The following is a 72,089-nucleotide window of genomic DNA, read 5'->3' as shown; positions in this document are numbered from 1 at the left end:
ATTAATGGAAAATTGTATTGATGCAGCATGTAACTACAAATTTTTTTTTGGCTCAATGACAATTTGTGTTGCCATTATATGACTTCAAGTGAGTTGATGCTTCCTTTTTTCTTTTCTAAAGTCATCTACAATTTTCGGAGCAAAGGAAGCATCAACTCACTTGAAGTTATATAGGGAAAATTTTGTTGATGCAACATGTAACTAATTAGTGAATGTCATTGGTAGATTAAGCAATTCTAATTTACTTATACCAAAAAAGAGCAAATCTACAATTATATTTTTCAATGGAAAAAATGTCTTGTTTCATGTTATTAGTTTCAAATAAGTTTAGCGTCTGCTCTTGATAATAACTCTTTATTATCAGACTAAGACACCAATTAGTTTTGGTATAGGTAGGAATTGAATTCCAAATCTCTTATTCAACTATTAGAAACTTTACCAGTTGAGTTAGCTGGAACTCATGCGAGAGGGGTGATTTGAACCTTAAATGTCATGGACACACTAGAAGGTGTCAATTCAATACTTTTTTATGTAAGCTTGTAACATATATATTACTCTTCGAACTTAAAACTTTTTTATTATATATTTGGCTGAACTCTTTTTTTTTTTAGAAGAATATTTGGCTTAACTTTGTTAAGAAAAAAAATTCTAATAGCCAGTTTTGTGTGCTTAGGCATTGGTAACATCTATCAGTAATAGATTAAAATACTTTATCTTATTCTAGGCCCATGTTTTTATCAATCCCAAATGAAATTGAAGTTACTATTTATTTAGCTGCATAATTTCATTTTTGCCAAGGGTTGCAGACCTTCATACGCATCAAACATTCAATCTTTTAATGCCACCATAACATTTAAAAATATAGAAAAGAAAAAGAAAAAACGGTACAATGCAAAAATATATATACATTATAGACACTAGATTCATGGGCGAAAATATCTGAAGAAAATCTTGGTGAATCAAATATAACTGCTACATCCCTTTATGCTTGCCCTTCATAATTCATTTTTACTGTCTTCTTAAATTCTTGAACACCCACTCCAACTTTCTTATGGTTAGGTTTTGCCCAATAACAAACCCAATTATTAACCCACTTCCATAACCCATCATTATGACAACCCAGTCAGATTTACTTGAGAAATTTAAAACTTCATCTTGTTTGGAATTTGGTTGTGGCTGTGTCAAAGGCTCATGAATTTTGCATTTCTTGGTCAAAGGGATACCACACAATTCTGTGTTTCCCAAATATGAATCATTTGGAAATGTAGAGAATTGTTGACCTTGTGGAATAGGCCCTATGAGATGGTTATTTGAGACATTGAAGATCCCAAGAAATGTGAGTTGTAATAATCGCTGAGGAATCTCTCCTGAGAGTTTGTTTTGAGAAAGGTCCAAAGATTCAAGTCCCGTTAAGTTTCCCAAAGATGATGGGATACAACCACTAAGAATGTTGTTGGATAAGTTGAGTGAATGAAGTCCCTTTAGATTTCCAATGACTTCTGAAATTTCTCCTTCAAATCTATTACTTGAGAGATCAATGGCTATAAGAAATCCTTGAATCTTCTCATATTCTGTTTGGATGCCCTTGTTTGTCATTACAATTGAGTAATGAAAAGGAAACTCCCAATTGTATTCCACTGATGTGGTCCAAGCGATTACTTTCATATATGTCAAGTTGCTAGCATTGGAAACTTTCATGGAGTTCCAAATTTGAAAGTATTCTGATGGCAACTTACCTGTAAAGTTATTGCAAGAGACATCAATGATTTGCAACCTGGGGAATTCAAGAATACTTTCAGGTTTCCCAATAGCACCCTGGAAGCCATTAGATCGTAGACTTAGAGCCCTCAACATTGGCAGCTTTCCCAACCAAGGAGGAAAAATATCACCAAACCGATTGTTACCAAGAAGAAGAATCTCCAGCATTTTGCAATTGGACAATGATCTTGGTACCCACCCTTCGAGTCGATTGTAACTCACATCCATCAGCTTCAACCCACACCCTTCCTTGTATGTTGCAGGAAGTGTGCCATGCAAATTGTTGTTATGTAAATCCAAAATTAACAAGAATTCACTCAAGTTGCTAAAACATTGTGGAAGCATGCCACTCAAGTTGTTGTGTGAGAGATTCAGTAATACAATTGACCTAAGATTGCAAAACAGTGGTGAGATTTCTCCGATCAATGTATTGTATGTGACAGTATAAAGGGCGATGGATGGCGGTGGAATTGGGAGTGGTCCTTGCAGCTTGTTGGAACCGAGGCACAAAGTCAATAAACTACCCCATTGAAGAACACGCGGAGTATTGTTGAAGGACTCAAAACCTGTAATTAAGTTGGAACTTAGATCAAGACCCAACAAAGTCTCTTTCCCCATGTCGAATATCCATTTTGGTATTTGACCTCCAATTTTGTTGCGATGGAGATCCACAATCTCCAATTCATCCTGGTAACGCAATAAATTTGGGATCTCAGTCAAGTTACATGCTACCAATGCCAAAAGTTTCAGCTTCGGAAAACTGGCTTCGAAAGTCGAATTGATGGGGAATGATAAATGGACTTCCGAAAGCTGGAGGTGAGTAAGATTTTTGAGCTTGTGAAACAAACCAAAATTCACCGTCCCAGTAAATTGATTATCATTAAGTGACAAAGAAGTTATATGGGTGAGGTTTACAAGCCAAGACGGAATTTGACCAGTTAAATTATTACTCGCTAGGCTCAATTTGGCAAGTTGGGTCATGTTCTTAAGGAAAGATGGAATGGCACCATATAAATTGACAGCTTCTAAGTTCAAAAAAGTAAGTTTTGTTTGTTTACCAAGCCAAGTTAAGGTCTGTGGGCTGAAAGCATTGTAGGAAAGATTTAGGTGACTGAGTTGTGTGAGGTTGGTCAATGAAAAGGGAATTTGACCCCTAAAATTATTGGATGCAAGACGCAAATTGATGAGATTGGTAAGGTTACCAAGTGAAGTTGGTATCAAACCAGAGAAATAGCAAGCAGCGATATTTAATTTATACAAGGACTTTAGGTTTCCAATTGAATCCGGTAGCTTACCAGAGAAACCCGTATGTTTAAGCATCAATGATAGAAGGGGACTGTGAGTGTGAAATTCTGGTAGATATCCAGTGAGATTTGGATTATATCCAACAAAAAGGACTTGAAGATTGGGTAACTTGAAAATCTGTGAGGGAAATTCACCATACAGTCCACAGCCTCCTAAGTCAAGATTTGTCAAAGAAGACAAGTGTGCCAAGATATGAGGTACTGGGGAAGATATGTCCACCTCCCTGAGATAAAGAAGTTTGAGGCTGGTTAAGTTCTCAACAAGACCTTTTAGGCTGGGTTTATGGAGCTTCAATCGATTGAATGCGAGATCAAGGGAAGCCAACTTGGACAGCTCAAAGATTTCTGGTGGAATTTGACCACTGAAGACAGATATAGAGAGGTTGAGATATGTTAAGTTTGAGAGGTACCTGATACTTGGGGGAATTTGAGAATAATTGAAGTCATTGTCAGCGAGATTGAGCTTCTGAAGGTGCACAAGATGGAAAAGGCTGCTGCTGGGGTTGATGGAGCCATAAAGATAATTGCTACTAAGGTCAAGACCAATCACATGACCTGTAACTCTATCACATAGGACGCCATCCCACGAACAACAATCGTTCCTTTCTTCGGCCTTCCACGATGAAATCTTTGGATAAGCAGAAGGATCATCAGAAGCGCTCACATTGATTGCAAAGCTTTGCTTGAATTGCAACAGGGCAAAACTCTCAAAATCTTTGCACAGTGGCTGAGTTGAAATGGACAGACTATTTAGATAATGAAAAATCAACAAGAGGAGAAGCAAGTGCTTAGACATGAAGGGCCACACTGATGAACCCATGTTAATTATCTTTAACAAACTTTGTTAGCGCCCAGATGATTTCGAAACTAGGAGTAAGTTTCTTTTATAGACAAGATTCAGGGCTAGTACAATTAGCATTAGTAGCAGTGAAGCTAAGGGGTTGTTTGGTTTGTGTTTTTAAACAACAATTTTTAGTTTCTAAATAACATTACATGTATTTCTACACATTTTTTCACCTATACGTATTTTCATAAATGTTTTCAAACAATAATTTTCAGTTTTTAAACACATGTACCAAACGGGCCCTAAATAGCTATATTGTTATTTTAGCTTCACTAAAACACAAAAATGCATGTTAACAATAGTGGAGCGATAGCTAAAATTTTATTAAACTCTCTCTCTCTTCTCTCACTAAAAAACTGTTTTATCTCTTCTTTCTTTTTCTCTCTCTCCGGCTTCTCTTCTTTCTTCCTTTTTCCTTCAAATGCTTTTTTTTTTCCCTCTCCCTCATCGCCTAGTCCTCAACGCTGCCAGTTCTCTCTCTCTGGTTTGTTCTCCATCTCCCCTCGCTACCGACATTGCCAACCTAGCTCCACACCGTAGACCCAGCTCCATTACTGACATTGTTTGAGGACACAAAACCAATCTTTGTCCCTAAATGGTTTATTTCTTTCTAATTAGCCTTCCTCAAAACCCAAACAAAGCAACCCCAGAACCCAAAATAGAGAATTTCTCTCTGGATATATCACGATAGTTAAAAACTTAATGCCCCAGTTGTTTCTCTGGGGTTCGTGGTGATTTGTGTGGTAGTTTTTGGCTAATTTGGATTTTTGGCAGTGGTTGTGGGTGGTTGTTTTTGGCTTGCTAGTTGTTGTTGGGTGGTTGTTCTTGGTTGGCAGTGGTTGTGGATTGTGCTATTTGTGGTGTTTTTTGGGTGGTGGGATGTATTATTTTATTATAGTAGATATATTATTTTATTGTGATGTTTATATTATTTTATTGTGTTGAAAGCTAAAATAAATCCACTGCTGCTGGATGTTTTGTAAAATGAATATGCAAAATAGATAAAGTAGTTTTTTGTGGTGCCAAATAACTAAAAAAATAGCTCCACTGCTGAGGATACTCTTATACATGAATATTTGTTTTACATGTAAGCATAGAGAAGTCATAAGTGCAATGAATACAAATTCTTTGTATCACAATTTGTGTTCCACTCTATGTTTCACCAATCACAGCTTGTCATATGTTTATTTTCTTCCCTTTTAAACTTTGACTATTTTATAAGGAAAGTTAAACAAATTCATGACAGGTTATGATTGATGGAACATAAAGTGGAACAAAAAAAATAGTATAGAGAATTTGTATTCAAGTACAATGTACCACCTAGTTGCAATGTTATTGGTGGTGTCTCACATATAGAACAAGTCAATTTTTCTCTAGAGTCCCCGGAAAATTGGAAGATGTAACATATCATTTAACTCGATTTTACAATCTTGTGAGTTTTTTTATTATTGAACTTGAAGACGCTTTTATTTGAGGTGATGGTTGGAAATATGCGACCTAATCTTATCTCAAACTTATGTTGTTCATATCTCCAAATGAAAATCAACTTCATTCTAAGCCAATTTTTCTGTGTCCAAAGCAAAAAATTATATTGTTGTAAAGCTAAGCCTTGAAGACTAGTGGAAGACTTGCAAAACACCACATAACTTGGGTCCCATGCAAAACCATTTTAAATGGAGGTCTAGTTAGAAATGTGCGACCTAGTCTTATCTCAAACTTATGTTGTTCATATCTCCAAATGAAAATCAACTTCATTCTAAGCCAATTTTTCCGTGTCCAAAGCAAAAAATTATATTGTTGTAAAGCTAAGCCTTGAAGACTGGCGGAAGACTTGCAAAACACCACACAACTTGGGTCCCATGCAAAACCATTTTAAACGGAGGTCTAGTTAGAAATGTGTGACCTAGTCTTATCTCAAACTTATGTTGTTCATATCTCCAAATGAAAATCAACTTCATTCTAAGCCAATTTTTCCGTGTCCAAAGCAAAAAATTATATTGTTGTAAAGCTAAGCCTTGAAGATTGGCGGAAGACTTGCAAAATACCACATAACTTGGGTCCCATGCAAAACCATTTTAAACGGAGGTCTAGTTAGAAATGTGACACACACATTAATAAAAAATCAATCTATAAATTAAATCAAATATTTTACTAATAATTAGGAATAAATAATAAAATACATCACGTTATAGAATAAGCACGCGTGATGAATTATTAGTGTAACAAAAGCCTAAATTATTACGAAATGATGAATTTAATTATTTAAATATAATTCTAACACTTCTCTACCTTGTGAATTCAAACAAATGGGACCTAACACGTGGAATTTTTAACTTTTAAATTAGAAGTAGAGCAGATAACTTTTTAACTCAAGACCACCTAGTTTGATATCTTGATTAATTACCAATTGTCTCTAAAGCCTAAACTATTAAAAAATAATATATTTTATTATTTTACCATAATTCTAACATCTGTGCAAGACCAAGTTTTCATCAAAACTAAAAATTACATTAGATTGTTAAAATAATATAAATATAATAAAACTACTAAATTTCTTAATACTTTGGACAACAGAATTAACCAAATATATTTATAAAATTGACAAAACTTAGAACAATTTCTTAGGAATAATACATTAAGTTTTTCAATCAAATTCAAACATATGGTTACATTGATCAATTAAACATAAATAATGTTATTTTTTCCAAGAACAATTAAATTTCATACAACTCTATTTTTAAATGTAATTAAAAAACCTTATGTGCAATGCTCAAAATATTGTACAAAGTTTTGGTCTTTAAAAATTATTGATATTGAAGAGTAAGAGCATTCTCATCAACTCTCTTATAAAAAATGTCATTTTAACACACCAAAAGCCTACTTTATCATTTTAACACACCACTTTACAATACTCCATTCATCAGATATTCTATTTTTCCCTCAACACATTAAAATAATATATCCAACACATTAAAATAATCTAAAAAAACTTTTACAAATATACACACACACACACACACACACACACACACAATCCTCCACCACCCACACCCACAAATCAACCGCCATAGCCTACAACCACCGACCACTGACCACCCCCACAAAATTAACCACCCCTACAAAATCAACCACCGACCACCAATATCAGCCATTGCTACAAAAAAAAAAAAAAAAAAAAAAAAAAAAACCACGCCACAACATCAACCACCACAACCCGATATGAGACCATCCCAAATCTCACACCCACAACACGATCAACCCACCACCTTCAACCAAGATCAGTCAACCACCATTAGAAACACTACCACAACCACCAAAAGAGAGAGAGAGAGAGAGGTCGGCGGGCGGCGGCTCCAGGCAAGATCGGTGGCTCCAGGAGAGCTGTGTTGTAGATGGAGAGAGAGATATCTAATGGCAGGAGAGAGAAAAACTAATTAAATAAGCCAAAATATTTTTGGCATTGATGTCCGTACTGTCTCATATTTAAGACGGTACTGTAACTGTGTGGCAAATTTTTTGAGATTTGGAATACCTAATGAGGGTTGGTTTTTGGTGTTTGGTGTGCCAAATGCCAAATATTTGGCATTTGGCACACCTGATGGTAATGCTCTAATGATATTGAAAATGTTGGCTTTAGTTTGGGGAGATGTGATGCTACGAGTAGAAAAGAAATGAATTGAAAGTCATCCATCTGGGCCCACCTTTTCCAAGCAGCCCAATTTGGTCGAAAATGAAGAGAAATGTGTAACGAAGACTAGAGAGACCTGCTCGCTTTTTTGACTTTTCATTCCTCTTTAAGAGAATTTTTTTTTTCACATTAGCTTTTTTGACTTTTCATTCTTCTTTAAGAAAAAAAAAAAAAAACAATTTTGCACATTAGTTTTTTTTATCCATTTATCTACTACATGAGGGTATAAAAGTATAAAAATTCTATATTTTCCTTTCCCTTTTTTAACGTTTGCAAACCAAACAAAAGGAAAAATATGATTCTAAAAAACAAACGAACAAAAAGAAAAATATTTTTTCCTTTTCTCTTCTCTTCATATTTTTAGACATTTCTAAGGGAAATATTTTCTTTTCCCATTGTTTCCTTCCCCTTATTTTCTATTTTCAAACAATATGTAATAAGGAATTTTCTCTTCATTATCTCTATCCTTTCCTTCCCTTTATTCTTTTCTCTCTCTCCCAACCACAACCCAAGATAGTATTAGGTGTGGGATGTGAATCATGTGATCCATTTGACCTTGCTCAAGCCACCCTTCTCTCTTTCCAGAGCACTAATTTCTCTATTCACGTGATGTTGTGGGAGATGTGATGCTACGAGTGGAAAAGAAATGAATCAAAAGTCATCCATCTGGGCCCAACTTTTCCAAGCGGCCCAATTTGGTAAAAATGGAGAGAAATGTGTAACGGAGACTAGAGAGACCTGCCTGCTTTTTTGACTTTTCATTCCTCTTTAAGAAAAAAAAAAACAATTTTGCCCATTAGCTTTTTTATTTTATTTATCTACTACATGAGGGTATAAAAGTATAAAAATTCTATATTTTTCTTTGCCTTTTTTTATATTTGCAAACCAAACAAAAGGAAAAATATGATTCTAAAAAACAAACAAACAAAAGGAAAAATAGTTTTTCCTTTTCTCTTCTCTCCTTATTTTTAGACATTTGTAAGGGAAATATTTCCTTTTCCCATTGTTTCCTTCCCCTTATTTTCTATTTTCAAACAATATGTAATAAGGCATTTTCTCTTCATTATCTTTATCATTTCCGTCCCTTTATTTTTTTCTCTCACTCCCAACCACAATGCAAGACAGCATCAGGTGTGGGATATGAATCATGTGATCCATTTGACCTTGCTCAAGTCACCCTTCTCTCTTTCCAGAGCACTAATTTCTCTATTCAAGTGATGTCGTGAAAGTAGATGCGATGCTACGAGCGGGAAAAGAAATGAATCAAAAGTCATCCATCTGGGCCCACCTTTTCCAAGCGGCCCAATTTGGTAAAAAATGGAGAGAAATGTGTAACGTGTGTAATGAGGACTGGAGAGACCTACCTGCTTTTTTGACTATTAGGATATATGTGAATCATGTTAGGAACATGTGTCATTTAGAATTGGTTAATTCTTTAATAAAACGCACTTTATTTGTAATTGGGAAGATCTAAGATGTGTTTAATACTTCAAGGAATAAGATTAACGTTCAAGTGTTAAAGCCATGCAAATCTGTCCAAGAAACAAGTGAAGAAGAGCTGGATTTTAAAGCTTGACAGCTAGCTCGACAGATAGCATCTGTCGAGGATTAAAAGGCTTATTTAGCCCGATGCTCGACAGCTACTCGATAGATACCCTATCCATCGAGATTCATGAAAATTAGTTTTTTAGGTTTGATTTCACTCCAATCCGTGTGTACATGTTTAAGCCTTCTTTTCTAACAACCCTGAACATATATAAGGATTATGCTAAGGGTTGTCAAAGGTTGTGCGAGTGTGAAACAAAGTTTTATTCATGCAAATTGTGACTGGAGACAGAATTTGCCCTAGTTCATCTTTCTGTTGAAGAAGCTGCTGCGTTTGTACGCTGTAGGGTTTTGTAACAAAGGAGTTTCATGATCTTCATCGTGTTGATGAACTGAAGAACTTTGTAGTCAACATCCTTTTCAAGCACGTGGGTTAGTCACGTACTTGGATTTGTGCAAAGGAGTAAGCTATGTACTGGGATTCGTGCATTGATTGGTTAGTCACGTACTGGGAGCCGTGCATTGAAAATGAGTGATTGTCACTACAGAACTAGTCATATTGTGTATTGGGGTAAGGGTTCAATTGTAGGTTGGTACAAGGTACTAGGATTCCTTTACTTGTAACCGCTTGTTGTGATAATAGTGGATTCTCGGGAGTGGTGACCTTAAATTCACCCGATGGGGTTTTTGCCTTGGAGGTTTTCCCCATTCGTAAACAAATTACCGTGTCAACTTTATTTTCTGCTGCATTTAACTTAGTTAGTGATTTGTTTGTGCTACCACGCGTATTGCGTGTTAATTGACTTAATTTATTCACTTGGCTAATTAATTGGTTAATTTATCAAAAGAGGTCAATACATTTTGGCATATCATTTGACTTTTCATTCCTCTTTAAGAAAAAAACAATTTTGCCCATTAGCTTTTTTATCCATTTTTCTACTACATGAGGGTATAATAGTATAAAAATTCTATATATTTCTTTCCTTTTTTTTTTTTAATGTTTGCAAACCAAACCAAATGAAAAATATGATTCTAAAAAACAAACAAACAAAAGGAAAAATAATTTTTCCTTTTTTCTTCTCTCCTTATTTTTAGACATTTGTAAGGAAAATATTTTCTTTTCCCATTGTTTCCTTCCCCTCATTTTCTATTTTCAAATAATATGTAATAAAGCATTTTCTCTTCATTATCTTTATCCTTTCCTTCCCTTTATTCTTTTCTCTCTCTCCCAACCACAACCCAAGACAGTATTAGGTGTGGGATGTGAATCATGTGATCCATTTGACCATGCTCAAGTCACCTTTCTCTCTTTCTAGAGCACTAATTTCTCTATTCAAGTGATGTTGCGAAAGGAGATGTGATGCTACGAGTGGAAAAGAGATGAATCAAAAGTCTTCCATTTGGGCCCACCTTTTCCAAGCGGCCCAATTTGGTAAAAAATGGAAAGAAATGTGTAGCGGATACTGAAGAGACCTGCCTGCTTTTTTGACTGTTAGGACATATGTGAATCATGTTAGGAACATATGTCATTTAGAATTAACTAATCCTTTGACAAAACGCACTTTACTTGTAATTTGGTAGATTTAGGATGTGTTTAATACTTCAAGGAATAAGATTAACGTTCAAGTGTTAAAGCCATGCAAATCTGTCCAAGAAACAAGTGAAGAAGAGCTGGATTTTAAAGCTTGACAGCTAGCTCGACAGATAGCATCTGTCGAGGATTAAAAGGCTTATTTAGCCCGATACTCGACAGCTACTCGATAGATACCCTATCCATCGAGATTCATGAAAATTAGTTTTTTAGGTTTGATTTCACTCCAATCCGTGTGTACATGTTTAAGCCTTCTTTTCTAACAACCCTGAACATATATAAGGATTATGCTAAGGGTTGTCAAAGGTTGTGCGAGTGTGAAACAAAGTTTTATTCATGCAAATTGTGACTGGAGACAGAATTTGCCCTAGTTCATCTTTCTGTTGAAGAAGCTGCTGCGTTTGTACGCTGTAGGGTTTTGTAACAAAGGAGTTTCATGATCTTCATCGTGTTGATGAACTGAAGAACTTTGTAGTCAACATCCTTTTCAAGCACGTGGGTTAGTCACGTACTTGGATTTGTGCAAAGGAGTAAGCCATGTACTGGGATTCGTGCATTGATTGGTTAGTCACGTACTGGGAGCCGTGCATTGAAAATGAGTGATTGTCACTACAGAACTAGTCATATTGTGTATTGGGGTAAGGGTTCAATTGTAGGTTGGTACAAGGTACTAGGATTCCTTTACTTGTAACCGCTTGTTGTGATAATAGTGGATTCTCGGGAGTGGTGACCTTAAATTCACCCGATGGGGTTTTTGCCTTGGAGGTTTTCCCCATTCGTAAACAAATTACCGTGTCAACTTTATTTTCTGCTGCATTTAACTTAGTTAGTGATTTGTTTGTGCTACCACGCGTATTGCGTGTTAATTGATTTAATTTATTCACTTGGCTAATTAATTGGTTAATTTATCAAAAGAGGTCAATACATTTTGGCCTATCATTTGACTTTTCATTCCTCTTTAAGAAAAAAACAATTTTGCCCATTAGCTTTTTTATCCATTTTTCTACTACATGAGGGTATAATAGTATAAAAATTCTATATATTTCTTTCCCTTTTTTTTTTTAATGTTTGCAAACCAAACCAAATGAAAAATATGATTCTAAAAAACAAACAAACAAAAGGATAATTTTTCCTTTTCTCTTCTCTCCTTATTTTCAGACATTTGTAAGGGAAATATTTTCTTTTCCCATTGTTTCCTTCCCCTTATTTTCTATTTTCAAACAATATGTAATAAAGCATTTTCTCTTCATTATCTTTATCCTTTCCTTCCCTTTATTCTTTTCTCTCTCTCCCAATCACAACCCAAGACAGTATTAGGTGTGGGATGTGAATCATGTGATCCATTTGACCTTGCTCAAGTCACCCTTCTCTCTTTCCAGAGCACTAATTTCTCTATTCAAGTGATGTTGTGAAAGGACATGTGATGCTACGAGTGGAAAAGAGATGAATCAAAAGTCGTCCATCTGGGCCCACCTTTTCCAAGCGGCCCAATTTGGTAAAAAATGGAGAGAAATGTGTAGCGGAGACTGGAGAGACCTGCCCGCTTTTTTGACTGTTAGGACATATGTGAATCATGTTAGGAACATAAGTCATTTAATCATTTGATAAAACGCACTTTACTTGTAATTTGGTAGATTTAGGATGTGTTTAATACTTGAAGGAATAAGATTCAAGTTCAAGTGTTAAAGCCTTGCAAATCTGTCCAAGAAACAAGTGAAGAAGTGCTGGATTTTAAAGCTTGACGGCTAGCTTGACAGATATCATCTATCGAGGATTAAAAGGCTTGTTTAGCCCGATGCTCGGCAGTTGCTCGATAGATACCCTATCTATCTAGATTTATGAATATCAGTTTTTAGGTCTGATTTCACTCTAATCCATGTGTACATGTTTGGGCATTCTTTTCTCACAACCCTAAACATATATAAGGATTATGTTAAGGGCCGTCAATGGTTGCGCGAGTGTAAAGCAAAGTTTTGTTCATGCAAATTGTGACTGGAGACTAAATTTATCCTAATTCATCTTTCTCTTGATGAAGCTGCTGCATTTGTATGCCGTATGGTTTTGTAACCAATGAGCTTCATGATCTTCATTGTGTTGATGAACTGAAGAACTTTGCAGCCAACATCATTCTCAACCTGGTGGGTTAGTCACGTACTTGGATTCGTGCAAAGGAGTAAGCCGCGTACTAGGATTCGTGTATCGATTGGTTAGTCACGTACTGAGAGCTGTGCATTCAAAAGGAGTGATTGTCACTACAGAATAAGTCCAATTGTGTATTGGGGTAAGGGTTCAACTGTAGGTTGGTACAAGGTACTGGGATTTCTTTACTTGTAACTGCTTGTTGTGATAATAGTGGATTTTCGGGAGTGGTGACCTTAAATTCACCCGATGGGGTTTTTGCCTTGAAGGTTTTCCCCATTCGTAAACAAATCACCATGTCAACTTTATTTTTCGCTGCATTTAACTTAGTTAGTGATTTGTTTGTGCTACCATGCGTATTGCTTGTTAATTGATTTAGTTAATTCAATTGGCTAATTAATTGGTTAATTTATCACAATGGGTCAATTGGTTAGTCACGTACTGGGAGCCGTGCATTGAAAATGAGAGATTGTCACTACAGAACAAGTCCAATTATGTGTTGGATTAAGGGTTCAACTCTAGGTTGGTATAAGGTACTGAGATTTCTTTACTTTTAACCGGTTGTTGTGATAATAGTGAATTCTCAGGAGTAGTGACCTTAAATTCACCCAGTGGGGTTTTCGCCTTGGAGGTTTTCCCTATTCGTAAATAAATCACCATGTCGACTTTATTTTCCACTGCATTTAACTTAGTTGGTGATTTGTTTGTGCTACCACGTGTATTGCGTGTTAATTGACTTAGTTAATTCAATTGGCTAATTAATTGGTTAATTTATCACAAGGGGTCAATATGTTTTGGCCTATCATTGACTTTTCATTCCTCTTTAAGAAAAAAACAATTTTGCCCATTAGCTTTTTTTATCCTTCTATCTACTACATGAGGGTATAAAACTATGAAAATTCTATATTTTTCTTTCCCTTTTTTTACATTTGCAAAGCAAACAAAAGAAAAAAATTGATTCTAAAAAACAAACAAACAAAAGGAAAAATATTTTTTCCTTTTCTCTACTCTCCTTATTTTTAGACATTTGTAAGGGAAATATTTCCTTTTCCCATCTTTTCCTTCCCCTTATTTTCTATTTTCATACAATATGTAATAATGCATTTTCTTTTTACTATCTTTATCATTTCCTTCCCTTTATTCTATTCTCTCTCTCCCAACTGTGCACGCAATAGGGAGTACGCCTCGGCCGGGTGGACTTGGGCGGAGAAAAATAGAGTTGCCACCTAAATTAGGTATAGAAACCAAAAATATAGCCCCATTGTGGAGGGACTAATCTTTACTTGAGCATGTGTCCAGAGTTTAGGTATGGGGATGAGAAGGTGTTAGGCACCCAACCCCACCCGACCCGTCGGTCTCCTTTACTCATTGTGTTCCAAATCCTAATCTCATCAAAGGGTCCTCTAATATGCTATTCTAAACTCACACAAACTAACATGCATTTAACATCCAAACATGGCATATGTCCCACACTCATCCATAGCATAAAATCCTAACCATTCATCTAGCAATATCTATCTAAGGGTAGAAAACACATCACAAAATAGAAACATCAACAAGGCATTAATCATCAAGCATATTCATCATGTTCATCAATCAAGAAATCTCATCAAGTTCACCAACCAAATCAAATGCATGTTCATACAATTATGCATGACTTACCTCATTTACCTCATAGCACCACAACACCTATGCATCAATGCATGTTCATGTTCATATGCATGTTCATGTGATTCAACCAAAATACAAACCCTAATTATAAACTTAACAACCAAAGCAAGCAAAACATGTTATTCTACTAACCCTAGACCTATACATGTGAAAACTAGACTCAACAAGACCTAAATATGTGATTAAAACTAATCAAAACAACCAAAATAGCAAAAACCCTAAATTTGCGTTTCTGGGCACGAGTATGCGTACGCATACTTTAGAAGTATGCATACGCATGCTTGAAGCAGGCCCACAAATACACGCCTAGAAACTCAGTTTTAAAACAGTAATAAAACAACAATCAAACAAAAACTAGCATACTTCTAATACAAAACTAAACAACCTAAACTAACAACAAAGACGTCAAAGATAAACAAAACAAAATCTATACCTAAACTTGCATTGGATCTAACAACAAACAAGAACATCACTTAACATATCAAAACATATTCATTAATGTATCCAATCATTCAACTCTCCAATCAAAACATGATAAGACACAACAAAACAAAATTAAACAAAGCAAGGCATATTTCTAAGCATTCATAACATATAAATCAAATTAAGACAAAAAGAACACAAGTTATAAAACCCTAAATTAAGGAAGAGTCATGGGGAGAGACTCACCTTGCATATGGAACACAACTTGATTGATATTTTAACCGGCCCCTCAGTGCCTACACAACAAGATTGAATGATAATCAAGAGAATCAATGTATTCAATAGTTCATAGGTAATCACAACTAAAAAAAAAAAATGTTATGGAAAAGATTGTTTGAAAAAGGTTTTGAACGAGATTAGAAAATAGTTTTCGCCCTAATGAGCAATAGAGAGAGGTTTTGAAAAGCCAAAAACGTACTCAATGATGTGTGTGCAGAAAGTTCAAAGTTAGAAAGAGTTTTGGAAGATTTTAGATGAAAAGTCAAATCTCTCTTGCTAGGGTTTGAGTTTGGAGGCATAAGGTTGTATTTATATGTTTAAACTAGGGTTTCCAGACTCATTTAGAGGGTTTTGGACATTCCAAAGGGTCTAGGGGCCGGGCCCCATCAAAGAGGGCGGCTTTGGGCCCTAAAAACTAAATTTCTGAGGTTCTAGAATGGGCCCTACATATGTAGGTTTATGCATGAGTACGCATGCGTGCTTCATGCGTACGCATGCGTCCCCAGAAACCTTAATTCTGACAGCTCTGATGGCCCAACTTCAAGCAGTTATAACGCACTCAATTTAAGTCCATATTAGTCAAAATTTGTGTTCAAATTGAAGCCAAAGATATCTACTTTCCAATGAAATAAACCTCACTCAAAAAGTCTTTGTAATTCAAACATTATGGTCAAAACAATGAGCAAAGATCATTTTTCAGCATCGTTTTCAAAGCGATTTGAACACTTTTGTGTTGTTATTACTTCCAAACTATCAAAATTACTTCAATTACCTTTAGTAGACATGTCAAGCTCATCATTAAGACTGGAGACTAAAGTTTATTAATCAAGTACAAAATGAGGTGTCTACACCAACCACAACCAAAGACAGTATTAGGTATGGGATGTGATCCATTCTTATCTCAAACTTGTGTTGTTCATAATTATCTATTCTAATGGAAATTGACCTTGCTCAAGTCAGCCTTCTCTCTTTCTAGATCACTAATTTCTGTATTCAAGTGATGTGCAGAAGCCTGAAGAAAGCACACACAATGCTCTCTTTGATGGAATAGAAACTAATCTGTTAGTTTTTAGTAGTAAACCTCGAATCTAAGAGGAGTTTCTTGAATCTACAATGTGATAGGTCTAGAATCCACCAGAGAAAAACAATAGACAAAAATCTAAATTTTTATTAATAATAATCTCTTGAAAAACATTTAGAGACTTATTAGCTTTTAAGGGCTCCGTAAAACTTGACAGATAAGAAAATATATTCGAAAATAAGTCCTAATTAATACTTAACCATAACAGGAACCAAATTTGACTTAAAAGTATTAAAAACACCTAAAAACAAAGAAATAAATAACCTAAACCTAAAATAACAAAAATTACATAAAAAATACCATAATCTAAAAAATTAAATAGGAGATTTTATCCAACATCAAACCCCTTTACCTGAAACAAACTTGTCCTCATGTTCATCTTTAAGATTTGAAATCTTCCACTCCAAATATATAAATACTTTGAATGGTTTAGTAACTTGATTAGCTTTTGAAATACACCATAAAATATCTTTTCATCCGCCTTCAATTTATTTGCAAGATTAATCAACAATAGGTTGTGTAGACACGTCATTTTGTACTTGTTAATAATTTTGGTCCTTGACCCCAATGATGAGCTCGACATATGTCAACCAAGGGTAATTAAAGAGTTCAAAATATTTTGGAAGTAATTACAACTTAAAAGTGCTCAAATCGCTTTGAAAATAATGTTGAAAATTACAATTTCTAACTATTTTGACCATGACTTTTGATACACAAAGAATTGTCCAGTGCGGTTTGCTTCATTGGAAAGTAGACATCCTGGGCTTTAATAAAAAATGTTCTTAATTTGAATTTATATTGAGTGAGTTATGATCGTTTGAAGTCAGGCCATTAACGCAGGCAGATTTAGAGTTTTTGGGAAGCATGCATACGCATGGGTTAAGGGTGTGTACGCAGCCTTGTTTCCTGACCTCTAGAACTTCAGTTTTAGGGGCTAAAACATCATTATTTGATGTGAGCCAACCCCTAGACCCTTGGGAATGTTCAAAGAGCTCTAAAAGGTCCCAAAAACCCTAGTTTTAAGCTATAAATACTCACCTTTCATCTCCAGTCAAAACTCTACTTAGAGAGAGTTTATTTTTTGCATCCATTTTCTCTAAAACCCTAGTTCATATTTTCTAAACTCCCAAACATCACCTAAGCACTTTTTTTTATTATAGATTCAAAACCTCTCTTTAGTTAGTTCTAAGACAAAAACTATTTTTCCAATTCGTTTTCTAAAACCTTTTTAATTATAAGTTTGTTCTTGAGTTGTGATTATCCTAAACACTATTGTGTTCTTTAATTATTCTTGTTCCCTCAATCTAATCTTTGTGTTGTAGGCACTGAGGGGCCGGTTAAATAATCTCGAACTTGTAATCTTAAGCAAGGTGAGTGTTCTTCCTATGAATTCTTTCTTTGTTTAATAAGATTCACATGAGTTTTTTAACTTAGTTTTTATAATTGTTTTATTTGATTTGTTTGTTGATTTTAATTCTTTTGATATGTGTTAATCTAATTATGAGTAGTTGATCGTATTTATTTGTAGTGGTGTGGACACAACGGAAATGTTAGAGTCATCACCTAGTTTTTGCAATGATCTAGAAACCATATATATAGCACCCTCTTGAGAAATGACCATTGATCTTATTACTAGAGATATGGGTTTAGAGTTAAGGTATGGTCTTGGTAAGGTGTTCGGCACCCAAAACCGTCCAACCCTAAAGTTGGCTTCCTCTCATTGTGTCTTATGTCTTAACTCTATTAAAGGCACACTCAATATTGTTATCTAACTCACACACACATTAACATGCATCTAAACAATCAACATGACATCAATCATCCCAAAAGACCTAATCATACATCTATCATAGAAATCAACCAAAGCCTAACATTCATCTAATCAAGCATCTCATCAAGTCATAGACCCTAACATTCATCTAGCATGACATCTCCTAAAATACATCTAGCATACATGTCAACCAACCTAGCATTCATCTAGCATAGCATGGCATAAACCCTAACATGTTACCATTATCATATCATCATATCCATTCAAGGTAGATGCATAGGCATGGCAAGCAAACATAGATCATCACATGTATTCCAAGCTTTTAGACATGAAATCAAACATCAAACAAATACATTACATCATTAAAATGCATGTTCATACCAATGCATGACTTACCTCACTTACCTTGCAGCAACTCAACACCCATGGCATTATGCATGAGCATGTGAATGCATATTCATGATATCAAACAAGGAAAACACAAGATAAATCCTAATTCTAACATGTGAAAAGCAAACAAGCAAACAAACATGTGAAACAAAGAATTAGAACCATGAATACATGAAAAAGGATCTAAAACAAAGGTATGCATGTGAAAGCAGAAGCAAAAATAGACAAAACAAAATAATGGTTTTCTAGGCGGGTTCATGCGCATGCATAAATAACCCTGCATGCACAGGCAAGATTATGCGCACGTGGGTTTCTACCTGAAAACCCTAGAAACATAGCAAAGATTTAAAATGCTAAATCTAACATCCTAATATGCTCTGTAGACATACAAAAATGTAAACCTAGACTACATAAACATATTGAAACATAAAACAAGCAAAGAAACAAACAAAAGCAGAATTAAACTAAATAAAATAAAAGAAAAGGTTTAGAACTGCACCACAAAGAAAAACTCTTCAAGATTGATTTTTTACCGTTCTCCTCAGTCAAATCTAATCACAATTCAATGAAAGAATGATTAGTAATCTTAAACTTAAAGATCAAGGCCAGAAAAGACCCTAATTAAAAGAAAATTGACTTGAGGATGTTTTGTGAAAAACTCCCTCTTTGATTCACTATTTCTAGTGAATCTTAGTGTTTTCCCGTGAGATTTCTATATCTTTTGAAAATATATCATGTAAGGCTACTTATAGTGTGAAAATAAGGGTTTAGAACACTTCTAGACGATGTGGGATTCATTCCAAACTGTTAGGACATATGTGATTCATGTTAGGAACATATGTCAACATTTTATGTAATTGGCTAATCCTTTGACAAAATGCAGTTTACTTGTAATTGAGTAGATCTAGGATTTGTTTAATGCTTCAAGAAATAAGGTTTTAAGTTCAAGTGTTAAAGCCATGCAAATTTGTCTAAGAATCAAGTAAAGAAGTGTTTTTCATTAAATCTCGACAGCTAGTATCTATCGAGGTTTAAGAAGTTGTTTCAGCTCGAGGCTCGACAGTTGCTCAATAGCTAAGGTATCTGTCGAGGTTTATGAAAAACAGATTTTCAGTTCTAATTTTCATCCAATCCGTGAATGTATGTTTGGGCGTTCTTTTCTCACAACCCTAAACAAATATAAGGATTATTTTAAGGGTCGTTACAGGAAGCACAGTTGCACAATAGCACAATTGCACAAGTGTGAAGAAGAGTGACTGGAAACCTAGGTTGCCCTAGTTCATCTTGAAGAAGCTGCTGTGTTTATACACCGTAAGGTTTTGTGACCAAGCAACTTCGTGATCTTCATTGTGTGATGAACTGAAGAACTTTGCAGCTAACATCCTTCTCAAGTTGGTGATAAAATCGCATATTGGGATCCGCACATCTATTGGTTAGTCACGTACTGGGAACCGTGCAATACAAGAAGAGATTGTCACTACAGAACAAGTCCAACTAGGTATTGGGGTAAAGGTTCAACTGTAGGTTGGTATAAAGTACTGAGATTCCTTTACTTGTAACTGCTTAAAATCACCCGGTGGGGTTTTTGCATCAGAGGTTTTCCCCATTCGTAAACAAATCACCGTATCAAATTTAATTTCCGCTGCATTATACTTCATTTGGTGATTTGTTTATGCTACCACGCTCATTGCATGTAATTGAACCTAATTAATTTACTTGACTAATTAATTTACTTGACTAATTAATTGGTTAATTCATCACAAGGGGTCAACACACTCTTGACCTATCACAAACCTCAACATTAATGCAGAAAACTTGCCATGTTTAGTTTTTGGAATTCGCTATGAGTGCGCAGGATGGTGCCTGCGTGCACAGTCCAATTCTTGCATACGCATAGCGAGGGCTTCCTTGGCCTCACTTTTCCAAAAGTAGATTTATTTGCTCATTAAAAGTGATATTTTTCATTTTAACATTTTTCAAGTCAATTTTAACATCTGATTGGACCCTAAACCAACCTTAGGTCTTAGAATTCAGCATCATTGGGGAACGGGGGCCCGAGTCGTAAGGGGTACAAAATACAATGTCTACAGGTGGTCTGTTACCAGTAACCTTAGGTTGTTGGGCCCAGACCCCCAATTTATTTGTACTTTGGATTGGGCTTATCCCACAATGGGATGTCCAAAGAAGTGACTAGTAGTTTCATTGATGGTGTTATGGTGACTCCTCAGTGCTGAACTATCTTAATTTTAGCACGGTCGTGAAGGCTATCACGCAGCCGAGCCCTCTCTCTAAAGTTCGAATAAGACTTCCTTCACCCCAGAATGCGCTTTTCTCACTTCTCTCGTGTTCCTCCCCCAAATTTTTCCAACCCCTTCTTCTTACCCCTTCCCTCTTATTTATACCATTCTTTTAGGGGGGTAGTCATGATTGAGGAATCTTGGGCATGTTAATGGGTCCCTCCATATCGTATCACTTGTCAATGAGGACTCACCTTCTGTTGTGGATATGAGTCCCTAGTAACTTGTGCCTAACGCCGGGTCTTGATGCTTGGCAGGTGGATTCTTCCAAAACATTATCTCTTGTTCCCGACATACCTTGGCTATATAGGCCCGAATTGGGCTGAGGTTATTCCAATGGATATTGGCCTAATAATTCGAGGGCCGGCTTGCTATTCTCAGTCTGTACAATAGGCCCCCACAATCCCATTTTCAGATCATAGGAGTGGGATCATGGTCATGTCCTTGGCACATGGGGGATCATGTTTGATGCAATCGTTACTTCTCGGGGATGTCAAACATTAGGTGAAAAATACGTCGGATTTGACAGCCTGCCTTTCTCACACGCGTTGAGCTAGTTATCGTGATCAACGATCTGGATTGCCTGACCATTAAGTTACCGTGGCACAGGTGGATGGAAGGATAGGGGCGGGTGGTAAATTTTACCACATAAAGCATTAATTACCTCCCCTATAAATAGTTCTAGGGGTTATCAGATTTATTTCTTCCATTTCACTTTTCACTCTTAGGCTAATACTAAAGCCTCTCAAGTCCTAAGCTCCCTCCTCCCCAAGAACATCTTCCCTCTCAAGAACGTCCTTCTTCCCTGAAAGTGTTCTAACCCTCATTCTTTTTTAGTTCCATAATGGGATTTGCTCACTTAGTCGAATCTGTTACCGTCGTAGAGGCTTAAAGGCCAAATATCATATTCCCCGGGATGTATTCATTGAATACTATCCTGAGGGGAATATAAAGGATCAAAGGGAGCCCGAGGTTATCTTTGTTCCTTTAATGGCCATCCTAGAGGGTGGGGTTAGATTCCCTTTAGACCCTTTTCTACTTAAGACACTTAAGTTTTATGGACTAAGCCTCGACTAGTGTCTTCCCAATTTTTAGAGGGTGGTTGGTTGTGTCAATAAACTAAATAGAAAGTTCGGCCTAAACCTTACTCAACATGACATAAATTACGTCTATAGTTGTTGTGGGAATCTTAAGAAGGGGTATTACCTCAAAGTTAGGAACAGTCGAGTATGGCCAATATCCTACCTCCCCAATTCCAATAAGAATTTCCAAGGGGAATTCATAGAAGTGAGTGGAAATTGGCTTGCTGAGGAACTCACTTGCCCAACCTCCCTTAGGAAGGTAGGTCGGTAGTCTCAAAGTTTTTTTTTTTTTTTTTTTTTGCATTGTTACTTGCCGTGCAAAATTTTTGCTAACTATTACTCAATTTTTATCTTTGCAGATTCTAGGTACACACAGCCAAACCTCAACTTTGTTGAAGTTCGCAATCTGAATAGGATCCTTTAGTCCGAGGTGTACATCCACACTAACGGGCAAATACGGGTTTCACATCTCGTCCTTAGATATATCCCTTCCTACACATGATTCCAAGATCCGGGGAATGCGATTCGAGCAAAGCATCCCCTTTTGACATACATCGATGTTTGGCTGAGGGGGTTCCTGCCAAATATCCCAGAAAATGGAGACTGACAACAAGGGCCTTGCTAGAGAAGAAAGGATTCTCTAGGGCCTTTCTTTGACGGATTGGGTGATGTAGTTTTTCAGAGCGAATTCCGACACATCCTAGTAAACAAACTGAAAGGACAAAGGTTGCTAGCGAGATGGTTCAACAGCTTCAGGTTCAACTAAGTGACTACATACCCACGGCCCAAGTCCCCATGGGTTAAAGACAGACCACTCCTTCTAGGCCCTGGGCCGAGGTTGCTATAACCCATAAGCAAAAGAGGTCAAAGGTATTTGACAGACTGAGAAACCCAAGAGGTGTCACGATTAAGGAGGAAGAAGGCCCTGTTCACACTCCCATGGCCGACCCTCCAACTTCTCTGCTAGTGTCACTCGTTCAAGAAGCAGTGTGGCCGCAGCTGAGAATTAAGGCAGAAAGGGCCTCATCTTCTAACCCTCCTCCTTCAGGATACCAACACTCCTTGCGCGGGGGGCCCTTTCCTGCCACTGAGTACATTTGGATATGGAGGAAAGGGGAAATGGGGCATGTAATGGATAGTCTCGGGAAGGCACTACTAATGCTTGAGGATGTGAACTTCTAGGATGAAATGGTAGATGAGTACATTGTCCTCTCACTTAAATGGAACTCCATAACAGTAAGAATTTTCCTTAGTTTTTGAGGAGCCCCCGTGCATAGCAAGTTCCGTTTTATCTCATTTTTTGTACTAGCATGTGTTTTATGAATTGCAAGCTAACCAAGGAGTGCACATACTCGAGGAATGGTTGAATAAGGCCGTAGAAGAGATGGACAGTGAAAAGGCTCCTTGGTAAGTCTTGGAGTCCAACGTTTAAGAGAAGAACCGAGAGGTTCTTCAGGCTGAGAGAATACAAATTTCTGCCAAGAAAGTGCGGGCTTTAGCTGATCGCAAGGTGGAGGTCCTAAAGGGAAAACTCAAGGAGTCCTACACTAGCCTAGCTCAAGCATTGAGTGTTCTCTAGGCCAAAGATAATGAGATAGAGGCCATGAGAAGGAAGCAGGAGCAGGTGATCCAGCTAAACTATAACCTTGGATTCGATGACACCAAGAACTTTGCTGGCAAGGTAGTCGCCTTGACCATCTTTTTGATGAGATGTGTTAGATGAACACTAAGATTGGTCGTATTGCTCGCCGACAGTCTCGTCTTGGTGGCTTCGTCCCTTCTCCTTGTAGACATCGCATTTTGTACCCTTTACAACTCGGGCCCCCGTTCTCCAATAATACTAAAACTCTAAGGCCTAAGGCCAATTTAAAGCTCAATCAGATATCAAATTGACTTGGGTAGTGTGAAAATGGAAAATGTCACTTTTTAAATGCACAAAATTCTATATTTGGAAATAAATGATCAAAGTGGCCCTCGGCCCTCGTACGTGAACCAAAGCATGCGTACGGAGGCACAATCCTGCGTACACAACTAGGGTTTCAGAAGCATGGAAAAGATAAGTTTTTTGTAATAATGGCTTAGGTTTGGAATGAATCCCACATCGTCTAGAAGCCGTTCCAAACCCCATTGTTCCAAACCCCATTTTTCCATTATAAAAAGCCTTACTTGGTACATTTTCAAAACACATAGAAATCCCACGGTAAAAACCTAAGATTCACTAGAAAATAGTGAATCAAAATGGAGTTTTTCACAAAACACCCTCAAGTCATTTTTATTTTGTTAGGGACATATTTTTGTAATTGTCTAATCCTTTGACAAAACGCACTTTACTTGTAATTGGTTTGATCTAGGATGGGTTTAGTGCTTCAAGACACAAGTGTTCAAATTAAGTATTGAAGCCATGCAAGTTTGACCAAGAAACAAGTGAAAGAAGTGTTGTTCATTAAAACTCAACAGAAGCTCGACAGAATCCTTTCTATCGAGATTTAATGTTGAAGCTCGACAGAATCTCGACACAAGCTGTATCTGTCGGGAATTAAGAAATCAGACTTTTCAGATCTGATTACACGCATATACTTATGTATTTGTGTAGGGTTTCTTTTCTCACAACTCTAGACATATATAAGACTTATTTTAAAGGCCATCACATTATGCACAAAATATGCAAAGTGGATGAAAACAAAATACAAGCATATTGTGACCTAGTTCATCATTCTCTCTAAAGAAGCTACTGTGTCTTTACGCCAAGGGTTTTGTGACCAAGGAGCTTCTTGATTTTCATTGTTGATGAAATGAAGAACTTTGTAGCCAACAATCTTCCTCAAGTTAGTGAGCGAGTCACGTACTGTGATTCGTGCAAAGGAGTTAGTCATGTACTAGGATCTGTGCATTATTGGTTAGTCACGTACTGGGATTCTTGCATTGAACGGAGAGATTGCCGCTACAGTACAAGTTCAATTAGGTATTGGGGTAAGGGTTCAACTGTAGGTTGGTGTTTCGGGATAGGCCATAGGGAATCTTGTAATTGATAATAATGGATTCTCGGGAATGGTGACTTTAAATTCACCCGGTAGGGTTTTCCCTTGGTGGTTTTCCCCATTTGTAAACAAATCATCTGTGTCAAATTTATTTCTACTACATTTAGTTATTTGGTGATTTGTTTGTGCTACCACGTTATTGCATGTAATTTGACTAATTAATTAACTTGGGTAATTAATTAATTTGCAACGAGTCAATTCAGTTTAACCCAACATATTTGATTGGGACTTTTTTGACCCCAATCCTTTTAGTTTAACGTTGCTAATCACTTTCTTATTGGTTTGTGAATAGACTTGACTGGGGGGAACGGTCAAAATCACTTGGAAAGCTTTTTGTGTGAGGTATTCTTTTAAACTTCTCTTTTTCCTTTCTTTTACTTTTAGTCTTTAAATCTTCCTGTTTACTTTGTTTGCTTGTTAGAATATGTTTTAATATGCTTTTCTAGGTTAGGTTATTAAAATGCATGTTTGCTTGTTAGAATTAGGGTTTTAGTTCATGTTATGTTTTCTACTTTGTTTGTTTCTGGGTTAGGGTTTTGAACAAGCCCTATGCATGCATGTCATGAGCACGCGTACGCAGAGTTTAAGCTGTGTACGCAGGCCTCTAGCTACGTACGTAGGTGCTTGCCCAAAAACCCTAATTCGGATTTTTGCTTTGATTGGTTTGCTTATTTCACATATTTTTCCCCTGTCTAAACCCTTTTCATATGTATGCAAGTACATGAGTCTCTGTTCCAAATGTTTTATTTGTTTTTTATCCCTCATATGCTAGATTAGGGCTTTCTTTCATTTTGACACTATGCCATTCATTCATATGTCCATTCATGATGCCATAGGTGCTGAGATGCTGCAAGGTAAGTCATGCATTTACATGAATATGCATGTTGTTCATAATATGATTTGCTTGCTATTGATGATATGTTTGCTACCATGTTTGGGGCTGCTGTCTTATTTAGATGTATGATAAGGTTTTCACATGTTAAATGAATGCTAAGGTTTCTTATGTGTGTTTGGCTTTCTTTTGCTTTGTGGATAGATAAGTATGCTTGTTTAAGGATAACTATGCCATGTTGTGTGTTAGATGCATGATTAGTGTGTGTGTGACTTAGGGGTGGCAAAATTTGACACGACCCGCGAACCCGACACGACATGACACGAAATTAGCAGGTTATGGGTTGAGGCTTAACGGGTTCGTGTCATATTCGGGTTGACACGGCTAACCCGTTTAATAAATGGGTTGGGTTAGTGCTGAACACATAGAACCCGTTTGACCTGTCTGACCCGTTTAATTAAATGATATTTTACCAATATACCCTTCAAACTCTAGGTATATGAACTTATTAGTTGTTGTGATTTATATTCTTTGACATATTGTGATTGATTATTTGTGATATTGGGATATGCTTTAATTTTGAATGATTATTTGTGATGCAGTTACTCGTTAGTTTTGAATTTTATATTAAAAATATTTATTTGTTTGTTTTTTCATTAATTTTTATTTTTTATTTTGATAAAATCTGATAAACAGGTCGACACGACTGACCCGTTTAATAAATGGGTCGTGTTAGGGTTGAGGAATCTTGACCCGTTTAATAAACATGTCGGGTTAGTGTTGACCTATGTAGTCGAATACTCATGACTTGACACGACACGAACCCGACACGCGAACACGAATTGCCACCCCTAGTGTGACTTTAGAATACAAGTATTGAATTAGTTTTTAATAGGGTTAAGACATAAGACACGATGATGGGAGACCAACCTTAGGGTTGGGCGATTATGGGTGCCTAACACCTTCCTAGGAGTGTACCTAAAATTCAAACCCATACTCTAGTAGTAAGATCAAAGTTTCTTCTTCAAAAGGATGTTATATATATGGTTCCTAGACCATTGCAAAAACTAGGTGGCGACTCCCCCCTCTGTGTCCACACTCCCGAGTGTGATCCTTCCATTGAGTCTTTGGCTAATGGAGATGATGATGGTGATGATGCTTACGACTCTAATTATGATGACGAGATTACCGTCTCTCAATGATTCACGTTTTGTCACTTGTGACAAAAAGGGGAAGTAGTTTTGGTTATGAGAGAGTAGTCTTGTTGTTAGAGAGAGAGATATACTAGTGATAAGGGGAGACTACTCTTGAGATATGTAGTGAAGTTTTTGATGTATGGTTATCATTACATGTACCTTGGTCTTGTGACTTTTTTTACATACATTGTACTTCTTTGATATATATGATGATGATGTATGTTTTCACCTTTATCTCACATGTGTTGTTTATTTTCTCTCTTTGTACATATGTTTCTTAATTTATACAACTTTGTCTATATTTCAAACTCGATGCCTTGATGGATCTTGTTTAGTGTTTCATCTAAGACAGGTTGCAAGTCTTTCATACTGTGATATCTCTTCTTGCAAAGTTTTCTAAGAGCTCATTGTATTAGTTAGACTTATTTAACTCTTTGAGTAATACTTATGGAGATTTTTGTTTTATACTTCTCTCATAATTATGCTTATGGTTTTGTCACTAATTGCCAAAGGGGGAGATTGTTAAGGTCATATTTTCTATGTAATTGGCTAATCCTTTGACAAAACGCATTTTAATTGTAATTGGATAGATTTAAGTTGGGTTTAATGTATCAAAAAGTATGTTGCTCAGAAACATCAAGTGGTATCATTAAAGACATGAAAATTTATCCAAGAAACAAGTGAAGAAAAGTTGTTTCATTAAGCCTCAATACAAGCTCGATCCATCGAGAACTATGAATTCAGAATTCTGAGATTTGAATTTCGGCCCATGATGACTTGAATAATTAGGGTTTCTCTCTTGTCGAGAGTGGTTTTTGCACGTAGCCACGTGTCTTTCGCTGGAGGGGTGACTTTGCTAGACCTGGATTTTATTTAGGGAGTTCAACCCAGAACTCAACATTAGGCCGCATAGACCAATGGCTTATGATGCATTTTTAAGCCTACAAAATAGATAAAACCCAAAGTTTAAGAATCACGATAATGGTTGAAATAAAAAAATAATATATTTAATTGAATAGCTTTGATTAAATGATTAGTTGAACATCATTATTATGTATATTAAGTGATATCCAATATTAGAGAGTAATTAATTAAATGTTATATGTCCAATAATGGGATGAGTCCAATAGTCCATATCTAGTTGTGGAATAGTTCATGTTCAATATAATAAGGTATGTCCAGCAATGGTCTATATCCAAATAATGTATATCCAATGATGGTTTATATCCAAATAATACATACCCAACTATGGTTTATGTCCAGATAATGTAGGTCAATTAGTTTATGTCCAACTGTGGTTTATGTCCAAATAATGTATGTCCGGTGGTGAGATAGATTCAATTTATCGTGATATATGTTCATTAATGAAGCATCAATGAATCCATGCTTATTAAATAGTGAGACAATATTAAAGTAATTTCCATCCAGTTGTGCAATAATAATGAGTTAACGTATACTTAATAATATAATCTTGAAGAAAGAGAAATATTGACTTATCTTGTATGTTTCTGACTCTAGCCGTATAGCATCACTTTATTCTTTATATGATTTGTGACTCCAGCCGTATAGCATTGGTGAGCTAATAACATTCCAGCGGCATAATAATATGAGTACAGCGATACAATGATAATTAATTAAGATATACTCAATAGTATAATTTTAGAGATAAAAAATATAATGACTTATTTTCATAGTTTGTGGCTCCAGCCTTATAACATCAGTGGACTTATAACATTTCAGCAGCATAATAAAATGAGTTCAGTGGTACAATGTGATGTTATGAGTCCTTTCATGGTGACTTCACAATTGAAGGGGGGAAAATGGGTGCAACTGGAGGGAGAGAGAATATGTCCAACCGTGTGCATAAGTTGGTTAAGTTTATCCTCTTTATCATGCACTTAAATGATTTTCCCCATGTAATACTTTTTTTTTTATTTTTTAGTCAAATATGAGTGATATTGTCTTCCATAAGAAGGATTTTTAGTATTAGAAATTTATATCTTTCATAAGAATGAATCTAATATGAAATCATTGTGCCTTATAGGAGAAGGAGTTTTAGTCTTTAATGTTCATATGCATTCCATGAGAAAGGGCTTTTGTAATATACTCTTGGAAGAGTGTTTGATGTCTTTTAAGGCATAGAGAGATGAAAAGAAATTGATGAGAATCAACAAGCATCTAAGGATCCATTGCATGTTCCAGTTGGGCTTATTACATGAGCAAGATCCAAGAAGATCAAAGAAGCATTTAATGGGCTGATTCAAGAGATTTGGGCTGATTCTAACGAAGGAAATTCCAAGCCTGGCCCAAAGGAAGATGAAGGCGTAATAAATTTAATTCAAGCTATTGATGGCTGATCTAGCTTAATTGGGAGTGATTTATGGCGTGGATTAATGGCTGATTGACTTTCTAGCTCTATATCAGTTAATAGAGATTTTTTCCTATTCTGGAGCTGCTATTTCAAACCAAATCTACCTGAATTTAGGGCTTTTATTATTTAGAACGTTTTTTAGGTATTTTCCTTGTTTTTAGGTGCATTTAATGCTTCTTAGGTCAAATTTGATTCCTGATATGGTAAGGTATCAATTAGGAGTTATTTTAGAATATATTTTCTTGTCTGTCAAGTTTATGGAGCCCTTAAATAGGCCCTGAAGTCTGTAAACATTTTTCATTATATTATTGAATAAAAATCAGAAAAGGTGAGACTTTGCTCTTCTTTTGGTTCTTCAAGAACTGTGAACTTATCAGGGATTCTTCTTTGTGGCATTCAAACTTTATACCTTCGGTTCGTGATTCTTTATAATCATTGGGTCAAGGTCAACTTATACATTTGGTTCGTGTTTCGATTATAAACGTTGGGTCAGGGTTTCTATCAAAAATCTGAATTTTAGCTTTCTTGGGCAAATATTCCAATATTGTTTGTTGAGTCTCAAAGCGTGTCGATTGAGGTTCGCATAAAAAATATATATGTTTTGTGAGAAATGGTGTTTGTAATATGTATGGGAAGTATACGTAGACACATTGTTGAATATGGATCTTCTATATATATATATACTTTGTGCGACATGGAGTTTAAAGATATATGAAATGTATGTGTGAATATTTTGTGAGGAATGTGTTTGTAGAATATAGGGAAGTATAAGAGATATTGAGGTTAAATATAGTAAATACATGAGATTATAGTTGCTGCTGGAGTGGTTTTTGTATTATGTCATGGGTTATGTTGCCTTCAAAGAAGAGAGATTTTGTGAGAGAGATGGAGAAGGAGATGAAGATGTGTTTATGGGCAGCAAAATGATAAAGTTTCAAAACAAGAGAGTAAGAGAGAGATAGATAGTGGGTGTGTTAATGTGCGGTTTAGTCCTCTTTATATAGTGAGCGTTTGGATAAGATCACGTTTTTTTTTGTTTTTTTTTTCAACTAAGCGCCTCTTGCACTATTCATTGTCCATGAATAGTGCATTTAGGCATGTGAACAGTAACTTTTTTATTATTTTCAGTTTTCAACCAAATAAGCGGTATCCAAATAGACTCATAATAAAAATATATTAATAAAATGTTAAACACTCGAAAAGAGTATAATATTTAAAAATTATTTTTATTTATTACATTTTTTGTCTTAATTAAAGTTTGAGTGTTTAGCAGTTAGTTAGTTTCTCATTTTTTTTTTTTTTAAATTTAAAATTTTTAAATTGTAAGACAAATAGATAAGAAATGCGGATGGAAGATGTCGTTCAAAATAAGACACAAACTCCATATGGCAATTACATAAATACATGATTAACAAAAAATTACAAAAATACATTTAATAAGGAAAAAAAAAGAAAAAATAAAGAGGATCATTGTCTTTTGAATAAAGCGGATACTATGTCGTGGCGATAGAGCACGCAACAATCAAATTTGCTCAATTGGTTCCTTAATTTAAGCAAGTCCAGTACACATAGCCTAACTATTTTGTGAGAGGCCCAATCAAACAGACCCAATGCAGAAGTTGGAAACTTGGAATATGAACAAAAAGAGATAAAAAAAATTTACAGCATGTAGAATTGAATTTGTCTCCATATAATTAGAATCAGGTTTACAGTTGTTAAGCAACTTAAATCTTTAATTAAAAAAAATTGCTTGGGGGCCTGAGGTAAACAATTAAATTGTTAATCTAGTGAGAGGATACTAAACTCAGATAAGTCAATTTTTTTTGTATAATTGAAAACTAGTACTCTAGTACTAATCAAATCCAAGACTTAGACCAACATATAAATTGGATTAACCCAAAAAACATTGGTAAGTTAGTAACTATAATTTTTACTACACCAAAAGTTGCATCAAGAGAGAAAAGGCCTTGACTATAGTTTTATGTTAAATGGTTTAAAATGCTGACCAAAACAATAGAAAACTTAGTTCATCAAAAAAAAAAAAAATAGAAAACTCATTAATAAAGAAGAAAAATAAAAAAACCTAAATGGCTACTTTTTGCATGTTACAAAAGACAATCTGCACAGTCAATAGAATAACCCAGCAAGTAATCACGTCCGATTAAGCTCATCCTCTCCCCCAAACTAATTGTATGGCATTCCGAATTGATCACCATAATAATCAAAACCCAGTTCTGAATCTGTGAAGCCAACAGGGTCACTGTCTAATAGTGCCATAAGTTCTTCCACATTAAAGAGTTCGTTTTCATTACAATCCAAAAATTGGTCCAGTCCACCATCCATAGAATAGCTCGTTACACCAGACTCATCCTGCCCAAAGTACTAGTAGTTGGCATGGCAGTAGACTCAACAGCAGAAACCTCAGATTCCACAGGAGTAGGGCCAGATATAGTGGAAACAGAGTCCGGGAAGTTGAGTCGCGCATAGGCACCATACATCACCCTAGCAGCTTCATCGTAAGCAGAAGCGGCCTCAACAGCATTATCAAATGTGCCAAGCCAAAGTCTCTTAGCCAAAGTCTCTTTCCTCTGTTAGGCTCACGAATCTCTGCAACCCATTTACCCCAAGTCCTTTGACTAACCCCTCTGTAATTGCAGAGTGCATTCTCATGCCCTCCTTTTCCTTTCATACATCCCTTCTTCGACCCCATAGCCGGAAGTTTACGTGCGCGTTTGGCCGAAGACTCAAGCTGAGCATTATAGTCTCTCCACTTGGCCAATGTCTCAGTCACAGACAATCCATCACCTCTACTCTTCCTCTTCTTTGAAGATTCCATAGCCAGATCACGTTAAACCATGAAAACTCCAATGATGCCCTGTTCTGTTCAACGAAAACCCAGATTCAGACAACAATTTTGAATTTCATAAATTGAATAATGGCAAACCCTTTTACAAAAAAACCCAGAAAATCGAAACAATTTTTTAAAATTTGCAAATAAAGGATTAGAGTTAATAGTCTAAAAATAAACGAATTAACAAAAATAAAATTCCAATAATACCCACATTCAACAAAAAAAACCCAGAAACCCTAAAGATTCAGGCAGCAATATTTGAATTCCCTAAACCGAACTAATCACAAAGCTTTATACAACAAAAACCCAATTATACAACAAAAACCCAAGAAAAAAGAAAACTGAAACAGAAAAGGAAAAAATCACAAACCTTTTTTTACAACAAACCCCAGAAAAAATAAAAGAAGAAACAAAAAAGGAAAAATATAGAACAAGGAAGATAAGAAGAAATAAACGAAGCTCTGTCTCTGTGAGAGTGAGTTGAAGAAGAAAGAAAGCCTAAATCTCTTTTCGGACCACAATGCGGCGTTTTAGAACCAAGATAGATCAGGGTTGGTTGGGCTTGATTGATTTTTGAGAGAGAAAGCTCTTTTGCTTTGTTTTGGTTTTCAGAGTACAAAGTTTTGTTCTGAGAGAGTGAACAAGGCGGCGTATTTATAGTGTTCTGTCTTTTGTTGTGTGGGGTTTTGGGTATGACGTGGCGCTTTTCTAGTCGTTTTCTTCAGTTCACACTGTCTGTCTTTAGTTGGGTATGACGTGGCGCTTTTCTAGTCGTTTTCTTCAGTTCACAGTGTCTGTCTTTAGTTAGACAGATCGTTGCAAAGCGTAGTATAAATCTTGACTACCAAGTATCTATACTTATGTTATGTCCAGTTATATATACTGAGATCTACAAAACTCTCCTGATCGTGATTTTTTTATTTTTAAAAAAAATTATTTTTGGCACAATTTGCTATAATCATATACATAATTACTTCTTGCACTATATAATCTGGACATAATTAACTATTATAGGTGATCAAGAATCAAGATAATTAAAATAAATAACTTTTTTTTTAAAACTCTTTGCTAGAATTTTAGTTGAGTGAACTGTTTAAATTTCCTAAATAGAGACACTTGAAATAAGCTATCATAAAAATTACTATAAATTACTTAATATTTTCATTATAGAGTTCTATAAAAAAGTAAATTATCTAAATAATGAACTTGCCAAATGACAAAATCCCACTAAAAAATAGGATAGTTAGATAATATATTCAGTTGGGCCACATTGCTCAACGATTAACGACTTAATTTATGGTTGTAACAAGCATATTTCTAACACTATGGTCATGAAATTACCTTCAAATCCTAGTGAAACGCGGATACTAAAAATTCAACATGACAATCATTAAGCAGCATGCCATTGTATACCAATAATTACATTATATGTGATGATGCCGAAGAAATCACCAGTAAGCTGCGAATACTCCTCAGATCGAAGCAACACCTGCGAAGAGAAAATAGATGATCGAACAGAGAGCACCGGTGTGGTGCCGGCCAAAAACCCTCCGACGATCAAGTTAGAGTCTTTTCAACAACCCTAGAGTGCCAGAGTTGAGATAATTGTCGTACCTTTGGGTCATGAGGGTTTTGGGGTATATATAGTGGTATGGGGCCGAAATAAACGCCTTGGTGAAGAAGTACTTTCCTTTTAGAAGAGTAATTCGTGGATCTTTGCCTATTGTATAGAGCCTTTTCCTTATAGGAATCTTCTTGACTAAAGTCGAACGTGTAGCGCAAGAACTTTCCTTATATTCACGTATGTAGAAGTCAAGATAGGCTAAGAATGAAGGTTGGATTGCTCCTTCAGCTTTTACCTGCCAAGGTCGTTAGCCCACGTGTACCTCCTACACTGTCGTCAGCCTATGTATGTCTACACAAAGAACGTCAGCCAAGGACCTTTACAACCAAGGTCGTCAGCCTTGACTCGTCAGCTTGATTCGTTAGCCTAACGTCGCTACGTAAGGGGTGTGGCCTCGAACGTCAAAAGGAGGCATCCTAATGAGACTGGCTGACGGGTTGTATATTCCCGTCAGCCTCCTTAACGTATTGACAGCTTGTAAAAAACGTCACTATCAATATGAAACTAATTTAAAGACTTGAACTTAATCAATTAATTAGCCATAATATTAATTGGTCTCATCTTCTCTTTTATTCTCTAACCAAATTACTTTTAAAAAATTAAGACGTTGGTGATATGATTTTCAACACAATGCACCTTTTATATAGAGATTAAATTTTATAAGGATGTAGTGTAAAATTCAAGTTTTACACCCTCCAATTTCAACATGCAACAACATTTTATCACATATTAAAGAATAAGCACAACTAAATCCAATCATTTTTAATACTCTTATGAAAATCCAACACAACTAAGAGTTTATTGAGATGTTATATGATGTGACAGGATGTATTGAGTTTTAAGTAAAAAAATTATATGACAATCTCTTATTAGATGGTACAAAACATATGTATGTATGTACGTATGTATGTATGTATGTATATATGTATGTATGTATGTATAATGAGAGAAAATACACTTTGTTTTGGGTGTATATTTCCTTCCACTCACAGTTGGTGAGATCCACTCAATTGTGAGAGGGAGGAAGCATACACCCAAAATAGGTTATTCTTCCTCGTGCAATGGAGCATATTGAAATGATATAGGAAAAGATCAACATTTTTCATTTGTCATACCTGTGGGACCTACTTAGTTGTGAGTGGGAGGAACTAAGGAAGCATACACCCGAAACAAGTCATACTTCCTCATATAATAGAGCTTACTGAAATATTACAGGAAAATATCAACATTTTTCACCTGTCATACCCACTCTTGAGACAATGCAAGAAAAAAAAGGATGTGAAGTCTTTTTCTTTGATTGCAACAAGCATTCCGATGGATAATAGAGTAAGCTAGAAATAATTTGAGACTATATGGTCATGTTTTACGAGAATTCTTCCTCTCTGGTCACAATAAAAGGCAATGTAATATTCATATTTATCTAATTTTTTCCATATTCTTAAGTCTCTTACTTTCACACATTACATGTGAAATTAAATGAACTCAAAATATATAATTGCAAATTTTACCAACTGCAATGAAATAGAATGCAAGATACTTTAGTGTACTTATCGTGTATATCAGTATATGTCATCACTCATCAATCAATTCTTGATTGAAACTTTGAAAGTACCAAAAAAAAATGGCAATTTCACTTTAAACCCTAAATATTTAAATATTTAGGTTGGTAACAAATTAGGGGTGTCAATGTTTGACCCAACCCGTGAACATGACATGAACTTGAGATGGGTTTTTTTGGATTAGGGTTGGGCCTTAATGGGTTTGGGTCATAAACGGATTGACCCAAAGCAACATGATAAAAAAATGTGTCATAAGCGGGTCAATCCACGTAACACATAATAGTCATGTTTGACACGTCAATTTATTTGTGTCAATTTGAAATGACCTACTTAACACAACCCGTTTAACTTGTATAACAAATAAATATTTATTTTATTTTAGATTTTTCAAATACCTTTTATATCCAACATATATTTTAAATTTAAAAAGAAAAGTGAGTAATTACAAAAATTTACATGAGATATAATTAGAAATTGAAACTTTTGGACCCTAGAATTACTAATATTTTTTTTTTGGCATAGAAGTTGCACAAATAAAATTGGATGAGCTTGTGGAAGATGTTATGAATTTGGACATCAACAAAGAATATATGGATGATAATTGTGGTCATAGTCAGGGTTAGTCTACTGTTTGCTCAAATTCTTTCAATATTAATACTTAGCATTTGGCAAGTTCCAAGGATATTATATTTTTGTTGAACTATGTTATTTTATTTTTGTTAAAATTTGTTATTTTGAATTTGGGTTGAAGTGTATGCACTTCTTTTGGAGTGTAAAGAACTTATTTCTAGATGAATATTATATTTTTGTTGAACTATATTATTTTGAATGTGGGTTGAAAACTTGAAATGTATGCATTGCTTTTTAGGATGTAAAAAAAATTATTTCTAGATGGATGTTATATTTAATATTATGTAGATTGAAATAGGTTATGTTACATTCGTGTCAACTCAATACGACTCGTTTATTAAGCATGTCAAATGGTTTGAGTCATGTCAACCCGTCTTATTAACAGGTCGAGTTAGGGTTGAAGGATCATGACACGATTATTAAATGGGTCGGTTAGAGTTAAGTCATTTAGTCGAATACCCCTATCGTGACGCAACACAAAATCGACACGCTAACCCGAATTGATACCCCTATAACAAATTATATAATAAACTTTTTAAAATAACAAATTAAATCCTGAATTTTCAAAATGTAACAAATTAAACCTTGCCATCAAATTATTATTATTTATACCATTCAAAGGGAGACATAAACAAAAGTTATACAAATGCTGGGTAGCACCAGCAATAGTTCAAAGGCACCATCAAATTAAATTGTTAACGTTGTCGCTAGAACCTAAAAAAATTCCAAGCAAATAGGTAGAGAGAGTGGCTGCTGCAACCCACCACCACCGCTCACGGCCCACCACTAGCCGCACACTATTATCTACAAAACGCATGTCCTTGCCATTACACGCCACCCACTAATGTCGGACCACTGCCAACCCCACCAGTCAGTGATAAATTCTAAAAGCCTTTGGTTTCTTTCACAATGGTCCAAGAAATTTTATAGATGTAGGAGGTGGTGCTCTTGATTGAGACAGGATTTCATTCAAGATTTAGAACCACCGGCTTATCTCTCAATATTGATGTAATTATTAACTACCATGAATATTCAACTACAACGAGCTCTAATTAGTTGAGTGTTTGTTTTATATAAAATTGAGAAGTGTTATATTCATAACATGTTTATAACAAATTATAGGTGATAAATTGTTACTAATTATAATTTGAACTAACTATTGAAATTACTTTTTTGCTCACCAATAATAGCTAATAATAACCTGCCACTTATGAATTATAATTTGTTGTGAATATATATCATTTCTCTATAAAATTTCATACATACATATAGAATTTAAGAATGTCCTCATTCCTTTAGACCTCAACAACTGGATACTGTCAATCCAGAATAAATTTTAAAAAGGAAAGTAGTTTTGAAAGTTTGGGGTTTGATTTGTTACTGTAAGGACACAATTCAAATTCCCAATCTATGAATGAAAGGAAATGGGCTTGAAGGGCCTTTTTTACAATTAAATTTGTAGAGGATGGGTTTGTAATCTAGATTTCAAGGATGGTTTAGATAACAAGGAAAAGAACGGGCTTTGGGCCCAATGGCACGAAATAAAGAGTTATTTGCAAGAGTAAGACTGAAAGTTCCTCCTCGGACAAAATCCGATGATAGTTTATAATAGTATTTCCTAAGGTTGGATACAATTATTGATTATCATATACTATTGGCCCTTTTTCTTACTGAAAAAGCCTCTCCCTCTTCGTAGGTCTTCCCCTTTATTTATACTTTCTCTTCTTCTCTTCGTCATCTTCCACCTCATGGTTGCAATGCTGGTTTAGGATACTTGTCCCATCAATTTTTCCCTAAAGCCCGCTGGGGTCAGGGACCAAGTTCCAAACCTCATACTCAGGTCTCATCTTTCCATCTATGCAGTCAGTATATCAATTACAGAGCTTTTAATGTATGGGCGATGGTAGCAGCTTTACCTTAGATATTCCACCGCTCTTTCTATTGTCCTCCACGTGTATTGTGTATTCCCGTAGTCATAGGATTCTTTATAACATAGCCCGAGGACACTAAACCTCTCTTCCTATGTCCTCGGCTTAACAATCCAAGGACAAATCTACTCCTCGGACGTAATTGGTCATTCGTTTATCATATCTTTACTTGGCATTTCTTTATGAGATACATTCAGATACTCCAAGATCATTTTGATGTCTTCGGATTTGGGTCTCTAGCCCAAAAGACTACGTTGGACCATCCTTGGTAAATTACTGGGCCCAATGACCTTACAGTTACTATACCTAAAATATGGGGGTTAAACTTTGAAGTACATTTTTTTAAAAAAAAAGTGTGAAAAACTTTGGCAAAAAAGAAGGGGAAAAAAAAGTTATAAGGGTAGCCATATATTGGCCTACTCATTGGCCACAACAGTTAGACTAGTTGTGCGTTTATTTTAACATATATTATGTACCACTATTAATTAATAGGTCTGGTTAATGACTCTTTAAAGCATTTACTAATGGACTATATGAAAAGAGAAATGATATGTCCACAATATTTTCACAACAATTTTACAACAAATCTTAAGTGGCAGATTGTTACTGGTTGTTATTGTTGGGGCAAAAAAGTAATTTTCATGTTAGGTTCAAATTTAAACCAATAACAACTGATCACCTATGATTTGTTGTGAAAATGTTGTAAAAATATTGTGGACATAGCATCTCTCATATGAAAAATGTTTTAATTTCACTTTTATAGAAAATATAAAAAGTTATTAAAAAATTAATTACTTTTTTTTTCTATAAAAAACTTCTAAAAATGCTTTCTAAACCAATGTATTTAAAACATTTGTTAACTTTAACTTTAATTTACAAGGGTTACAGTTAAAGTTTAGGTTCAAAAGGAAGCCATTAATGTTAGCGCAGTAGTATAACTATAGAGTTTAATAGCGCTAATTACAACTATTTTTTAAACGGTTTTTTTGACAGTTGAGATTAGTTGCACGATTTATGTTAACTTTTTTTTTTTTTTTTTTTTTTTTGTAACGGTTATTACGACTATAAAAATAAAAAAATAAATAAAAAAGCATATCTTTGTGCATAAAATTTTAAAATGCCAACTACTACTAGATTACATTACGTCGGTGGAAAGGTGTAAACGTTAATTGCTTATATTTAATTAATAATGGAAATATTTAAATTGCTTTTGTGCGTGGCACTTTTGCTATTATATAACAAAAGTGATCACAGTCAGAGGTCTTTTTTTGGGAGGGCATCTAAATGCAAGTGGCAAATGGTTAGACAAAGTACATAGCATAGGCCTTTAGGCCCTACACTACAATATAAATTCCAATTCCATAAAGGTAACCTTCTTAATTATATATTGTGATGTCTAGCTACTAATAATTTTTCATGTGTGACGTTTGTGGCTAAGGGGTGATTAAATTTCGTCGACCCACAGCCCCACATGATCTGCTTTGTCTCACTCTTGATTATCCATTACTATTGCATCATTATTACATCATTAATGTCAAAGGCAAATGATTAATTGGGAATAGAAAAATGTTACAAACTCATGGGTAGAACTCACATTTGAAAATCGATTTGCAAATGGAAAGTACTCAAGAGCTTATATACATATAGTTAAGTATATACTTAATTTATAGGGGTCACAAGAATCATAACATACTACCAAGCTCCACAGCCAACATCCACAATGGCTCACTCTATTGACATTATCTCAATGATAGCCCTCTATCTTTTTGGTGACTCTACTTACCTATCAGTTGTTTTAATCTAACCTCTATGTCGCTCATTCCAAGATTCGACTATAAAACCGTAACTCATTTGATCTCATATTTAATGAGCTACATCCAACTATTTGATGTGATGGTCAATTTTGATATCAAATGTTACAAAACTATAGATATATAACTCACCAATGAAAATCGGCTTGTAATGGGAGAGTGTTTAACAGCTTATATACACACGATTAAACTTACAGTTAATCCATGTGAGACAATAGGATTATAATAATAAATTATCTCTAAAGTCTCTAACTACCATGTCCTTGACCTGCTCGGCTCTAGTCTTGTATGGGTTTTTCCCACCTTGAAAAGGGAACACCCCTAAATTGGTCTCGCCCCATTCCATTCTCATTCTAAAAAAATACATATGTGGTAATTTTCCATCAAAAGTAATTAATCAAACAAATGTTTTTGTTATGTAAGAGATTTTGAAATTTTTGGGTGTTTTGGCGCAATTAAAAATACTGACCCGAATATAATTTTAATTTGATCAAGAATAAGTTTTCAGGGATTTTACACAAAGAAGGGTTGTAAAACAATTTCTCCCACACTGTTGTGCTCATAGTTACCGTCCAATCCAACAATGGCTTAGTATTTAACCTAGAAAGCATCGACACGGCTATAGGGTCGCCGTACCGGAGTCCGACGCGGCCCAACGCAGGGTATGGTGGGCGATGTCGTTGCCCGCGTGTTGGTGCCACGTTGGAATTTTTTTTTTCGTATCCAAATTCGCGCCGATTCGGCTCTGACGCATACCGATTCGCACCAAACTAGGTCGATTCAGGCTGAATCAGATCGTATTGGCCAAATATTGGTGTGTTTCGGCCGGAAAAAGGAAATTGGCTTGTAAAGAAAAAAAAAACTTAAATTGAAAATACCGGTGGATATTGATACAATATAGACGCTGTCGCCGTCACAATTTCACTGGCCTTAACCCCTTTCTTCTTCTTCTTCTTCTATTATTATTATTATATAAAAAAGCATATTTAGTAATATATAAAATATATAAAAAAAATATTTAATAATTTTTTAATCGCTAAACACCGACACACCCGCACTCTATTTTTTCAAAAATTGCAGAGTCTCGCATCCACACTCGTACTCGCACCTGCACTCGTACCCTCACCCGAATCTGAAAATGCACCCATGCTTCATAGTATCTAATTCTCAGATTAGATGTTTGAAGATAAATCTTTTAAACATGTGGCTTTTAGTTTGAAGAAAATAACGAGGTTCATTTTTTTTTTATAACTTTTTCTTAATTACTTTCTCATATTAGTGTTCACGCAAGAAATATGTTTTTACCAGGGATATTTTCAGAGTAGCAGTGTGAGGAGGAAGCATATCGTAAGTTATGATGGGTTTGAAAGAATGTTGCAAACTAGCATCTTGAGTTTCACAAACTCGATTTCAATCTAAAACTCGAGAGTTAAAGACTCGATTCCTACTTGGTGAGTTGGTAGTATAATGCCACATAGATCTCGAGTCTTGGAGAGTCAACTTCCAAAAAGCAAAACCGAGTCTCTAAGACTCGATTTTGTACTTGAAGTGAAGAAGAATAAAAACGATTTGAATTTGAAGAGGCACGATCTGATCTAAAGAGGAAGAACGAAGAGATGATTTGAAGAGGCACGATCTGATTTGAAGAGGAAGAACGAAGAGATGATTTGAAGAGGCATGATCTAGTCTTCAGATCTGTCGTCGAAGAACGAAGAAGAAGGAAAAAATAAAACGCAAGGAAGAAGAAGGAGAAGAAACCCAGCAGAAAGTAGAAGAAACCAAGCAAATGAAGAAACCCAGAGACGAAGAACAGTGAAACTCGAGTTTTTAAAACTCGAGTCTTAATAGCATCCACGTGGATTTTTCGTCCACATCAGCTCCCACCGCTTACAAATCGAGACTTAAAAACTCGAGTTTTATCTTGGAACTCGAGTTTTAGACACTCGAGATGCTATTTTCCATCATTATTTTGAAACGTGACAACTAACTAAATTTTTTGATATTTAATGTTATTTGAAAAAAAAAATCTGTTTTTACCTTCAAAACAAGCACAAGATGAGTAATTAAAATTATACATACCCGAAAATTTAAAATTTTATACGTATTTATATAAGCAAATGTTAAAATAAATCTGATTTTTGAGATATAATCTCCTATTACAAACCAATTTTACACAAGTTTTGACAGGGAACGACAGCTAAACGAATTCAAGTTCGATAGTATGTTTTTTGTAAAAATCAATAAATTGTGTAAAATATTCAACTTTTCCCGGCATACGCCTAATCATTTATTTGATTGGGTTTTTACTTTTTACAATAGTAATTGTTTTTGAAATCTTTATAGAACTATTTATTTTGATTACTTGCAAACATTGTTGTGAGTTCATAATATCTTCATTTTTGTCCATTACAAGTCTATTAGATCTGTCTACTCCTAGGCTTTTACACCCTTCAATTTTATTATAACCCCATGAATAAGTAACTCAGCTCTCACAACTTATCATAAAATTCTTAGGGGTATTTGGTAGAGTAGTTTGAGATGAGATTTTTGTAGTTTGAAATGAGATTTTTGTAATTTTTTAAAATACATGTGGGTGAAAAAGTGCATGAAAAAGTGCGTGGAAAAGTGTGTAATGTTGTTTAAAATGTAAAAATATGAATTTGAACTCTAATACCAAACAGGCCTAACCCGCAAAAAATAAAAATTATTAATCTACAAAAGCTTCCTTTAGCTTTTCTTTTTTATTTTTTCCCTTCTTCTTTTGTCTATTTCTATGCTAAGTATGCTTATCTCTCAAGCTGACAAGTGACAACAAATAAAGACCTAATCTAAACTTATTTACATACATTAATTTGTATAATAAAGTATGAATTTGACTAATCTCATAACATTAATTTAACTTACACAACTTTTTTCCATAATATTTTTCATCATTGTTAAATTGGTTAAGCGCGAGTGAGCACAACTTTTTACAAGGATCGATCAATTTTATTTATTTTTACCTCTCTCAATCAATTACGAGAAGACACACACTTTTTATTAAACACTTATATACATACACCTAATAGACTTGTATTTTCCGCTATAATTGTGAAATAGTAAAATCGTCTTCATTTCACATTTTATGATTGTAGCCTTTCTGTAAATGAGCAGCATGTATTTAAATGGGAGATCCGATCGGTTTGACAATAAAGGCAAATGGGGGCCATTACTACAGTTTTTTTCTTTTTTTTTGATAATTGGGGCCACTACTATAGTAGATCCCATTTCTAGGCTAGTGACTTGTTGATGATGAGTACAGTGGCAATGAATAATAGGGTCTGTCGGTGGATTGTTCCATTCCAACCAAAACCAAAAAACCAGTGTCTCCAAGTCCAAGCTCACTCCTTGCTTTGACTCTTCCCATGAAGAAGTGGACTACTACTGCTGCTGCTATATGAAGTTTTAGCTCCTACTATATACATGTCTCTCTAAGTTAAATCTCTCTCTTTGTTCTCTGTGGCCAGGTAAAGCATGTGCATTGTGATCTCATTTTCTGCTTTTTTTTTTTTTTTTCCTTACTGGGTTTTTGCTTACTGTCAATTCTTATATGTTCCATGCACTTGTTTTCTCATTCTTCTTCTTCTGGGTATGTCAGAAACATGTGATTATTTAAGTTTCTAGTTTAGTTTTGGTGATTGTTGTTTATGAATACTTATTGTTATCTATACTCAAAGATATCAGATTTGGTTGTATATTTCCATTAGTTTTTCAATTTCAATTCACATTAACTTTAGACTTATATATATAGATTAAGGCTGTGTACAAATAACCGATGCAAAAAGATATGAGTTTCATGCCTCTCCTATGTTTGATCATAATGTGATTGAAAAGTAGAAGAAGTTGCGTTTTTTAAAATTTTCCTAATTCGTCACTGTCTAGTGATATAAACTGATCTAAATTCATTGAATTTTGCAGTGCTATTCGTTTATTTTTAATTACATGAAGCTTCTTGGATATATATATATATATATATATATATGTATGTATGTATGTATGTATGTATGTATGTAAAATTAGTTGATACACTTATACCATGTGTTTATAGATGATTGTTACGTAGTTGGAACAATTGTTAATGAACTTTCCCCAAGATTAATATTACTATTTAGCTTTGATTTCTCAACCATTGATGATTTGTTTCAAGTTACTGCTTTCTAATTTTGCTCTATACTACAGTAGGTTTGAGGGAATTGTCTCAATCGTATCATGGGCTCTAAGCACAACTCACAAGGCAACATACCACGAAGGCCATTATCTATATTTCTCATTATCGGTCTATGCTGTTTCTCTTACATCATGGGAGCATGGCCAAGGAGTGGTTTTGGAAAAGGGGATGGCTTAGCATTGAAAATAGGCAAGCAGACAGATTGCAACATTATAAGCAATCTAGATTTTGAGCCTCATCACAAAGTTGTTAAGATTAGTGAACCTTCTTTACCTAAAGCCAAAGTGTTCAAGCCATGTGACATCCGATACACTGATTATACTCCTTGCCAAGAACAAGACCGAGCAATGAAATTCCCAAGGGAAAATATGATATACAGGGAAAGACATTGCCCTCCAGAAAAGGAAAAATTGCAGTGTCTTGTCCCAGCACCCAAGGGATATATGACTCCATTCCCTTGGCCTAAAGGCCGGGACTATGTCCACTATGCTAATGTTCCTCATAAAAGCCTGACGGTTGAGAAGGCGGTCCAGAATTGGGTGCAGTTTAAGGGAGATGTGTTCAAATTCCCAGGTGGAGGAACAATGTTTCCTCAAGGTGCGGATGCATATATTGATGAACTTGCATCAGTCATTCCAATTGCAGATGGCACTGTCAGAACAGCACTGGATACTGGTTGTGGAGTATGTTGATAATTATCTATCTTTTTTATTGTGTTTGGATCCACATGTATGCATATTGTAGTATTCATCATATTTTAAAACTCAATTTGTTGCCCTACCCCCCCCCCCCCCCCAAAAAAAAGAGCTCCTAATTTCCCTTCTACCTTTAGCTTATCTGGATTCGCGTTGAGAGCCCATAAACTGTAGTAATTTTCTTTCCACTACAAAGGCCTTTAAAAATTTACCCAATTAGGCCTCTCTTTAATTACATGGAAACAATAAGATAGAGATGCTCAGACATAAACATAATGTTTCTCTTGATATCATTCTTAAAATACCATGCCTGTGCTGAGGCCTGAAAGGCACCACAACTGGTTGATGTATCTTCCTTGAAGAGCTTGATATATTGGGAATCAGCATTAGTTTTATGCTCTTAGAATACCAATCTTGCTGGCTATATTCTGGACTACTTCACATTTTTCTTTGTTTCAAACTATCAATATGAATTTGATTTCTTGCTGACAACGTTCAGATGATATAATATAATTTATGGCCTAGGTTACTATCTACAGATTCCAATTTAAAGTGAAGTTCTGTCCCTTTCCTATATATCAATATTCTGGCAGTAGCTTGTTTGTTATTTTTACCAGCTGCCTAATCTACTCATTCTCAGTCAGCTTCTTAATTCAGTAATGGTTACTGGACTAATGATTCTGCTCATAACACAGGTTGCAAGCTGGGGCGCATACTTGCTGAAAAGAAATGTATTGGCTATGTCCTTTGCACCCAGGGACAATCATGAAGCACAGGTACAGTTTGCATTGGAACGAGGTGTTCCTGCTGTTATAGGTGTTCTTGGATCAATACGACTTCCATACCCATCAAGAGCCTTTGATATGGCTCAGTGCTCTCGATGTCTGATACCATGGACTTCAAATAGTAAGCACTAGGAATGTCTTTGTTCACAATCATATATTGATCTTTGCACTTTTTGCATTATGTAGAGAGCATGTAAATATATCTAGACTTTTGATTCTTTTTCATCACAAAAATAAGTATGAAAACTATTTATACATAGCAAGACTGAGATATTTTGATAGTCACAGAAATAAGAATGAAAACCATGTGTGAGCACAAATTTATCAAAACATTTATTTCATGTTAGCAATCCATGAAGTGTAAACAAAATTCTTCTTTTACATGAATAAGTCATGAACTTTTCCCAAGAGTGACTATCAAATAGTAGACATGGTGTTTCTAAATGCAAGTGAAAGCTTGGTTTATGGCTAAGTTTCAAATTAAAATCTTCAAGTTTGCAGAGTTTAAAATTAAAAAATTTCCCTCACCCATTCAACTTCCCAAAATTACATTGTAGTTTTAATTTTTATGACAAAGGCATGGATATCAAATGGGCATTGCAGAAAGAAGTTTCTTTTTTCTTGTTAAAAGTTAAAGAAAAGTAAAGAAGAAATAAAGATTCTTAGAAACCTTGAAGAAGGATAACATTTAATTTTTTAATTATAAAAGAAAAAGAAAAACGATTATATCACTTTTATTTATTTATACTTATATCACTCTGTCCTTATATGGTACATATTTTAATTACTCGGTGTACCATACAAAATTTATCTTCTGTCATCCAACTCATTCACAATATGCTATGTATTAACATTTATTAGGTACAATTTTGCATTAAAATGGACTATCAGTTTAGTACAAAGGCAGCAGAATTTTTGTGTAATTGGTAGAAGTTGATGATTTTTTTTCATATGAACTTGTCTATACAGATGGATTGTACCTAATGGAAGTTGATCGAGTCCTCAGACCTGGTGGATACTGGATCTTGTCTGGCCCTCCAATCAATTGGAAGACCTACTACAAAACATGGCAGCGGTCTAAGAAGGATCTCCAGGCTGAGCAGAGACAGATAGAAAAGCTAGCTGAACTTCTTTGCTGGGAAAAGAAGTATGAGAAGGGAGATATTGCTATCTGGAGAAAAAAAGTAAATGCCAAATCCTGTCAAAGAAACTCTGTCAATATATGTAAATCAAAGGATGTTGATGATGTCTGGTGAGTCCCTGTGCACTTCAAATTTTCTTTATTACACAAGTATATAGTTGCTATGGTGTTATTTTCTGCTATAGGTACAACATTGTTACTTATATAACATGTTTGTTGGGTTGTTGGGTTCAAAACCTGTAGACTCCCCTATGGATCCCAATTCGAATTGTATATGGATCAGGGGGAGTTATTTGGGGAGATAGTCATTTAATTGTAAAGTTGAACTACCTTACTATTACCCGGTCAGATATATCATTTGCAATCAGTGTTGTGAGTTAGTATATGGCTGGACCTCGATGTCTACATTGGGAAGCTGTTCTCTGGATTGTGAGATACCTTAAGGCTCATCCTGAATGTCGAATTTTATATAGAACCAATGGTCATTTGTGTGTCGAGCCCTTAACAGATTCGGATTGGGCAGGGTCACCCTCAGATAGGAGGCCCACCACATGATAGTGTTCTGTCCTAGAAGGTAACTCAATCACTTGGAAGAGTAAAAAGCAAAGTGTTGTTTTTCATTCCAGTGCTGAGACTGAATATAGAGACATGGCTCAGACCTTGTGTGAGCTTATGTGGATTAAGCATCTTCTAGAGAAATTGAGGTTTGATGTACACCTGCCTATGACCATGTATCATGACAACCAAGCGGTAATTCATATCATTTCCAAGTTCCAATCCAATGTTTCATTTAAGATTAGTGTGATTGCTACCTTGTATTGCTCAAAAAGAGCCCAAGTTGCTGATATGTTCACGAAACTGTTGTGCAAGGTTTACTTAGATTTGTTATGTAACAAGTTGGGACTATATGATACATATACCCTAGCTTGAGGGGCAGCGTTGTGAGGAATATTGTATAAGTTATGAGGGTAGTTTGGTCATATTGTATCTAGTGCCTGTTATTTAAATAACATATGAGTATTAGGATTAAGTAGTTTTTAACCCTAAGCCAACTCTGGTTTACTCTAGCGCTCTGTTTGTTTTGCTGGAAAACTATTTATATGGGTAGGTATTATCATTCTAATTCTTATTTTTATGGTGTTATCATTAATGCTGAAACAAACAAAGCATAGGTATTATCATTCTAATTCTTATTTTTGTGGTGTATATAGGTACAAGAAAATGGACACATGTATAACTCCTTTCCCTGAGGTAACCAGTAAAGATGAAGTAGCAGGAGGGAAGTTGAAGAAGTTTCCAGCTAGGCTTTTTGCAGTCCCTCCCCAAATAGCTAAGGGATCCGTTGAAGGGATTACAGTAGAATCTTACCAAGAGGATAATAAACTTTGGAAAAAACGTTTAATTACCTACAAAAGGATCAATAGATTGATTGGCTCTACAAGATATCGGAATGTGATGGATATGAACGCAGGCCTTGGAGGATTTGCAGCAGCACTTGAATCACAGAAATCTTGGGTGATGAATGTGGTGCCTACAATTGCCAAGAACACTTTAGGTGTTGTTTATGAGAGAGGCCTAATTGGCATATATCATGACTGGTATGCCCCTACAATTTTGTCCTCTTTGTTGCCCACTTAAAGTCTCTTACACTTTTCCTGCATTTTGTAAACTGAAATTGCAGAGAATTTGTAGCATGTGAGTTTTAATTGCAATTTTGATAAAGATGAAAATCTGTTGGTTTATGACCAACTAATAGCAGCTTACCTTATATTTTTGGTACATTCTGAGAGGGATTCATTTATAAGCTACCCTTTTCTTGTTGTTGATAGCATAGCAAATTCCTTTGCAGCTCATTTAGTATCTCTACAATATGTTGGTTTATTAATATTTTCAAAATTTTCTGATCTATCCCATTGCCAAGGGAAACATAAGAATGTCAAATGGTACAAGTTTTCATGCTCATTAAAAGCTCAATTTCTTTATCACAATGCCAAAGGCTATGGAATCTCGATGACATTTTATTCCCTATATATCTTTGTTCAGGTGTGAAGGCTTCTCTACTTACCCAAGGACATACGATCTTATTCATGCTAGTGGTGTCTTCAGCTTGTATCAGAGCAAGTAAGCCTCATCTTCATCTTCCTGTATGCCAGAAATCATATCAGGATTTGGCATATTTAAATTATTTGACATGGAAGCATTCCAATCAATGATAATTTTTGTAGTCATAGCTTCTTAATTTTTGGGAATTTTCATGTGTATCATTTTCATTCTAATGTGTCCTACTTTATTGGAACTCAGCAATAACGTCTGATGCTAGAATCTGTAAACCACTTAGGAAAGCCCACTATCTTTTCTTAAAGGTTCTGAATCAATGATAATAATGGATTTCCGAGCTTGAATTTTTCTAGGGGCAAAGTGAAAATAGCACCACCTGTGCAAAAATTTTGGTCAGCACCTTAGTCATCTATAGTTTTTAACTCAACTAGTTATTCTTTCTTTTTCTTTTTCCTTGTTAAAAATGTACATCTTTATTTCTCTGTTGCAGAGCGTGAAAAGTAGGTTGCAGCAATTTTTACATTATCTGAATCTAATAACTGAATCCAGATTATATGGGTTTTCTTCTGACAGAAAACCTCATTTGTAAGAAATTTTTACTACCTTTGAATTCTGATGAAAATATATATGTAAATGCTTGAATAGGTGCCCATTGGAATACATCCTTCTGGAGATGGATCGCGTTTTGCGGCCTGAAGGGACTGTCATCTTGAGGGATGAAGTTGATGTGATGAACAAGGTTAAAAAAATTGCTGGAGGCATGAGATGGAGTACCAAGTTGATGGATCACGAGGATGGCCCCCTTGTGCCTGAGAAGATATTGGTTGCAGTAAAGCAATATTGGGTTGGTAGCAGCGGAAACAGCACATCCAGAGATGAATAAATCAGGTCTTTGCTTGCTGGTGAATGAAAGCAAAGACTGGCACTAAGTCATGATTTAAGTTACTCCTGAGTTGAGGGACTCAAAGAGTTCTGATCCTCATAGATGGCATGTGTAAGTTATGAATTTGTGTTATTGGTGATATAGAAATTTATTTCTTTTTATCCTAGCTAGTATTCTTGTATTGATTTTAGAGGCAATGGTAGAAAAAAGATGCGCAAATAGCATTTCAAGAATACTATTAATGATGTTAAGCTCGACATTGATAATCATCATATAATTTTTTGTTTTTTTTTGTTTTTTTTTTTGTCCTTATGATGAGCGTTCATCTCTTTTTTGCTCTAAAATTGCATTGGAGGCTTCACATTAGATCAACTAGAGTGTAACCCGTACTTAACGCACAAACATTTATTTATATCGGTATTAATGATGAAGTGGTTTTACATAGGTGAGTGAAGTGATCACTTTGGCATTATGAATAATTCACTTGACACCAAAATTTTTTAAAAAATTAAATTAAATAGACACTTGGCACAATGTTATATTACAATGTTTTTATTATGACTTTTGTATCCTTAAAAAAATGGAAAATACATTGAAATCATCATTGATTTTTATTTTTATTATTATGGCTCAAATTGCACAAAATAGCAGTAAAAAAACTTACAAAGAAACCTACGAATTATGAGTTCTAACACAAAATAAATATAAAAAAGCTAACTTCATAAATAATTAATTAGAATGTTTCTTTTTCTTTTTCTTTAATTCTAAATCAAAATACATTTATGACCTTCCCAAACTAAAATCCTAAACACCTAAAGACTCAAAGTGAATTATAACCTTCACAAAATCCACAATGCCCGACTTCAATATCAAAACCATAAACTACCGTCATTGAACAAAAAACACAAGTCCCCTTCCTTAGTCATAGCCTACTTATACGAGTTAGGATCAAATGGTACTACAATGTTAAGTTATGTAGGTGTCATTGAAAGGATGAACGTAATTGAGGTCACTTTTTTTTTTTTTTCTTTTTCTTGAGTGTATTTGAGATGGAATGGCATGAAGGCTTGTAGGCATACGTATAGAAAAGAGTAAAAGTGAAAATGGTGGATGGAAATGCAAAGAGTTTTTTGTGTGTAGGAGAGGGGAGAAGTCTTGAAACATTGAATCAAATTAAACAAATAGTAGTCTTAAAACATTGAATAAAAAATTTAACAAAAAGTATTCTTGAAACATTGAATTAAAGAAAATAAAGAGCTCATATTTTTAAATTTGTTTTTATCTCTAATGTAGCTTAAGAGTATTTCAATTCTCTTCATAAAATGCGTCACATAGTAGAACTTCATGCTCTCTCACATGAGATCTCGGTTTTTATATATATATATATATTGATTGATTGATGATTCGAACTTAATTTGGACTTTGATTGTGTTTATCTTTAATTTTTAATGGAAAAACTTTAAAATATGATATCCAAAAAACATTGATTTATCTTTCTTTTTTTTTTTGGTTGAATGTCCTTTCTTGTTCTAATTATAACTTTTGTAAACAATCCTGTTTTTAAAATGCTGAAAAATTAATTGAACCAAAGGTACACTTAGTTTGATAAAGTTTCCACCAGGCAGGCTTATTATTTCCTTGAAATTGGGTAGAGTAGCGAGATCAATTTTCCAACTATAATAATTATTAAAAAAAAAAAGTATCATAATAAAAGCATGGATCAGGTGCAAATCCTCCATCTTGACTAACATGACCACCTCTCTAATTTGACCCATATACTTTGTAATGTATTCCTAGCTAACGCAATTCTGCATATTTTAAGTCCAAACACATAGCACCTATCTAAACTACGTTCAATTTAATTTTGAGTATTTTCAATGGGCGTATTCACTAGTAAAGAGTATTTTGGTTCTTGCTTAGATTTCTTGTAAAAATTTTAGGGATTTCATTTCAATGGGCCTGCCCAAGGTCCTCAATTTTCCTTTTTCAAACGTAAAATTGCCTACTTATTTTTTTTCTTTCAAACATGTTAAATCCACCAAAATAAACATCACATCACAAATTAATGCATTAAACTTTAAACCATGACTACATAACTTTTGAATCATGAAAATGCAGCAATACACATTGACTGCACTGTCTAGTTCTTGAGAAAGCATGAAAGAAAGCCAAAAAGTCCAGACTCTTATTTTAGTCTGAACTAAAAGGAGCCAAAACACTAGAAAAAGCAAAGAAGTCTTGGAACACAGATTGAAAAATGTGACCGTACTAGCCACTAGGTCTGAGTAGAAGGGAAAACTAGGAACATTTTTCATAGCATGTCATCCATGTATAGTATATATTAAACTGTCGGACCCAAATCATGTTACAAACTGTTAAGGTTTTACAATCAAAATCTATTGCAAGTCGGACCACAAATTTGTGCAAACAAAATATGGCAAGTTTTCTTATTTATTCACAAACTCGTATGCTTCTTCAAGAAAAAGTTCAACTACTTAAAATGTAAAGATCCAGGCGAAAATTACATACAAAAAGAACCTTAAGTAATACATGAGTATTTACCAGAAGTTCAAATCTCTTTAAACAATACAATGAGTACACCAATATCAGAAATTCCAGTGCTTTGTTCTTTCTAGATGCTAGGTTCAAAATAATCTCTAACTTAGCACCCAATTTAACCAGTGCATCAGTACATTAATTAGCTTCTCTATCCACGTGTTCAATATGAGTTCTACAGTTGCCATCAATAGGTTCTTGCAATCAAAGAGTAAAGGTTCCAATAGATAGTTAGTAGTGGTGGACTCATGGCACAAAATTTGACTATAATTTGAAGCCAATTTGAATTGGTTTTGGATTTTTATTCTGCTTCCACTTTAAAATAATGCTGTATTACAACATTTTTATGACAAATTAAGCTTATGTTTTAGGTGAACATCTATTACTAGTTCTTATTTGAATCCACCACTAAAATTACTTTTTTCACATATCATTAATAGTTTATCACATCAATTTTGTTGTGAAAGTATTGTTTTTCTTAGCTTTATTCTCCATTTAACAGTAATAATATACTAGACCGTGTCCATTAATGAGGAACACAATCTCAAAGTAGAGTAGATAGTTAGGAGGAGTTTCAAATGACATTAAACTACAAAATTTTAATTTTGAAGTGAACTACGTTACAAAATAAAAACAACAATATTTTTGTTAGAGAGATGCTACGTTTACAACATTTTTACAATATTTTCACAATAAATCATAGGTGATTAGTTGTTATTGGTTCAAATTTGAATCTAATACTAAGATTACTTTTTTGCCCCAACAATAACAACCAGTAACAACCTACCATTTAAGATTTGTTGTAAAAATATTGGGAAAAACAAAATATTGTGGACATATCATTTTTCTTTTTGTTATTAAAACAAAAATTTATAACATATTAAATTTATTACAAAATAATACCCCTTTAAATCTTATCCAAAAATATATAAATACCCCTTTAAATTATAATACAAAAAAATTGGGGGGTTTTTTTTTTTTGCCTAGTATTTGATTTTCAAGAAAAAATTCATTAAAAAAAATCTTATTTGAAATTATTTAATTGTGAAATCTCATTTGGAATTTGAATTTCTAAAGATTGAGGCCTCGTTTGGTATAGTAGTTTAACAACATATTTTTAGTTTTTAAACAACATTATATGCATTTTCACACACTTTTTTGTCCATACGTATTTCAAAAAAATACAAACAACGTTACTAGAATAACGTTACCAAACGACCCCTAAGTTACCAATTTTTATTTTTATTTGTAAGGAAATTGATTTTAAAAGAGTTGAGTTATTCGTATTAGAACTCGAGTTACAAGTGATACCAAATATCTAAGGGCATGTTTGGCATGTGTGTTTAAACAACAATTTTTAAGTTTAAAAGATTTTTTTGGAAATACATGGGTAAAAAATTGTATAAAAATACGTGTAATATTGTTTAAAAAACTAAAAATTATTGTTTGAAATCATGTACCAAACACCCCTAAATAGTTTTGACTAAAGCTCTTTAACGAAATTGTTATTAGAAAATCAAATAAATAGCAAAAAAATCCTTAAAAAAAATTGGGCATTTCCGAATATGTCCAAGTCCAACCACATCCTAAACCTCCACAGTTCGCCACGTGGTCCAATCAAAACCAACCTCCTCTAAACCCTACCCTAGTAGTTGTTCTTGTTCTTGTTCTGCTTCTCCGTCACGCACACGCGGGTTTGAAAAAACACACAAAAAGAGTATCCTGGAACAAAACCCGATTCTCTCTCGCTGGCTTTTGTTGTCCTTCGTCAAAATCTTCACAAGTGTTCGCGTAATGCCCTTCCCATCAATTCACTTCTTCTGAATCACAGGTACAACAAAAACATTTCTTCTTTTTACGTTTTTTTTTTATGTTTTTTTTTTTTAAACCCTCTGAAATATCTTATTTTGATTTCGATTGATACTAGAATGAATGTTTTTGCGCTTGATTATGCGTCTTTTTTCGTGGGTAGTTGCTATATTTAGTGAATTCTTATTTACTTTTTGATGAGTGGTGACTGAGATGGGGTTCATTCATAGGTGAATTCTGTTGACTGTTTGATTTTGCATGTTGTGTCAGTGTCACTCTTAAAGCTATGGAAATGAATCGCTGGGACTGGGATTATGAGAGTTGAATTGGGTTGTTAATAATAAGTTGATAGTGGATCTATAAATTGGTCTCTCAAGCTATTCTATGTGGTGGTATAAGAAATGGAAATGGTCCATAATTTTGATCTTGCACCAAACAGATGTGTGTGTGTGTGTGTGTGTGTGTGTGTGGGTTTTGAGTACTTTCTGCAATGGTTCATTTTCTTATGGTATTTTGGTCTCTGCAGTTTCCATCAGCATAGTGACATGGCGGGTGAGGGTGGGAAAAGCTTTGCTAGGAGGGATCGTCTTCTACAAATTGAGCATGATGTTCGAAAGTGGTGGGACGAAGAAGATGTTTTCCGGGCTGAATCATGTGAAAAGCCCCCTGAACCGGGTGAGAAGTTCTTTGGCAACTTCCCTTATCCTTACATGAATGGGTATTTGCATCTTGGACACGCGTTCTCACTTTCAAAGCTGGAATTCGCTGCTGCTTATCATAGGCTGAGAGGTGCCAATGTGCTATGTCCGTTTGCTTTCCATTGCACCGGCATGCCCATTAAGGCCTCAGCTGATAAGCTTGCGCGGGAAATTCAACAATTTGGAGATCCGCCAAATTTTCCCCATGAATCGGAGGAGGAAATAGACACTGTACAAGAAGCTGAGGAAGCAAATGCAGGTGCACCACCAGATAAGTTCAAGGGCAAGAAGTCCAAGGCTGCGTCAAAATCCGGTGGTCAGAAATTCCAGTGGGAGATCATGCGTAGTTTTGGCCTCTCTGATAATGAGATATCCAAGTTCCAAAATCCATATAATTGGTTGACCTATTTTCCTCCATTGGCAAAGGAAGATCTTATAGCTTTTGGCTTGGGTTGTGATTGGAGACGCTCCTTTATCACTACAGATATGAACCCATTTTATGATTCCTTTGTGAGGTGGCAGATGAGGAAGTTGAAATCCATGGGGAAGATTGTGAAAGATGTCAGATACACAATATTTTCTCCTCTAGATGGCCAGCCATGTGCAGATCATGATAGGGCAAGTGGTGAAGGAGTTCAGCCTCAAGAGTACACTATCATCAAGATGGAGTTGGTATCACCTTTTCCCCCTAAACTAGGAGTGCTGGAGGGGAGAAGAGTTTTCTTGGCTGCTGCGACTTTGAGGCCAGAGACCATGTATGGGCAAACAAATGCATGGGTATTGCCTGACGGGAAGTATGGAGCCTATGAAATTAATGACACCGATGTCTTTATTCTCACACAAAGAGCTGCCCTTAACCTTGCCTATCAGAAGTACTCTAGAATCCCAGAGAAACCTACATGCTTGGTTGAGCTGACTGGTTATGATTTGATTGGCCTCCCATTAAGGTCCCCTCTTTCATTCAACGAGATCATACATGCTCTTCCCATGCTGACCATCTTAACAGACAAAGGTACTGGTATTGTCACTAGTGTGCCTAGTGATGCACCTGATGATTACATGGCCTTGCATGACTTAAAATCAAAACCAGCTCTTAGGGCAAAGTATGGTGTGAAGGATGAATGGGTATTGCCCTTTGAAATTATTCCCATCATCAACATTCCAGAATTTGGAGATAGGGCTGCAGAAAAGGTATGCAAGGACTTGAAAATCAAAAGCCAGAATGAGAAGGAGAAGCTTGCTGATGCCAAGAAGTTGACATACTTGAAAGGATTTACTGAGGGAACAATGCTTGTTGGTGAATTTACAGGGAGGAAAGTCCAGGAAGCAAAGGCATTGATCAGGAGTAAGCTCTTAGAGATGGGCCTTGCAATTATGTATAGTGAACCTGAGAAGCGGGTGGTATCAAGGTCTGGTGATGATTGTATTGTGGCACTTACAGATCAATGGTACCTCACATATGGGGAAGAAGAATGGAGGAAGTTAGCCGAGGAGTGCCTGTCCAACATGAATCTTTATTCTGAAGAGACCCGACATGGCTTTGAGCACACTCTGAGCTGGCTGAATCAGTGGGCTTGTTCACGATCGTTTGGGCTTGGGACTCGCATTCCCTGGGATGAACAATTTCTTGTTGAGTCATTGTCTGATTCCACCATTTACATGGCTTATTACACTGTTGCCCACCTGTTACAGAATGGGGACATATATGGATCCAGCAGATCTTCTATAAAGCCTGAACAATTGACTGATGAGGTTTGGGATTTTATTTTCTGTGGTGGCCCATACCCGAAATCCTCTGATATCTCTTCATCGATACTTAATAAGATGAAGCAGGAGTTTGAATACTGGTACCCATTTGATCTTCGAGTGTCTGGTAAGGATCTCATCCAGAATCATCTGACCTTCTCCATCTACAATCACACAGCAATCATGTCCAAGAAGCACTGGCCTCGTGGGTTTAGATGCAACGGGCACATCATGCTCAATTCTGAAAAGATGTCCAAGTCTACAGGGAATTTCAGGACATTGCGCCAAGCAATTGAGGAATTTTCTGCTGATGCCACACGATTTTCGTTGGCTGATGCTGGTGATGGTGTTGATGATGCAAATTTTGTATTTGAGACTGCAAATGCTGCCATCCTACGACTCACCAAAGAAATCTCATGGATGGAAGAAGTTCTGGCAGCAGAGTCTTCTTTGAGGACAGGTCCCCCATCTACATATGCTGATCGGGTGTTTGCAAATGATATAAACATTGCTGTCAAAACGACCGAACAGAATTACCGGGACTACATGTTTCGAGAAGCTCTGAAGACTGGCTTTTATGATCTTCAAGCTGCCAGGGATGAGTACAGGTTCTCATGTGGTGCTGGGGGCATGAACCGTGATTTGGTGTGGCATTTTATGGATGTGCAGACTCGGCTTATCACTCCAATCTGTCCTCACTATGGAGAGTATGTTTGGAGGATCCTTTTGAGGAAGAATGGGTTTGTTGTGAAGGCGGGATGGCCTGAAGCTGATTCTCCAGATCTAACCCTCAAGAGTGCCAACAAGTATCTCCAAGACTCAATTGTTTTGATGAGGAAACTGCTTCAGAAACAAGTATTAGGTTCAAAGAAAGCCAATAAGAAGGGTGCTCCAGTCACTACACTGAGTGAAGACAACAGGCTAGCAGGCTTGATATATGTGAATGAGCAATTTGATGGATGGAAAGCAGAGTGCTTGAGGATATTGCAAAGTAAGTTTGACAGTAAGACTCGTAGTTTTGCTCCAGATGGGGAGATAATGGAGGCATTGAAGAATAGTTCTGTTGGTCAGGCTGCAAATTTCAAGCAAACTCAAAAGTTGTGCATGCCTTTCTTGAGGTTCAAGAAGGATGAGGCAGTTGCTCTAGGGGCTCAGGCTTTGGAATTGAGGCTACCATTTGGAGAGATTGAGGTCCTTCAAGAGAACTTGGACTTGATTAGGAGACAAATTGGTCTTGAAGAGGTGGAGATTTTGTCTGCAACTGACCCCGATGCTCTTGCTAAAGCTGGTACCCTTGTTTCACTGCTAAATCAGAATCCTCCATCCCCTGGAAATCCAACTGCCATCTTCTTGACTAGGTAAGACAACTTTGTGCATTTTAGTAATTTTGTCTTGATTGACATCCACTTTCTTCATATTTCTGCTCAACAAAAATGCTTTTCTTTTCTAAGATTATATTCTCATAACTCTTGATCCCCCCCTCCCCCTCTCCCATTGTTGTAACTAGTGGATGTCCCGCACTTTGCGTAGCGCTTTGCGTGTGTTCATTATTAGTTTTTTTATAATACTCATATGTGTTATAATGTTTGGAAAATTAATTTTGATTATGTATTATACATCTCTAAAATAATGAATGAAAAAAAATTGTAACACTATATATCCGTAAGCAACCATAATTAATTAGTCTCTAAAAATGCCACTATATGCCCTTTTTTGTTTGATCAGGTGTATATGCATATTTAGTTCTTACATTTGACCGTTTCCAATATAAATTTTTTTTTTCCTTTTCTTTTCTTTAAAAGTTTTTTTTTTTAAAGGAAACATGTGAACTTTTGAAGGCTAAAAATTTAAGATTTAAGGTTTATAATTTGTAATTCGCAAAACTAAATATACATGCCAAGAGATTAAAAATAAAACAATAATTGAACAGGGAAATATAAACTTATACTATTTGATATCTTACGTTTAATTTTACTTATATCTGAGTGTTTAATCACTTACAAAGATTTAAACACTTTCCAAAAATATAAATAAAGACAAAAAACACATACCTTTTAGAAACCCCATATGTTGTTAAAGCATTGTATCAAACTTTGATAGTATTGTTAAGAAGTTTAGATCATATGTACCTGAAACCAAAGTCAGTTTCATACTCTTGTAGACACTAATTTCTCACTCTTTGTCTCTCTATCTCTATAGTCCTGTTTTTCTTTTGGCCATTTGATATTTTGTGAAACTGGAATAAAAGAACATGAAAACTAATTTTGAATGGAGAAAACCTTTTATTTTTTAAATTTATGGAATTAAAAGTGTAAGAGTTCAAGAAGTTAGAAAAGGGGTAGAACCAAATCTTTTAATTTTTTGCATTTATGGCATAAACTAATCATTGATAAGAAGGTGGGAGGTAAAAGACTAAAGGAAAAAGTACTCATACAAAGCGCCACATGGCAGAACCTCATGCACTTTTGCACGAGGTCTCTACTTTTATATATATATATATTGATTATTGAATTATAAAAAATAAAAGTGTTAATTGTTTTGTCCTTCCATATTATTAGCTGTTGAAAGAAGAGTTTACTGTCTCTTTATGTTAAGAAATTGTGGAGTTGAAAATTTTGACAAGTTGACAACATTAAAGTTGCCATTCATTTTCTAAAATTTTTAGTGAAATGGTGCCAACTTTAGCTTGTAGTTCCACCTATTTACTGCCACTATTATTAATTTTGTTGTTGACAGCTTATCTGTCCATCTAAACTTGTTTAAATGAAACCTTTTACACCCATGTGAATGGTGTTTGAACTCTTGCTTCCTTGTTAACTAAAATTCATAATTGGGTTTGGGTGCTGAATCAGAAACAGAAAAAATGTGGTTGAGAAACTGCTGAACCGAGGACTTTACAAATTGTTTTGCTTTTCACATGTTGAATAGCTACATTGTTGTGTTCCACTGTAATCACCTCTTGAAATTCATTAGATGTCAGTTCATAGGTGTAATCATCTCTAGTTTCATTTCTGTTATTTTTCAGCAGATATCCATAATTTGATCATTGTTTCATATATGACATATCTCTGGCAAGTCTGATACGAAAATCATTATTGTTGTTGGCATCTTATAATATGTAAGGTTTAGAAGGTGAAGTCATGGGTTCAAATCCCATCGGTGTGTGTGAGTCATGTTTGCCCATTAAAAGAAAGGTGTACTTGCTTGATTTTCTTAAACTTGAAAATGGCTCATTGTCCTGTTTTTTGCCTGATACTAATAACAATAGCACTGATGTTCTTTGTGTTAATTTAATGGTGTATTGAAATTTTTTGTTCACATCTTCTCCTCTCCATTAATAGGTCATAGGAAATGGCTGGTATTAAGGGAGCAAATAGTAGTGATTTACTTGACCTGGAAACTGATGGTCTTGCTGTACATGTTGTTTGGGAGAAACTCAAATGACTACACTGAACAGAAGACCTTTACAAGATGCCGTGGTATATGTGGTTCGTGAACTTTGCTTACCATTGTTCTAATAGGGAACAGGCCATTTTGATATTATTATTTTGTTATCTGGATGAAATGGATTTGATTTGGGGTGTGCAACACTTGGTTTTTGTTAAACTTCTGCCTTGTGTTGTTTCATGTTATATTTAATTTCATCTGTTGTTATCGACTGTAGTAGCACTTTTTAAGGTTCTGGAGGGGGAAGGATGGAGCGGGACCATCTGGATTTACATTAAGGAGAGCCATTTTGATTTTATTCTTTTGTTCTCTGGATGAAAATGGCTTTTTTTTTTTTTTTTTGGGTACTTTGGGTATGCAGCACCTGGAATAATACCCGCCTTTAGTTTTGTTTAATTTTATATATGTTTTCATCTTGAATTGAGTTCTTGACTACAACTCCTCCCTTCAGTGAGGGGAGCAGCTGAACTGGTAACTGTTTCCTGATTATAAGAGTACTGGAGGGTTCCTCCCTCAATTCCTTGAGCTGAAACAGCTTATAGCCTCACCAATGTCTTCTTTAATTTCAACTCTCTCTTTGTCTATACATGTAGAGGATTTAACAAGATGCCTAATAGACGGAAAGTTCATAAAAAAAATTGATTGAGATTTTATTGATTAAAAGTTTGTAACTTTCTGATTGAAGAATATAGAACTTGTATCAGGTTTAGAGAGAAGTTCAGAAGGTCTGGTTATATCCTGTATATTTGTGATCTGTTTGGGTCCTGTGATAGAATTTGAACTACTTATTGGGCCTAGTGTATCATTAATGCCAGTCACTTGGTGGTTCTTTTGTTCTTCCCTTGATATTATGGATTATGTGCATGTTCATTTTTTCGTGTAGATGTCATCTGAAAGGAACTAGTGATGCTTAGCAACAAGCATGTTACTCCTGAATGGATTAGTATTTGATTGTGCTGTCTTGCTACTGAAAGCGTATATGACGTTCCGTGCTTAATGCTTGGGAATAGCATGTGTGCACTTTCATTGTGTGCAAATTTCTCCTGAATTTTAACTGATTTATAATATAGTGCTTCCGTGCTTGTTGATATCAAAGTTTCTTCATTGAAAACAGAAGATGTTGTCAAAATTGATTTTTTTTTTTCCCTTGCTTGTAACGTACATATCTTGACATATTTAAGCTAAATGTGGTGGCTAACAAAGGCAGTGGCCGTATGAAAGTGATGCATGAGTACTAGTGTTTTTTTATGCATGAGTGCTAGTTGATTGCTAGCTGCATGCCATTGGAATAATTATTGGAATTACTATCCGTCAGCCAAAAAGGAACAGATTCCTACCCAATGGACCACAAATTGTGGATGCCTTACGTGGGGATTAGTCATTCAAGATGCTTGCCTTTTAGACTATGAGTTGTTGAGCAAAATAATAAATGCAGAGGTTGTGTCATTGTGGTAGCTAATTTTGTTCTTTAAAAAAAAATGATAAAGGCAATTCCTTGAAATTTAGATAGCTCTCCCACATAATGGAGACTCTACAATGCCCCTATCTGAAAGAAAGAAAGCTACATTCCCTCCCTATTGGGACACAGTTACAAATTGGTCCACCATAAAACAAGAACAATGCTTTTTCCAGCCAAAAACAATTTAAACTAGTTGTTTGAATCGAAAATGTATTTTTAAAATCATAGCAATTTGAATCCAGAACATTCCAAGTTTGGTTGGAGACTTCGAGTTATAAATTGATATGATTTTGGGTTCAATTTGAAGCTAACAAAACAATACAATTTAATTTGTATCAGTCTTAAACTTTAGGGTTTAATTTGAAAGTTTTGAAATTTTAGAGTTTGTTTGAAATCACCCCATACATAATAAGTTTTAAGATGTAATTTGTCTAGGAATTACATTGGTGGCTCTTCCTTGGGTGATCCAAGGTTCAACTTGCTATCACTTTGATCCACTCATCCAATAGTCGAACTTGATGCTAATCTAGTTTTACATTTTTCAAAAAAACAAAAAAATTGCTTCACAACTTTTTAAGCTGTCATTGTTAGAGACTATATCTCATCTAGAGCTAACTCATTTACTTAAGGAAATCAAGCAGCAGATGACTTCCTTTTGTTATCCATAGCCTACCTCTAATGCAGTTAACACCTCTAGTTTTTTATAATTTGAGATGATTATAATGTATTGCAAATCTCGCAACTCAAATAATTTTTTCCTCTTAGACCCCAAGCACATAAAACTTTATGTATGGGGAGGTGACGATTAAATTATAAGGCTCTTGGTTGATATGTCAAATTCGTTGTCAAATTATTAGGTAAATACTTTTAATAATTATTCAATATAGTTTATATAAATTATCGTTAAAAATAAAAATGTAATTCACCCAAAATAATATGTATATATTATGACTTCTCTATAATTCCTAGTGACTTTTCTCATTCCATCTTGAATGATTTGTACCTTTCTTCTTCTTCTTTCTTCTTTCTTTTTTCTTTTGAGGGAGTACTTTTCTTCTTTGTTATTTTGTTCTCTTTATCAAAAGGCTAGACTGATAGATGAGCAATGGGATAGCAGACCGTTAGTTGCCCATTGTGGGCCAATACATGACTCACTCATACCAACAGTAGTGTGCATTCAAGTGCAACATCAACATCAAGATTGGATACATGGGCCTCTGGATTAACATTGTGCAACAATCTTAATGCAATTATCATCTAATTTCATTTTTGTTATTTAGCCCCCCAAAAAAATCCTACTTTTTTTGATGTGTAGCTATGGATGATTCTTAGGAAAACCCACAAAGAGGAATTTACCTCAGTATCATTTTACAAGTTTCTTATAACCACTCAGTCACACTACTGTCACTAGTTTGCTCAATTCAATATACAGGCAACGTTTATGGTGATGCTCAGTTTATAATAAAATTTTCCTGTACTAAATTAAGTTTTATAAAAGATTGTAGGAAAAATAATAAAATAAAATTACTAGATTTTTTTAATAAGAAATAAAATTATTAAAAATTGGAGAATTGATAATAAAAAAAATTAAAAAAAAAACTGCATTATGAATGAACACGTGGTGCTGTGATCTTCACGTATTCCAATGGAGTTTGGACATTGGACTGCGTCTAGTGCATAGCATTGGATGCAATCCGGACGCAACACATGTCAATCCCAACTCCTGTATCCTATTTAGTGCACAGTTTCACTAGACAGAAGCTTAATAAACACTTTCTACTTAAATTAAGATATTTTTCTAAAAAAAATATTTCAGAGGATAAGTAGAAAAAAATTTGTTTATATGAGTATAATTATTGGTTTATTTTATTTAAAAACTAAATTGGGTAAAAATATCAATGTCACTAAAAAAAATGAGAATTTAAAAAGTTGTTTTGAAAATTTATTTGGTAAATTGGCATTCTCAAACAAACCGTAAGAAGAGGAAAAAAACCAAAGTCCTACTTGCTTCATCCCCATGTAATAGTTTTACTTAAAAAATACATAAATTCAAAAAGTATTAACACGACCTCCTATTCATTTTAATTTTTAGCAATATCATTTACTTTTTATACTGAAAAATGAAACAATTTTAAAAAATAAAAATAAAAATATATAAAAGGAAAAACATAGACATTTATTTTTAAAATGGGGCAAGTCCCATTTTGCAAGAAAATATATTGAGTGTGTGGTGAAAAATCATCAAATCCAAATACAAATACAAATTAGCATTGGAAGTGCTACAAGTCCCTATTTTGCAAGGACAATAAATTGATTGTGTACTGAAAAATCATCAAATCTGAATACAAACTAAATGAGAGTACTATGTGTCCCTATACAATGAATTAATTGTGTGGTGTAAAATCATCAAATTTGAATACAAACTAAAACGAGAGTACTTTAAGTCCCTAAACAACGAATTGATTGTGTGGTGAAAAATCATCAAATCCGAATACAAATTAAAGTGTGAAATTATGCACCAATCACAATTTGACATATTAGGTGTAAAATTGAATGTATCTCTATACTTCTCTTTTTTTAATTTCTCTTTTCTTTTTTTAAATTAAAAAAAAAATTGAACGTATCTTACAAAATAAAGAGCTACTTCATTATTACCACTCTTTTTTGTTTTAATAATTCATTACCGTTCTTCTTAAATTTGAGAACTAAGCTTTGTTGTTATAGAAATTCATTCATAATTTATAAGAATATCTTTCATATTTTTGAAAAGATAAGCTAAATGCAACGGTTTAAGAAGATAACACCTAAGCGAGACTCCAAGTGAGCCTTGATATAATATATTATCCTAAAATCTTAAACCTTAGATTTATGCTCAATTATGTTATATTAATTTCTCAAATTCTTTATTTTTCCTTCAAATGCATTTATCCTAAAATCTTAAACCTTAGATTTATGCTCAATTATGTTATATTAATTTCTCAAATTCTTTATTTTTCCTTCAAATGTACTTCTAATCCAACGTGTATAATTAACACCTTACTTCAAAGTTGTCACCAAGTAGAGTTCCAAATACAGGTGACACACTTCCACCCTCCAAATAACATAAAACAAATCATGTTTTTCAGAATGATTTCCACTTAAATATTTTAGGTAGGAATGCATTTTACACCAAATAAACACCCAAGTTTGGAAATTGCGTCAAATTAAAAATCATTCCCATTCTTTGAAAATCATTGTTGTTGCTAAAATCTTTAGGTAAGATAAGGACACATAGCACATAGGGATCCAAATCTGTGGGCTTTGTGGCTGTATTCATGCACTTTCCAATAACAGTCCAACATTATGGTGTTAAAACATTTACCACATGGTCCATTGATTGAACAAAGCTTTGTACTTCTTGCTTGCCTGCCTCATGTTTTAGTCTCACTTGGGTCCACATTGATCGACCATCCATGTTAGACATCTGTGCAAATCACCTGGATGAACGAGACACCACCTTCCTAATAAGTCCAACAAATTTGGCTACTTTTTCAAGGGGGGTTCAAACCCTTATGCTTTATATGTTGGCCTGGTGACTAGCCTTTTCTAAATTATGACCGACATGAGGGGCAAGCTATTTGTGGTCACATTGAGTTCAATGATATTTGTATCCCACAGTAATTATACCGACCATCATAACAAATAAGAGGCTAGTAATTGTTTAAAAAGATTAAGAATTGATTCATTCAACTATGCTAAGTGTTAACACAACGAGACTGAGGAACCAGTTTGATTGATTTTTAAATATGATGTACTCTCCTCACTTTATTTGTGAGGAATGTTTATTAAAAAGAACTATTACAATACATACAACCGAAAGAATAATCTCGAAGAACTTTGAATGGGTTTACAAAAAATATATATTCTGAGAGGGGGCATAAGCCCATATTTTGGAGTTGAGTAGGCATATGCCAAATAAAGGTATGTGTAGTTAAAAATTAATTTAGTGAAGGGTAAAATTCTTAGGTACTTTTCAAGTAGGTAGAAATTGTGCTCATTTCTCTCCCATTCATGATGGCCCTACCATAAATTTAATAAGTAAACATCACCATGAATGTGAGAGGAGAGAACACAATTTTCTGTGTTTCAAGAATACCTAAGAATTACCCCAGTGAAAGAAAATGATAATGGTATCAACTTTTTGAATCATTTATTTCCTAATTAATATCCATTTGTTCTATTTTAACCTAAGCAAAGCACCAAAGCCTGATTTTTTTTTTATTATATATATAAGATAGAATTCTACTCTAACCTAATCTAAGTGTATATGTGTGTGAAGCTCCCTCCTGGAGACTTGAACCCTGACCCTTACCCCCTACACCCCACAAGCACTTATACTTGTGGAGTGATCATTGTACTAAGGGTGTGCGGTGGTACCAAAACCTGATTTTGAAATCTTAATGTTTTCACTCATAATATTTTGAAAATTAATGCAATTTAATTATATATGTTGTGTTTAAGTCAATTCCTACCCACACAAAAAACCAATTGTTGTCTTGACATTATGATAAAGAGCAAAAATACTATTGTGAAAAAAAAAATGTCATATGACCCATTGTTAAACATTATATGATATCTATCATTTTACCGTTTTATCATAAGTCATTGTAGTTTTTCTTTTTATATATAATATTTTATTTAAAATTTTCCAAAATGGTTACCGGAAAAATGACAATTTGTTCCGATTGGAAACTCCTTTACTGAAGATCTAAAAAAATAAAATTTACTTTATTTCATTTGAAACTCCACTACAAAGGTTGAATTCAATACAAGCAATATTTTTCTTTTACGCCTATCAAAATTATTATCTACAAGACTAGAACTATTCATATAATTTTATCTAGAAGACTAGGCCTCCATTTGGGAAGGGCGTTTGCGTTTTCCAGGGGCCTTTTTTTTTAAGTGGGTCCCGTGAACAATTTAGTGCACTATTTACGGGACCTATAAATTACTTTTTTTAAAAATACAATTTTAAAATTGAGTCCTACGGTACTATTTACATATTTAAAAATTATTTTGTTACAGTAATTTCAGTTTTCAGCAATAAGCGGTATCTAAACAGACCCTAAAACTATTCATATACAAGCAAAATTATTATAATAATACAGAATATTTTATACAATAATTTTCTTTTACTCCTATCAAAATTATAATCTAAGACAATTCATATTTAAATAAATTTATGATGAATACATAATATTGTAATATTTTAAATTTATTTTATCAGCTAATTTTTTCATTGTATTTACATCTAAAAAGTGAAGAAAAACCCTTTAATTTATCTAATTTCTTTTTCTCTAGTAGATAATGATAAATCTTCTGTCAGGTTTTTATGATAAAAGACACGTGAGACTTTTTGTGCAAATAAAGATAAGGAATGAAAGTGACGCAAATCTAACCCTTTCTAAGCATTATTAGGAGCAAAAGATGCTAATCATGTACTATTATCTATTGGATCCATATGATCCTACAAAGATCAAATTAGCACAAACAAAACAGATATTTAATTTGTGATTCTAATTAAACATCCTAATTAGCAAATGTGGCTCTTAAGTAAAGTGGACAGGTATCATAAAAAAAAAGAAAAGGGTAAAGTGGAAAGGGACTCAAATAGCCTAATGGGGAATTAAGGGTGTGCCCCATAAAATCAACAATTAGGTGTAAGTCTATAATTCATCTATAATAAGGCAAGGATATGGAATGATGTGGAATTTTTAATTCTAGGTGCTGGTTGGAGTTCTCAATTCTCTCACTACTGAAAATGATTGAACCTTTAGAAATTTTCCAACAATTAGCTAGATGGAGGAGACAAGGATCTGTTAGATGATCATGGTGGGGCTTCCACAACTTCATATGAAGAGTAAAATAAAGGACAAGGTAAGCTCACCTTTATCATCTAACTATTGTGGGGGGTCTGCCATTGACATATTATTAGGTCCTTTTTTCTTCAGTGGAATATTGACAATCTAGATTGCTTAAATTCAAATATTAAACAAAGAAACTTACTCCTCTAGTATTGTTGGCTAAGTGATGTTACAGTTAAACAGGATCAAAGGATTGAATGTCAAAACATAGACATATATATATGGTTTTTGAATTTTGGAAACTTGTCCAAGAGGGCATATTAGAAATGCAACCCACCACCTTATATTTCTTTTATAATTAATAAATTTTATCTAGTTTTTCATATTTTCACTTACAAAGATTGTTTCGAGTATTAGTCTTTCATAAATTAATAGCAAAAATACAAATTGCGTATTAATTGAATTCATATTTATATATGTTTCATTGCATAATATTGTTGTTGAGAAATATTACGTTTCTAATCTATAAACCCGTTAAAGTTTTAATAATACTACTTTTTTAAAACTAATACAACAACAATAACAAAGCCTGAATCAAAAATTTTGAGATCAATTATGAATTTTAACAAATTAGTTAGGGTTGATCACTTGTATGAATAACAAAAATACAAGTTGTGCATTAAACGTGAATCCATTTTATGTATGTTTCATTGCAGATTATTATTAAGAAATATTATTTTTCTAATCTATATAAAACCCTCAATGGTTTAATAATAATACCCTTATTTAACCTATACAACAACGATACCAACAATAACCAAGCCTTAATGCCAAAATTTTGGGATTGGTTATAGATCTTAACAAACTAGTTAAGGTCGATCATATGTATTCTTAGCTACTATTTTATTATAGTCAAAATTATACTCTTAATCAAATCCTTAATTAACATGTCAATGTTATATACTTACAATATTTTCTATGCAACAAAAGAGACAAGGGCCCAACCCTAAATCACCCCTCCTTTCACTATATATGATGATTGGAACCACCCAATGATGCGACCGAAGCCTTGGAGGAGTATTAAGTATAAACTTCCATCATCAGCAAAGTCTATAACCTATAGTCCATGGTAACACGCAAACATGTGTCTTGAAAAATTAGTTTACAATGTTTTGATAGATATATTTTAGCTTGAAGAATGGTTTATAGGACTTCAAACCCATACAGGAAATCAGATGCCCAATTGTCCCAAGCAATTGAATTGTGATGATTCAATTGTGATGTTTTACGTAACATTTTGAAGAGGGAAAATATATATATATATCATTGAATTGTCCTAGGCTCCATTCTCTGGTTTATTTTGCTTCTTTTTTTTTTTTTTTAATTGTAAAGAGAAAGTGCATTAAAACAATAAAAGCATGATTACAAAACTAGCGGTTGGGATCATGGCGACATGAGGCTATTCCTCTCTGTACCACTTTTTTTGTTTTTGAAAAATACTAAAGTTACTACTATTTTTACTATAAAATTACATAAAACTTACATACTAATGATGCAATAAATATAATTTGTGAGATTCTTAAAAGCTCCTTTCAGCCCTTACTCCGAAGTTGGAGCAACAAGCAACGGATTGAGCGCATCTTTCCCCTTTATTGTCTTATAAATAAATATTTAAATTGCTTCATTGTAATTTAGAGGTGTCAATGTTTGACTTAATCCGCGAACACGACACAGATTTTTGCGGGTTAGCATTAGGCCTTAATGAGTTTGGGTCATAAACGGGTCAACCCGAAAGCAACATGATAAGAAACGTGTTATAAGCAGGTCAATCTGTGTAACCCATAATAGACACGTTTGACACGCCAATTTATTTATGTCAATCCGAAATGACCCACTTAACACAACTCATTTAACTAATATAATAAATAAATATTCATTTTATTTTAGATTTGTCAAATACTTTTATATCCAACATATATTTTAAATTTAAAAAGAAAAGTAAGTAATTACATAAACTTACAAGAGATATAATTAGAAATTGAAACATTACAAACCCTAGATCTCTAAACCCTACAAATCCTAAATCTCTAAACCTTCTTATAAATGTTATATTTTTAGATGAATGTTATATTTTTGTTGAATTATATTATTTTGAATGTGAGTTGAAGACTCAAAGTGTATGCATTACTTTTGGGATGTAAAAATAATAATTTCTAGATGGATATTATATTTAATATTATGCAGGTTGAAATAGGTTGTATTATATTCATGTCAACCCAACATGACTCATTTGAATGCTCGGATTTGTGTGTAAACACAAGAGCTAATATAAATTTCGGCTTGGTTGATTTTACTTTAATTTATCTAAGTGTAGAAAAAAGAGTAAATGAAGCGCAATCAACCGATACTACTCTAGTGCATAAGCAAGAATAACAAACAATAAAAGTAAAACACAAGAGTAAGGGAAAATAGATGCAAACATAAGATAACAAGGTGATGTGTTATCGAAGAGGAAACCGAAGAATTCGGCGAAAAACCTCACCGCTGCCCTCCAAGTTGTAAATCGATCCACTAGACAATAAGTTGGGATACACGAATAGCAAGAGACCCTCCAAGCCTAATCTACCCAATGTACTTAAGCCTTCCAATCTCCTGCTCCAACAAGGCTTTTCGAAACCGTGCCTTGTCTAGCTTTCCAAGATAACAAGGTGATGTGTTATCGAAAAGGAAACCGAAGAATTCAGCGAAAAACCTCTTCGTCACCCTCCAAGTTGTAAATCGATCCACTAGACAATAAGTTGAGATACACAAATAGCAAGATACCCTCCAAGCCTAATCTACCCAATGTACCTAAGCCTTCCAATCTCCTGCTCCAACAAAACTTTTCGAAACCGTGTCTTGCAATAAACCCAATTGCATTTGCCAAGCCTTACCGGCTTCTTTTGGCAAATCTCCAAAACTTCCCAAACTCCAAAATACTCTCTACACTCTGAAAATGTGTGGGTTGTGTTTGTGTACAAATCTCCTCTCAAGATATAGCAATGGGAGAAGGAAGGAGAAGAGGTTACAATGATTTCTCACTAAGGATGAGTAGCTCTCTCTCTAAAAGATGGGTGTGTGTATGTTGTAGAAAACCTATCTAGGGTTTTTCTTTCTGAATGGTCTCCTCTACTTTTGTGGGTAATAAGGATATATATATAGTATAGGTGAAGGGTAAGAAAGTCACACTTAAAAAATCCTCCAGGTAGAGAGTTTCGCAAGTATCTCACGAGAAGACCTTACCTGCGAAACACTTGCAAAATCCTCTAGGTTGGCATGACTCTTCAGCTTCCAGTATGTGCTTCTCATGTGACTCTTTCGCGGGTTAGCTTCTAGCGAGACACTTGTGAAATCCACTAATTTTTCATTTTATGTTTGATTCTTCACCAACTTAATACTAAACCCAATGTAATAAAATCCCACAAAGTACAAAGAACAAAATTAAAGCAATTATAACACTTTTTGTCACGAAATAAAGCCAACATAAAACATAATTGTAAATCACAACATTACAATCTCCTCCTTTAGCTATTATGTGACAAAACACCCTATAATATACTCTAGATTTAAACGTGAGTTTGGAAACAATGACAAAACTCACTCACACCTAAATATAGAAGCTATGAAGCACTTGGAACATATATACTTATAACCTGAAACACTTACACAAAACACATTAGACCCTCGAAGTAAAGCAAGTAATAAAATGACAAGTATAATGTAACAAGTAAAATGCGATCAAATAAATATGATGTGAAACATATGAGTAACTTGATCATACACCAAAATAGTCATATGGAAATGACTACAATAATCATTACCAAAATAGTCATATGAAAATTACTACAATGATCATATAGCAAAGCAAATGATTATCTGAACATACAATGTAATTACAAGCAAGAATCAGTTGTATGTTCAACACACAACCAATGCAAAACACCAAAGTATTTGCATTAAGAATACAAGATCCAATAAGGGCACAAAAGTGTTCCAACACATAAACACAATGCGTTGAGAGCAACAAAGTATAGATACTAAACATAACTCAAAGCACCATAAAATAACGAGAAAACAAGCATAATGTAAAGCAAACAAAACAAGCATAATGTAAAGCAAACAAAACAAGATTTTCTAAAAAAATTGTCTTCTCCCCCTTGGTATATGCATCTCCCCTATGCCTTTCTCCCCCTACAAATGTGCACGAGGTAGAATTTCTCCCCCTAAAAATGTGCACATGAGTCATATAGAAATGATGATACACTCTGGTATACTTTTCCCCTTTTTGTCATTAATAGACAAAAGAATCAAGAGGAAGAAGGGAAAGAAAAGAAGATATGAATAAGGGTAAAAGATGATGCATAAGAAGTGTAAGATGAATGAGAAAATGAAGCTTAAACAAAAAATAAAATATCTTAAAGACACAATGCTACAAAGCATAGAGTAAACATGACATGTTACAGATGTGGAAACAAGATATAGACTAAGGCATGACATAGACACAAGAACATGTCATGTGCTAAAAGGGTCTAAAAAGACTTGAATAGCATGAGTGAATGCAAAACATGTCAAGTGTTAGAGTGTGTGCAACAAAGGTGCATCTAGTGTGCATGTGATATGCATGATCAATGCATGAATAAGCACTCACGGGGCAAAGTGTATAAAACACACCACCAATGTTTATAACATGATAAACATGAATAATTATGGTGATCCCCCAAAATTGGTACTCATTGGAGTCCAAAACAGCGAGAAAATATCATTTGAGCATTTTATCAAACACATTGAGTGCACACACTACACATATATGTTAAACAATGTATGAACATATGAAAATATTGCCTAAATACATGTTATTTTTGCCACAAGGGGCCAACATCCAAAGCAAATCATCATTTAAAACAAAACTCAATCAAAAAGATTGACAAAAAATAAGTTTTTCAATTCCCATTTGAGAAAATTTCAACTATGAACATAAAAACCTCCCAAAAACATAATCTAAAGATCAAAATCAATGAAA

General features: G+C 34.6%; 3 protein-coding genes and 1 pseudogene across 4 annotated transcripts; 2 read left to right on the top strand and 2 right to left on the bottom strand.

Annotated features, from left to right (window-relative positions):
- Nucleotides 1-813: 813 nt before the first annotated feature.
- Nucleotides 814-3,882, bottom strand: LOC142612862 (receptor-like protein 7). The gene has a single exon (XM_075785034.1). It carries the CDS (start codon nucleotides 3,880-3,882, stop codon nucleotides 1,009-1,011), a length of 2,874 nt encoding a protein of 957 aa, XP_075641149.1. The 3' UTR covers nucleotides 814-1,008.
- Nucleotides 3,883-31,254: 27,372 nt separating this feature from the next.
- LOC142611826 (putative dehydration-responsive element-binding protein 2H) lies at nucleotides 31,255-32,221 on the bottom strand (annotated as a pseudogene).
- A 10,754-nt stretch (nucleotides 32,222-42,975) lies between these two features.
- Nucleotides 42,976-49,767, top strand: LOC142613795 (putative methyltransferase PMT14). 2 transcript variants are annotated; one of them, XM_075786297.1, is made up of 7 exons: nucleotides 42,976-43,209; nucleotides 43,922-44,593; nucleotides 45,301-45,511; nucleotides 46,360-46,642; nucleotides 47,743-48,129; nucleotides 48,575-48,652; nucleotides 49,235-49,767. In XM_075786297.1, exons 2-7 carry the CDS (start codon nucleotides 43,952-43,954, stop codon nucleotides 49,470-49,472), a joined length of 1,839 nt encoding a protein of 612 aa, XP_075642412.1. In that variant the 5' UTR covers nucleotides 42,976-43,209; nucleotides 43,922-43,951; the 3' UTR covers nucleotides 49,473-49,767. The 2 variants fall into 2 exon arrangements, with proteins under 2 accessions (XP_075642412.1, XP_075642413.1); XM_075786298.1 differs by having other exon boundaries at nucleotides 42,997-43,209; nucleotides 43,925-44,593.
- Nucleotides 49,768-53,699: 3,932 nt separating this feature from the next.
- On the top strand, nucleotides 53,700-60,026 carry LOC142612603 (leucine--tRNA ligase, cytoplasmic). The gene is made up of 3 exons (XM_075784708.1): nucleotides 53,700-53,859; nucleotides 54,364-57,639; nucleotides 59,623-60,026. Exons 2-3 carry the CDS (start codon nucleotides 54,383-54,385, stop codon nucleotides 59,627-59,629), a joined length of 3,264 nt encoding a protein of 1,087 aa, XP_075640823.1. The 5' UTR covers nucleotides 53,700-53,859; nucleotides 54,364-54,382; the 3' UTR covers nucleotides 59,630-60,026.
- The last annotated feature ends 12,063 nt before the right edge of the window (nucleotides 60,027-72,089 follow it).

Source organism: Castanea sativa, chromosome 10 (assembly GCF_040712315.1).
Source record: "Castanea sativa cultivar Marrone di Chiusa Pesio chromosome 10, ASM4071231v1".
NCBI lineage: Eukaryota > Viridiplantae > Streptophyta > Magnoliopsida > Fagales > Fagaceae > Castanea > Castanea sativa.
This window is presented reverse-complemented; position numbering and strand designations above follow the sequence as displayed.

What these genes read in the sequence shown, in the direction of transcription:
- LOC142612862 (XM_075785034.1), bottom strand. Translation starts at nt 3,882, where the DNA reads ATGGGTTCATCAGTGTGGCCCTTCATGTCTAAGCACTTGCTTCTCCTC.
- LOC142613795 (XM_075786297.1), top strand. Translation starts at nt 43,952, where the DNA reads ATGGGCTCTAAGCACAACTCACAAGGCAACATACCACGAAGGCCATTA. An exon ending in GATACCATGGACTTCAAATA is followed by an intron (nt 45,512 to 46,359) that starts GTAAGCACTAGG and finishes TTGTCTATACAG; the next exon opens with ATGGATTGTACCTAATGGAA. An exon ending in AAGGATGTTGATGATGTCTG is followed by an intron (nt 46,643 to 47,742) that starts GTGAGTCCCTGT and finishes TGGTGTATATAG; the next exon opens with GTACAAGAAAATGGACACAT.
- LOC142612603 (XM_075784708.1), top strand. Translation starts at nt 54,383, where the DNA reads ATGGCGGGTGAGGGTGGGAAAAGCTTTGCTAGGAGGGATCGTCTTCTA.